This window comes from Henckelia pumila, chromosome 2 (assembly GCF_033568475.1).
Source record: "Henckelia pumila isolate YLH828 chromosome 2, ASM3356847v2, whole genome shotgun sequence".
In the NCBI taxonomy this organism is placed as follows: Eukaryota; Viridiplantae; Streptophyta; class Magnoliopsida; order Lamiales; family Gesneriaceae; genus Henckelia; species Henckelia pumila.
Window position 1 is genome coordinate 200576700 of NC_133121.1, and position 72089 is coordinate 200648788.

Genomic DNA, 72089 nt, shown 5'->3' on the forward strand with positions numbered 1-72089 from the left:
GCTGCTTGGTATGACTATGAGATATGGCAAATGGATGTGAAGACTGCTTTTCTTAATGGAGACATTAAGGAAGAAATCTATATGAAGCAGCCTGAGGGTTACACATCCATGGGAAGCGAGAATAAGGTATGCAAGCTTCAGAGATCAATTTATGGTCTAAAACAAGCATCAAGAAGTTGGAACCAGAAATTTGATGAAACAATAAAGGATTTTGGTTTCATCAAGAACCCGAAGGAACCATGCGTGTACAAGAAAGTAGTTAAGGATGCTGTGACATTCTTAGTACTTTATGTTGATGACATCCTACTCATTGGGAATGACGTAGGGATGTTGCAGTCAACAAAGATATGGTTATCAGGTAGATTCTCGATGAAGGATTTGGGTGAGGCATCCTATATTATAGGGATACAGATCTATAGAGATAGATCTAAGAGAATGATAGGACTCACTTAATCAACCTACATTGACACCATATTGAAACGGTTTTCAATGGATGGGTCCAAGAGAGGACATCTACCCATGTGTCATGGAGTTTCTCTATCCAAATCTATGTGTCCCAAGACTGATGAAGAGATAGAGAAAATGACACATGTACCATATGCGTCAGCCATAGGTAGTATCATGTATGGGATGATATCTACCAGACCGGATGTAGCATTTGCTCTGAGTGTCATGAGCAGATATCAAGCTAATCCCGGTCAAATGCATTGGAAAGCCGTGAAGGACATTCTTATGTACTTACGAAGGACTAAGAATATGTTCATGGTATATGGAGGAAGAGAACTAAAATTGGAAGGCTATAACGACTCTAGCTTCCAAAGTGATGTGGATGACTCGAAGTCAACCTCTGGATTTGTGTTCATGCTCAATGGCGGTGCTGTCTCTTGGAAGAGTTCCAAGCAGGACACCACAGCGGATTCCACCACTGAAGCAGAATACATTGCAGCATCAGCTGCTGCTAAAGAGGCCGTTTGGATGAGGAATTTCGTCCAAGAGTTGGGCGTCATTCCTGAAGTTGTTGGTCCAGTCCCGGTGTACTGTGACAACACGGGTACCATTGCTCAGGCAAAGGAACCAAGGTCTCATCAAATATCCAAACACGTACTGAGGAAATACCACATCATCCGGGAGATTGTGGAAAGAGGAGACATCACTGTCGAAAGAGTGGCCTCTGCAGACAATATCGCTGATCCACTTACTAAGCCCTTGCCAGGACCATTATTTGACAAACATCGCGAAGCAATGGGTCTACGTAGTATGACTAGTTGGCTTTAGGGCAAGTGGGAGATTGAAAGAGTGGGTGCCCGGTGAGCCAACTTGTGGCTAAGGGCTTTGATGACTCTTTGTATAAACAATCTTTTGTTTAATATAATTTACACTTTTATTAATGGCAATGACTTTATCTTTCTTCATATTGTTATATTGTGATATACTATTGTTGTTTTGATAAAGACCTTGAATATACTATAGTGTATGTAAGATGTGGTAGAACATGGGGATGTCTATCATGAAACACATCTTATAGTCACTGTGTATTCTAAACTGTTCCTAGTCGATTGAGCCGTCCGATTATAAGGATAAGGATCGCTCGAGTTTGAGACTAGCATTTGCGATGCAGAGTACCACGTTTCATTGGTAAGGAACATAGAGATGTTCGAAGCATGCAAATGGATATTCATATGATGAATGATCGAACTACCCTATCCGGATTTTCCAAGTGGTTATCACTTATCGAGTGGATAAAGTCCGTGGTTTTGGTTGTACACCATTAGTCCTTACTACTTGAAACATCATTGAGACTCTATATGCTAGTACTGTGCTTTGACTCGTTTACCGACTCTATTGGGGTCATCAGGTGTCGGGATTGGGTACAGTTACAACACATATAGGAGTCGATGCTTTGTTGTCAAGGATTCACCACATACTTGCGAGTGTGGATATCCTATGCGATCTGAGGAGATATTAGTGTGACGAATCTCTGGCCAGAGTACATGATGTGTTTTAAGAAATGGTTTCTTAGTAACACATGCGATGTCACTATTTGATCTTCAAGATGTATTGCATAGTTATCGAATCTCGAACGACTCTCGATATACCAATGGTTGTTGATTCGATCGGGATATATGGATGAAGGGACCGTACTGTACGCTAACCAAAATCTATTGGTTCTTGCAGGCACTATCAGTGATACCTAGGGAATCATGGGGCGATGTTGCTAGGCGCTCTTACCATGATTCGATGGGCAAGTCGGAAATTGTTGTTCCGAGTCACAAGGAGTTGTGAGCCCACGGCTAGCTGTATCCTTGAACCATTGAGGGTCACACAGAGTAATGGATTTTTAATCCCCGTTGAGATAGTTAAATTTAAAGAGTTAAATTTAATGAACAAAGAAGTTGGACTTCTTATTTAAGAGTAGAGGAGTAAGATTTTCTAAAATGACATAGGGATGGGCATTTTTGGAAATCACTGAATTCGGATTCAGAAAAATTTATCTTGACTTTAAAAGGTGCAGAAATGGTTTCTGTACACATTGGTGAAATCGGTTTATCAATCGGAGTCATGATGAATTTTATATTAATTTCTGAATATGCGGGCTTTGCTTGTCGGGCTTGAACTTATGACTAATGGGCCCTAAGCTGTTAGTGGCCTACATTATAAATAAGTTATTGCAGTACAGAAATTAGACACAACAGGTCACAATTTTCGAAAACCCTAGTATTTTTCTCTCAATAGTGGCCGCCCCCTTTCTCCTCTCTGCTCGAAAAATCCAGTCTGTGAATTTTGAATTGCAGTCTGGTTTAACGGATCAAATTCGTTAATTCTCTTCGTAGAAACTTCTGATAGATTTTCTAGTGCAATCTATCAGAGGGATTAAATATCCGTTCGTGGACCTGATTGAAGAACAGTTCGTCCATCAGTTCTAGGGATATACAACAAGAGCAGAGCAATCTGTTGGTGTCCATAATCTCGCTTCGAGATTGAAGGTAAAAATTTATAATCGTTATTTAATTTTTACACACACGCAATTTAATCGTAAGGTTGATACCCATTATGGAATCGTTCCATATAAAAATTTTAAACTTCCGCTGCACCGGGTATCAATCCTGATTGATCTGATCGCCGCGTTCTCCAACACGATAGCTAAGCTGAAACACTTATCATGATGATGTGAATGTTATAGAATTTTATTCTTCCATTTCAGTCGAGTTTGGAAGGCCAAAGACTCGAGACAACAATTTTGAACCGAAGAAGTTGGATTGAGGTTTGAAATGCAATTGATTGATGAATTCTTGATGGTTTTGACTCGTCCTGAAATGATAGATTGAAATGAAGTTTGTTATATGTATTTTGGTTGTATCTTTTAGATTTGAAGAGTTCAGAATCAAAATAAACGAAGGTATAATGACGACATCGCGAAGTAGGGACTTTGAAACTCAAGAACGACTAATCTTGAGTTGGCCCGCAAAAATCACATACTTGTTTATATTTTGATTTGATTGTGATGTTGTCGATCCATCACAGGTAGTGGATCTTTATATTCGAGTTGATATGATGCTATATTGAATTGATTCTATGCCAAGGTTGTTATTAACCTTATTTGCGAGTCGGTTACGAACTCATTAGATGGATATCCATGTCAAGATCAGTTATGAATCTTGATGGCTTTGAAGTTATGTGAATCAATTAGTTTGTAAAGCGTTTACGTACTCTATTTGTTGAGTCGAGTTTAAATAGAGTCAAGATGATTTATTTAACTATTCTATATGTTGGTTATACTGAGAATGCTGTTGGAGAACGGCGATCAGATCAATCAGAATTAATACCCGGTGCAGCGGAAGTTTAAAATTTTATATGGAACGATTCCATAATGGGTATCAAAACTTTACGATTAAATTGTGCGTGTAAAAATTAAATAACAATTATAAATTTTACCTCCAATCTCGAATCGAGATTATGGACACCAACAGATTACTCTGCTCTTGTTGTATATCCCAGGAACTGATGGACGAACTGTTCTTCAATCAGGTCCACGAACAGAGATTTAATCCCTCTGATAGATTGCACTAGAAAATCTATCAGAAGTTTCTACGAAGAGAAGTAATGAATTTGATCCGTTAAACCAGACTGCAAATTCAAAATTCACAGGCTGGATTTTTCCCGAGCAGAGGGGAGGGGGCGGCCACTTTAGAAAAACAAAGCTAGGGTTTTCAAAAATATTTTGTGACCTCTGTTGTGTAATTTATGTACTGCAATAACTTATTTATAATGTGGGCTACTAACAGCTTAGGGCCCATTAGTCATAAGTTCAAGCCTGACAAGCAAAGCCCGCATGTTCAGAAATTAATATAAAATTCATCGTGACTCAGATTGATAAACCAATTTCACCAATGTTCACAGAAACCATTTCTGCATCTTTTAGAGTCAAGATAAATTTTCTGAATCCGAATTCAGTGGTTTCCAAAAATGCCCATCCCTATGTCATTTTAGGAAATCTTACTCCTCTACTCTTAAATAAGATGTCCAACTTCTTTGTTAATTAAATTTAACTCTTTAAATTTAACTATCTCAACGGGGATTAAAAATCCATTACTCTGTGTGACCCTCAATGGTTTAGGGATACAGCTAGCCGTGGGCTCACAACTCCTTGTGACTCGGAACAACCATTTCCGACTTGCCCATCGAATCATGGTAAGAGCGCCTAGCAACATCGCCCCATGATTCCCTAGGTATCACTGATAGTGCCTACAAGAACCAATAGATTTTGGTTAGCGTATAGTACGGTCCCTTCGTCCATGTATCCCGATCGAATCAACAACCATTGGTAAATCGAGAGTCGTTCGAGATTCGATAACTATGCAATACATCTTGAAGATCAAATAGTGACATCGCATGTGCTACTAAGAAACCATTTCTTAAAACACATCATGTACTATGGCCAGAGATTCGTCACACTAATATCTCCTCAGATTGCATAGGATATCCACACTCGCAAGTATGTGGTGAATCCTTGACAACAAAGCATCGACTCCTATATGTGTCGTAACTGTACCCAATCCCGACACCTGATGACCCCAATAGAGTCGGTAAATGAGTCAAAGTATAGTACTAGCATATAGAGTCTCAATGATGTTTCATGTAGTAAGGACTAATGGTGTACAACCAAAACCACGGACTTTATCCACTCGATAAATGATAACCACTTGGAAAGTCCGGATAGGGTAGTTCGATCATTCATCGTATGAATATCCATTTGCATGCTTCGAACATCTCTATGTTCCATACCAATGAAATGTGGTACTCGGCATCGCAAATGCTAGTCTCAATCTCGAGCGATCCTTATACTTGTTCACAGACGGCTCAATCGACTAGGAACCATTTAGAATATACAGTGACTATAAGATGTGTTTCGATAGACATCCCCATGTTCTACCACATCTTACATACACTATAGTATATTCATGGTCTTTATCAAAACAACAATAGTATATCACAATATAACAATATGAAGAAAGATAAAGTCATTGCCATTAATAAAAGTGTAAATTATATTAAACAAAAGATTGTTTATACAAAGAGTCATCAAAGCCCTTAGCCACAAGCTGGCTCACCGGGCACCCACTCTTTCAATCTCCCACTTGCCCTAAAGCCAACTAGTCATACTACGTAGACCCATTGCTTCGCGATGTTTGTCAAATAATGGTCCTGGCAAGGGCTTAGTAAGTGGATCAGCGATATTGTCTGCAGAGGCCACTCTCTCGACAGTGATGTCTCCTCTTTCCACGATCTCCCGGATGATGTGGTATTTCCTCAGTACGTGTTTGGATCTTTGATGAGACCTTGGTTCCTTTTCCTGAGCAACGGCACCCGTGTTGTCACAGTACACTGGGACTGGACCAACAACTTCAGGAATAACGCCCAACTCTTGGACGAAATTCCTCATCCAAACGGCCTCTTTAGCAGCAGCTGATGCTGCAATGTATTCTGCCCCAGTGGTGGAATCCGCTGTGGTGTCCTGTTTGAAACTCTTCCAAGAGACAGCACCGCCATTGAGCAAGAACACAAATCCAGAGGTTGACTTCGAGTCATCCACGTCACTTTGGAAGCTAGAGTCGGTATAGCCTTCCAATTTTAGTTCTCTTCCTCCATATACCATGAACATATTCTTAGTCCTTCGTAAGTACTTAAGAATGTCTTTCAAGGCTTTCCAATGCATTTGACCGGGATTAGCTTGATATCTGCTCGTGACACTCAGAGCAAATGCTACATCCGGTCTCGTAGATATCATCCCATACATGATACTACCTATGGCTGATGCATATGGTACATGTGTCATTTTCTCTATCTCTTCTTCAGTCTTGGGACACATAGACTTGGATAGAGAAACTCCATGACACATGGGTAGATGTCCTCTCTTGGACCCATCCATTGAAAACCGTTTCCAATATGGTGTCGATGTAGGTTGCTTGAGTGAGTCCTATCATTCTCTTAGATCTATCTCTATAGATCTGTATCCCTAGAATATAGGATGTCTCACCCAAATCCTTCATCGAGAATCTACCTGATAACCATATCTTTGTTGACTGCAACATCCCTACATCATTCCCAATGAGTAGGATGTCATCAACATAAAGTACTAAGAATGTCACAGCATCCTTAACTACTTTCTTGTACACGCACGGTTCCTCTGGGTTCTTGATGAAACCAAAATCCTTTATTGTTTCATCAAATTTCTTGTTCCAACTTCTTGATGCTTGTTTTAGACCATAGATTGATTTCTGAAGCTTGCATACCTTATGCTCGCTTCCCATGGATGTGTATCCCTCAGGCTGCGTCATATAGATCTCTTTCTTAATGTTTCCATTAAGAAATGCATTCTTCAAATCCATTTGTCATATCTCATAGTCATACCAAGCAGCTATGGCAATAAGGATTCTTATGGACTTGAACATTGCAACTGGTGAAAAGGTTTCATCATAGTCAACTCCTTGTCTTTGAGTATAAACTTTCGCCACCAATCGCGCCTTGTAGGTCAATACCTTACCATCAGGCCCAAGCTTTCTCTTGTAGATCCATTTACACCCTATTGGAACAATTCCATCGGGAGGATCTACTAAAGACCAAACTTGGTTCGTATGCATCGAATCTATTTCCGACTGCATAGCTTCAAGCCATAAATTTGAATCCGCATCAGAAATTGCTTCCTTGAAGTTTCTTGGATCACATCCAACATCGGGTTCATCTTGATCCCCTTCAAGAAGAAGACCATATCGAATAGGAGGTCTAGAAGTCCTCTCGGATCTTCTAGGTATAGGCGTGTCTATCAATGGTTCCTGAGGTGTAGGATCATTATTTTGTATTTCGGGTTCTTCTCGAATTTCTTCGAGTTCCATCATCTCGCCTTTCTTATCCAATAAGAACTCCTTCTCCAAGAAGGTGGCATTCCTTGAAACAAACACCTTTGTTTCAGCAGGATGATAGAAATAATATCCGATTGAATTCTTCGGATACCCTACAAAATAACATAAGGTGGATCGACTATCCAACTTATCTCCCACTGTCTGCTTCACGTAAGCAGGACATTCCCAAATCCTCAAGTACGAATACTTAGGAGCTTTGCCATTCCATAACTCGTATGGTGTTTTATCCACTGCTTTAGTGTGGACGTTGTTCAACAACAACACCGCCGTTTCAAGCGCATAGCCCCAAAACGAAGGTGGAAGCTCAGTGAAGCTCATCATGGATCGAACCATGTCCAACAAAGTTCGATTACGACGCTCCGATACACCATTCAGCTGTGGTGTCATAGGAGGAGTCCACTGAGAGAGAACCCCATTCTCTTTCAGATAGTCTAAAAACTCGGTACTTAAGTATTCTCCACCTCGATCCGATCAAAGTGCTTTAATACTTTTACCTAGCTTGTTTTCTACTTCAGCCTTGAATTCTTTGAACTTTTCAAATGCTTCAGACTTATATTTCATTAAATATAAATACCCATACCTTGAATAATCATCAGTAAAGGTAATGAAGTAGGTGTGGCCATATTGAGTACCAATTCTAAATGGACCACAAACGTCTGTATGGATCAAATCCAACAGATTTTGACTACGCTCAGGTTTCCCCTTAAAAGGAGATTTAGTCATTTTTCCTTTCAGGCAGGACTCACAAGTAGGTAGAGAGTTAATATCAGACATATCAAACATGCCCTCTCCCACTAGCTTGTTCATCCTCCTTGAGGAAATATGACCTAGCCTAGCATGCCAAAGGTTTGCCGGGTTTTGACTACCAATTTTCCTTTTGTTTGTTGTTACCGGTTTATCAACATAATTTATTGGAACGTCTTTTAATTTTAAGTTATATAGATCGTTTTCAAGTTGTCCATTTCCAATCAAACATTCATTCTTGTAAATATTGCAAATCCCATTCACAAAATTGCAAGAATAACCATCTTTATCAAGCATAGAAACAGAAATAATGTTTTTAATCAAATCTGGAACAAATAAAACATCTCTCAAAAGTAACTTAAAATCGTTCTGCAAAATTAAATAAACATCTCCCACAGCTTTAGCTCCAACTCTGGAACCATTTCCGAACCTTAGCTGGGTCTCACCCATTCTAAGCTTGCGACTTCTTGTCATCACCTGCAAATCATTGCAAATGTGAGATCCACATCCGTTATCCAATACCCAAGAAGTAGTGTTAAGTGAAACATTTATTTCAATATAGAACATACCCTTCGCAGTTCGCAACTGCTCTAGATATTCCTTGCAGTTACGTTTCCAATGACCGGGCTTCTTGCAGTAATGGCAAACATCCTTGGACTTTTCCATGTTTGAAGCCTTTGTCTTGTACTTCTTCTCGGGTTCGGTTTTCTTGGGTGTGGCAGAACGTTTCTTACCCTTTGTACTTGGCCCCTTCTTAACAGAAGAAGAGGAGCCCACCAAGAAAGCCGGTTTATCCTTCTTTAAAGTGGATTCATATGTTACAAGCATATTGACCATCTCTTCAAGGGAGGCCTCTATCTTGTTCATATTGAAATTCACCACAAATCCGTCAAACGAAGAAGGAAGAGATAGAAGTAATAAGTCCACGTTGAGTTCATGCTCCAACACCAAATCAAGCGTTACCAACTTCTGTATGAGCCAAATCACTCGTACCCCATGATCACGGACCGAAGTCCCTTCACGCATGCGACACGTCATTAGCTCTTTTACAGTAGCGAACCTTTCAGCTCTCGATTGAGCCCCAAAAAGTTCTTTGAGTTGTACGTGAATGTCAGCAGCATTCACGGTATCCTCAAATCGCCTCTGGAGTTCATCAGACATCGAGGCTTGCATATAGCATTTGGCCTTGATATCATGGTCCCACCATGTATCAAGTTTGGCCAACTCTTCCGGACTTATGTCAGCTGGTGCTTCCTTCGGAGGAGATTTTTCTAACACGTAGAGCATCTTCTCCGAAGTCAAGACAATCTTCAACTTACGGAACCATTCTGTATAGTTTGCGCCAGTCAGTTTATTTTGTTCGAGGATAGAGAATAGTGGATTACGCGAATTCATCTTTATGAAATACTGAAAGGAAACAGACAATTATCAGTGATTGTTTAATTAATTTACTAAGACATAAAATAGGCAAAATTTATTTTATGAATCTCACTCCCACTATTTTAACGATTTTACTACCCTCTAGTGAAAACGGGAAACTATTTTCCTTAGTGGGAACATGGAGTCCAATTGACAAACTATGGTCCCGAATAATATCAGCCAACCATAATTTTCAAAAGGTAGAGCCCAATTGCTTCCAAAGCAACCTCCACGTTTTTACCTCATGTCCAATAAGGGCCCAATAATATGACGCCGTTTATTGTGACATGTCAAGATGACCCATCAATATTAAGTTGTGATGGACGGTCGCCATGTGGATCCCCCAATAATATGAGCCGATCCCATGGGAGTTCCACCCAACTTACAACATGTGTCGATCCAATGTACAGCTTTCCGACGAACGGGCCCCCCCAATAATATGAGTCGAACCGTATCCGCGGGTAGCATCTCATACATTGATCGTTGATGGAAGGTAGGAACATTTAAACAATATTTAAATTTCCTTTATTTATCTTGATATCAATTTTAAATCATATTTAAAATGAGGGATTTTAATTTTGAAAATTTGTCTCATCATTTTAAAATTTGTATGCTTGCGGGATTCATACAATTTTGTCTAAAACATGCATACAACTATAATATCATATATTATATAGGATGATCGATTCCATTTCTAATCGACCCGTGGTTGCCAATCACGAGTCTAAGTCCAATCCTAGGTAATATGCAGGTATGCAATGCAATCCTATTACATTGAGCTTCCAATTTACATTTCTTCAGTCTTTATTGTCTGCTGGACCCACCTCCGTCTTCAAATCTTCATCTCCCACTAAGTCTAATGTATTTACAATAAATAACTATGACAAGTAGGGGATACATTTTAAGGGGTGGGAACGGGCCATAAACCAGGCCCACTTTTATTACATATGACAATTCATATTGGGCCATAAATCAGGCCCATTAATAAATCCAACAACAATAAAAACAAATGTAAATTCCTAACATACACCTACAAAATTGGTCATGGCAATCGATCATCCTTATCCAATAATATTTAATTCAAAATTAATTTATTGGATAACATGCAATAGCAATTTAAATTAAAAGGATAAAATCATATTCCATATATAAAATCTTATTTTACATACAAAATCATATTTTATCTTTTTATCAAATAAAATCATATTTTACATATAAAATCCAATTTTATACATAAAATCATATTTTACTCAATATTTCCATAAGATCATATCTTATCATCAATTGTACCAAAAATAATTAATTTCATAAAATCTGATTTAATGGATAAAATCTATAAATTTTCCAAAAATTCAAATTTATCCAAAAATCAATTTTAAAATTTTCGAACTTGAACAATTCGATCCGACGCCTCGTAGACCAATCAAAAACAATTTTCGATCGGACCAACAATAGAATTTTAACATATTAAAATTTTAATTTTTTAAAAAAATAAAATTAATTTTCACGGGCCGCTCGGGATGTTCCCGGGCTGCCCGCGCCCCAAAGGGGCTCGGGCCGGGCAGCAACGATCGCTGCCCGTGTTTTGCCCGAAATTTTTTTTTTTATTTTTAAAAAAATTTATTTTGTTTCAAAAACCGAGGCTTAAAAAATTTTTGTACAATCGATTAATTTAATCGCTTGATCTGAGCAACCTGGCTCTGATACCACTGTTGGAGAACGGCGATTAGATCAATCAGAATTGATACCCGGTGCAGCGGAAGTTTAAAATTTTATATGGAACGATTCCATAATGGGTATCAAAACTTTACGATTAAATTGTGCGTGTAAAAATTAAATAACAATTATAAATTTTACCTCCAATCTCGAATCGAGATTATGGACACCAACAGATTACTCTGCTCTTGTTGTATATCCCAGGAACTGATGGACAAACTGTTCTTCAATCAGGTCCACGAACAGAGATTTAATCCCTCTGATAGATTGCACTAGAAAATCTATCAGAAGTTTCTACGAAGAGAATTAACGAATTTGATCCGTTAAACCAGACTGCAAATTCAAAATTCACAGACTGGATTTTTCCTGAGCAGAGGGGAGGGGGCGGCCACTTTAGAAAAACAAAGCTAGGGTTTTCAAAAATATTTTGTGACCTCTGTTGTGTAATTTCTGTACTGCAATAACTTATTTATAATGTGGGCTGCTAACAGCTTAGGGCCCATTAGTCATAAGTTCAAGCCTGACAAGCAAAGCCCGCATGTTCAGAAATTAATATAAAATTCATCGTGACTCAGATTGATAAACCAATTTCACCAATGTTCACAGAAACCATTTCTGCATCTTTTAGAGTCAAGATAAATTTTCTGAATCCGAATTCAGTGGTTTCCAAAAATGCCCATCCCTATGTCATTTTAGGAAATCTTACTCCTCTACTCTTAAATAAGAAGTTCAACTTCTTTGTTCATTAAATTTAACTCTTTAAATTTAACTATCTCAACGGGGATTAAAAATCCATTACTCTGTGTGACCCTCAATGGTTCAGGGATACAGCTAGCCATGGGCTCATAACTCCTTGTGACTCGGAACAACCATTTCCGACTTGCCCATCGAATCATGGTAAGAGCGCCTAGCAACATCGCCCCATGATTCCCTAGGTATCACTAATAGTGTCTGCAAGAACCAATAGATTTTGATTAGCATACAGTACGGTCCCTTCATCCATGTATCCCGATCGAATCAACAACCATTGGTAAATCGAGAGTCGTTCGAGATTCGATAACTATGCAATACATCTTGAAGATCAAATAGTGACATCGCATGTGCTACTAAGAAACCATTTCTTAAAACACATCATGTACTCTGGCCAGAGATTCGTCACACTAATATCTCCTCAGATTGCATAGGATATCCACACTCGCAAGTATGTGGTGAATCCTTGACAACAAAGCATCGACTCCTATATGTGTCATAACTGTACCCAATCCCGACACCTGATGAACCCAATAGAGTCGGTAAATGAGTCAAAGTACAGTACTAGCATATAGAGTCTCAATGATGTTTCAAGTAGTAAGGACTAATGGTGTACAACCAAAACCACGGACTTTATCCACTCGATAAATGATAACCACTTGGAAAGTCCGGATAGGGTAGTTCGATCATTCATCGTATGAATATCCATTTGCATGCTTCGAACATCTCTATGTTCCATACCAATGAAACGTGGTACTTGGCATCGCAAATGCTAGTCTCAATCTCGAGCGATCCTTATCCTTGTTCACGGACGGCTCAATCGACTAGGAACCATTTAGAATATACAGTGACTATAAAATGTGTTTCATGATAGACATCCCCATGTTCTACCACATCTTACATACACTATAGTATATTCAAGGTCTTTATCAAAACAACAATAGTATATCACAATATAACAATATGAAGAAAGATAAAGTCATTGCCATTAATAAAAGTGTAAATTATATTAAACAAAAGATTGTTTATACAAAGAGTCATCAAAGCCCTTAGCCACAAGTTGGCTCACCGGGCACCCACTCTTTCAAATGTTTTCTCACCGAAGTTTATCTGGCTGTTGTCTTGTTTTGTATGTGTGCATGACAACAGAAGGGGCAGGAGCTGGTCATCGACGTCATTGACAGCTGGGAGAGAGTCTAGCACATGAAGACTCGGGTTGTAGATGATGTCTTGAACTTTAGAAGCACTAAACCTTAGTTATGTTGGTTTTGGAATACATGTATGAAACTTGATATAGTTGTTGTCGTTTACGATCTTTAGCGACTTGTTGATGTAATGAAATGCATGTATAAATGCTTATGACCTTGTTTAGATGTAGATGCATGTTTTTGAGTTGATATATCATGTTTTGGATCGAATTTGGTGATTGGAAGTGATAGTGCTCAAGTTTGACAGCAAAATGTGATCTGCAGATTTTCTGGAATTTGAAGCCCGTTCGATCCGCAGAGGTTGACGGATCGAGCGAGCCCTGTATTTTGCAAAATAGAGATTTGAGTTTTTGGCTCGCTCGATCCGCAGAAGTTGACGGATCGAGCGAGGCCAAATTTTGTTCCATCCGAGAGTTGAGCATTTGTGCTCGCTCGATCGGGTGTTTTTCACCGATCGAGCGAGACACTGAATTTTTTTTAAAAAAAAAAAATTTACTTGGCTCTTGGTTTCTTTATTTGATGTTTAATGAATTTTAATTGTTCATTAATTGCCCTAAGATGAGATTAGAAACCCGAGGTCCCCACAACAGGTGGTATCAGAGCGATAAGTTTCTTGGACTGAGATTAGATGAGCGGGGTAGATCGAGTCTTCTATTATGATTTATTTATTGCTTTTATAATTGTATGGTATATGATTGATTGATTACAGATATTAAATTGTCACATGATGTTGTGATAATTTACGAAGAATATGCTATACAATGGGTTGAATTACATGCTATCTGGTTATTTGATTGAAGTAATAGCATGTATTATGAGGATGAATCGAAACTCGATCTCTTAAGAAGGCAATGTGGACTATAATAGACTTGTTGTAATTGAGATTGAACTGTACACTAATCTGTTTGATAATCAGATATGCCTCCCCGACCAGCACCGAGAGTTAGACAGACGTTGGCTACGAATCAGCCTGAACAAACAAATGCTGCACAGGTCCCAGTGACAGTGTCTGAACATGGACAGGGTAGTACTTCTACTGATGAGTTTAGTGATGCTAATCAGATGGAGAAACTTCTGAAACGATTCCAGTCATTCCAACCACCGAAGTTGCAAGGAACTGAGAATGCTGTGGAATGTGAGAATTGGCTGGAAGATATTGAACAGTTATTTGAGTCTATTGACTATTCAGATGATCGTCGTGTGAGACTGATTATTCATCAACTGCATGGACTTGCCAAAAGTTGGTGGATAGCAACGAAGAAAGCATTGGAGAACCAAGGTACTGTTATTACCTGGTCTGTATTTCGAACTGCTTTCTATCAGCGTTTTTTTCCTGTGTCTTATCGCAAGGACAAAGGAGCAGAGTTTGCGAGTTTGCAACAGGGGCAATTTATCAAAGAATATGTTGCCAAATTCACCAGCTTGTTGAAGTTTGCTCCACATATCGCTGTTAGTGATGAAGCTCAAGCCGATCAATTTATCAATGGCTTGAATCCTGATGTATTTACATTTATGAATTCGGGAAGACCGAATACCTTTGCTGATGCTCTGAATCAAGCAAAGGGTGCAGAAGCAGGGATATTAAAACAACGAGGAGCACAGTTTGTGCCATAGCCAGTGAGACAGTCTCAAGAACAGTCACAGATTCCACCGCCACCTCGATTTGAAGCTGGAGGTAGCAGCAGTGGAAAGAAGAATTTCTTCAAGGGCAAGAGTAAACAGTTCAAGAGATCTGGTGGTAGTAGCTCTTCGAGTTCAGGTAGTTCCCGACAGTCTAGAGCTGGACAGAAGTCTGATGTGTATTGCACCAAGTGTGGTGGTTGTCATACCAATGAACAATGCCGAGGTGTATTTGGAAGCTGCCACATTTGCAACAAGATGGGACACTTTGCGAGGGTGTGTCCACAACGAGGTTCTGAAGGTGCACAGGGTGCAGGATCATCGAGACCAGTAGGTCAATATACATCTTCTTTTCACTCTTTTCAACCATAGCCTGCAACACCGAGTAGAGGAGGAGGTCAGACAGTGAATCAACCTCCCAGGCAACAAGCACGAGTGTTTGCATTGACAGAAGAGCAAGCACAAGCAGCACCAAACGATGTGATTGCAGGTAACTGTTTTCTTTTTGGTTATCCTGTGTATGCCTTATTCGATACTGGTGCGTCGCATACCTTCATATCTGAACAATTTGTTGCGTTGTATTCATTGCCTGTTGAGTCATTAGCTACTATAGTGTCTATATCTTCACCGTTGGGAAAAGGTATAGTATCAGTGAAGTCTGTTAGAAATTGTGTACTACAGTACGAGGGTAATGAAGTTGAGCTTGACTGTATCATTCTTGGTTTTATCTGATTTTGATTGCATAATCGGTATCGATATGCTAACCAAGTACAGAGCAACAGTGGACTGTTTTCAGAGGATTGTGAAGTTCAGGCCTGATATGACTGATGAGTGGAAATTCTATGGTAATGGATCACGAGCCAGAATTCCTTTGATATCTGTTCTTTCTATGACTGACTTGTTACAGAAAGGGGCGGAAGGATTCCTTATTTATGCAGTCGATATACTAAAGACTAGTCCGACATTGACGCATATACCGGTGGTGAATGAGTTTGCAGATGTATTCCCTGATGAGATTCCAGGATTGCCACCGTTCAGAGAGGTAGATTTTGGTATTAAATTGATGCCAGGTACACAGCCGATATCGAAAGCACCCTACCGTATGGCACCGATTGAACTAAAAGAATTAAAAGACCAACTCGAAGATTTGTTGGCTAAGGGATATATCAGACCGAGTGTTTCCCATGGGGTGCTCCGGTATATTTTTGTTCGAAAGAAAGACGGATCAATGAGATTATGTATTGACTATCGGCAATTGAACAAAGCAACGGTAAAGAATCGTTATCCTTTATCTCGTATCGATGATTTATTTGATCAATTGCAGGGATCATCAGTATATTCGAATATTGATCTACGATCCGGATATCATCAACTGAGGGTTAGAGACAAAGACATTCCTAAGACTGCATTTAGAACCAGGTATGGCCATTATGAATTCATAGTCATGTCTTTTGGTCTAACGAATGCACCGGCAGTTTTTATGGGATTGATGAATAGAGTATTTCAAAGATATTTAGATGATTTTGTGATTATCTTTATCGATGATATTTTGATATACTCTAAGAGTCTGTGTGAACATGCTGATCATCTCCGAATTGTATTGAGAATATTAAGAGAAGAGAAATTATATGCCAAGTTATCCAAATGTGAGTTTTGGTTGCAGCGAGTTGTTTTTCTTGGTCATGTAATTTCAGGAGATGGCATTTCTGTTGATCCGAGTAAGGTTGAAGCTGTGATTAGTTGGCAGAGACCGACATCTGTGCCAGAAATTCAAAGTTTTATGGGCTTAGCAGGTTATTATCGTCGATTCATTCGAGATTTGTCATCTATAGAGAAGCCTATTACACAGCTTACACAGAAGAATGAACCATTTTTTTGGTTTGAGGCTTGTGAAAGGAGTTTTATCGAGCTAAAGAAGATATTGACTACAGCGCCTGTTCTAATAATCCCTACAGGTACTGGTGATTTTGTTGTTTATTGTGATGCTTCTCACCAGGGTTTGGGATGTATTTTAATGCAGAAAGGAAATGTTGTCGCTTATGCTTCTCGACAACTGAAACCACATGAAGTCAGGTATCCGATTCATGATCTTGAATTGGCTGCAATCGTCTTTGCATTGAAAATCTGGAGACATTACTTATATGGCGAGAAGTTTGAAATCTTTTCTGATCACAAAAGTCTGAAGTATCTGTTCTCACAATCTGAATTGAATATGAGACAACGACGATGGCTTGATTTGTTGAAGGATTTCGATTGTGAAATCAAATACTATCCGGGAAAATCTAATGCAGCAGCGGATGCCCTAAGTAGAAAGGTATGTGCTTTATCCTTGTCTACGATAGGTGTATCTAATTTGATTGAAGATTGTTATATTTCGGGGTATGTATTTGAGACAGATAGAAGGCCGATGAGAGTGTATGCAATCAGTGCTGAGCCAGAGTTATTGATTCGTATCAAAGAAGCACAAAAAGCCGACCAGAATATACAGAAATCGATTGAAATGATCCGATCAGGACATCAGTCTGAGTACAAGGTTAGTGACGAAGATATCTTGTATGTGAATGACCGAATAGTTGTTCCCGATATTGCAGACTTGAGACAGAATATTTTGAAAGAAGCCCATTGTAGTCGCTTCAGTGTTCACCCTGGAGGCAGAAAGATGTACAACGACTTGAAGAGTCAGTACTGGAGGAAACAAATGAAGTTTGATGTGACTGAATTTGTATCTAAATGTTTGAATTTCCAACAGGTGAAAGCTGAAAGAAAGAAACCAGGTGGCTTATTACAGAGTTTATCAATTCCTGAATGGAAATGGGATCACATTTCCATGGACTTTGTAACGAAGTTGCCACGATCATCTCGAGGATGCGATGCTGTTTGGGTGATCATCGACAGATTGACGAAATCTACGTGCTTTATTCCCTACCGAATGACTTATCGTCATGATCAAATGGCGGATCTCTATATTCGAGAAGTGTTAAGACTACATGGTGTGCCAAAGTCGATTGTATCTGACCGAGATCCGAGGTTTACTTCGCACTTTTGGCATAGCCTACAGGAAGCTCTAGGTACGCGTTTACATTTGAGTACTGCTTACCATCCTCAAACTGACGGTCAATCTGAACGAACTATTCAGACACTTGAGGATATGCTTAGAGCTGTAGTACTTGATTTTGGTGTTGCATGGCAAAATTCTATACCACTCGTGGAATTTTCTTATAGCAACAGTTATCAGACGAGTATAGAGATGGCACCATTTGAAGCATTATATGGGAAGAAGTGTCGATCGCCTTTGTATTGGGATGATGTTTCTGAGGTACCTGAGTTAGGGCCGGATATGATCAGACAGATGACTGAGAAAGTGAAATTGATACAACAGAGAATGAGAACAGCGCAGCATAGACAGACGAGATATGCAAATGTACGACGACGACCGTTATCTTTTGATCATGGAGATAGAGTGTTTCTGAAGATTTCACCGTTCAGGGGCACAGTTCGATTTGGCAAACGAGAAAAATTATCTCTGAGGTATATTGGGCCGTATGAGATTCTTGAGAAGATAGGCAATCTAGCTTATCGACTTGCTCTTCCTATGTCTTTATCTGGGATACATGATGTCTTTCATGTATCGATGTTGAGGAAGTATATATCTGATGCGTCTCATGTGATTCGATCTGATGAAGCTGAGTTGGATGATACTCTTAGCTACTTCGAGCGACCTATTCAGATTCTTGATAGGAATACGAAGCAACTCCGAACGAAGACAATTCCATTGGTGAAGATTCAATGGAGTAGACACGGAGTTGAAGAAGCGACGTGGGAAGTCGAAGAAGATATGAAGCAACGATTTCCTTATCTATTTCACTGATGTGAGTTCTTATTCAGTTTTCAGTTATTCTTTATTCTTATGAGCATGCAGTCTGCATATCTATACTGTTTATGAATTCGAGAACGAACTCATGTCTTAGTGGGGGAGAAATGTAAGGCCCGGGATTAATTAGAAATTAATCCGAATTTAATTTGATTTTAATCCAAGTATATTTAATTTGGGGATATTTAGATTTTTGATTTAAATTATAATATTCTTAAATTATTTAGGATTGAAATTGAATTAAAATAAGGGTCGAGGACCTAATTGCAATTATTGAAGAATTGAGGGACTAAATTGCAATTTCTATTGAAGCTATCCGATTTTAAAATTATTACTCAGCATGTGCAACGTGTAAGGATGATATCTTGTTTAGCATATTCAGAAATCAAGAATAGAGCCCGTTCCTCTTTATTTTTCCTTTGAAACTTTGAGTTTCAATTTGCCGTAACTTTTGAACCGGTTGTCTGATTTTGATTTCGTAAATTGTTCTGGAATACTTACGACGAGGGCTTCGATCTCGTGTAAGTTTTATGTTGTGTTATATGGATTTCAAAATCAATAAAGGGCAGATATCAGATGTTGAGTTTTCGATTATGTTTATCGACGTTTATGCGATTCTATATCGAAATCGGATTGATGAATTTGTGTTATTTGTATCCAATCTTGATTCCAGCATGTTAATCGATTTTTATAGCTATTGAGATGAAGATTTGAATGATATATCAGCTGGTTATTGATTTGGAATATACGTATGATTGGGTTTTGAAGTTAGAAATGGTTTCGGGATTACGTCGGTTACCGATTTTCAATCGCTACGCTGTTTAATCGAGTTTTTTGGACTGTTTTGATATTCAATAGCTAAGCTGAAACACTTATCTTGATGATGTGAATGTTATAGAATTTTATTCTTCCGTTTCAGTCGAGTTTGGAAGGCCAACAACTCGAGACAACAATTTTGAACCAAAGAAGTTGGATTGAGGTTTGAAATGCGATTGATTGATGAATTCTTGATGGTTTTGACTCGTTTCTGAAATGATAGATTGAAATGAAGTTTGATATATGTATTTTGGTTGTATCTTTCAGATTTGAAGAGTTCAGAATCAAAATAAACGAAGGTATAATGAGGACATCGCGAAGTAGGGACTTTGAAACTCAAGAACGACTAATCTTGAGTTGGCCCGCAAAAATCACACACTTGTTTATATTTTGATTTGATTGTGATGTTATCGATCCATCACAGGTAGTGGATCTTTATATTCGAGTTGATATGATGCTATATTGAATTGATTCTATGCCAAGGTTGCTGTTAACCTTATTTGCGAGTCGGTTACGAACTCGTTAGATGGATATCCATGTCAAGATCAGTTATGAATCTTGATGGCTTTGAAGTTATGTGAATTAATTCGTTTGTAAAGAGTTTACGTACTCTATTTGTTGAGTCGAGTTTAAATAGAGTCAAGATGATTTATTTAACGCTTTCTATATGTTGGTTATACTGAGAATGTTTTCTCACCGGAGTTTATCCGGATGTTTTCTTATTTTGTATGTGTGCATGACAACAGAAGGGGCATGAGCTGGTCATCGACGTCATTGACAGCTGGGAGAGAGTCTAGCACGTGAGGACTCGGGTTGTAGATGATTTCTTGAACTTTAGAAGCACTAAACCTTAGTTATGTTGGTTTTGGAATACATGTATGAAACTTGATATAGTTGTTGTCGTTTACGATCTTTAGCGACTTGTTGATATAATGAAATGCATGTATAAATGCTTATGACCTTGTTTATATGTAGATGCATGTTTTGGAGTTGATATATCATGTTTTGGATCGAATTTGGTGATTGGAAGTGATAGTGCTCAAGTTTGACAGCAAAATGTGATCTGCAGATTTTCTGGAATTTGAAGCCCGCTCGATCCTCAGAGGTTGACGGATCGAGCGAGCCCTGTATTTTTCAAAACAGAGATTTGAGTTTTTGGCTCGCTCGATCCGCAGAAGTTGACGGATCGAGTGAGGCCAAATTTTGTTCCATCCGAGAGTTGAGCATTTGTGCTCGCTCGATCGGGTGTTTTTCACCGATCGAGCGAGACACTAAATTTAAAAAAAAAAAAAAATTTACTTGGCTCTTGGTTTCTTTATTTGATGTTTAATGAATGTTAATTTTTCATTAATTGCCCTAAGATGAGATTAGCAACCCGAGGTCCCCACAAATACTAAAACCTTAGAATCGATATGAAGAAATTCAAGAATCGTGATTTCTATGATGAAATAGCTTCAGCAAAAATCAAAGAAAAGCTCAACTGTAACTGATTTTTATTATTCTCGATTGATAAGAGTTTATCTCTAACTTTCTGCATGACAATAGTCGAATCATCTTTTTGACTTAATGCATTGACGTCGAAATAATAGGCATTTCGGTACTATAATAATTCTTCTCTAGGCAATATGATATCTGTTTCTGGAGTTCTGTAGTTCAAGTAGTGCTCTTCTATACAGGTTGTCATAAAACCTTCGTACTAGTCACCACTCAATCTAAAAATCCTTTCATTTCATACAAAGATCGGAATGTTTCATCTGAATCCTTTCTGTATAGTCTAACCACTGACATATCTGTCAATTCTAGGTTAGTTCTATACTAATTCAGTACATCGACTACAATTCTTCTGACGTTCGTCTACTTTCATCTTGTTATCATCAGTACCAAAATAACAAAAACTTTACTTTTTGCAACTCATATCAAATAGATTTCTAATCATTTCTATTGCTGATCTAACATAATCATTTCCCAAATTCAATCAACTATTAACTGACACTCAATTATTGCATTCATATCTCTAATGCATTCTAGCTTAAGATCCCAAAATTATATCTCATATTCAATCTTATTTCCTCATATCTGTATTTCATCTTCTCTATCTAATCGTTCAAATGCTTTTTATCTACTCAAAGGCAAAAATATAGCAAATACAATTACTAGAGGCTCAACAGATCAAGATTGTAGCATTTCAAATCATTGATCTATGAATGTATGCTATGCAATCAAGATATAAGCAGGTTAAATAAAATTAACTTACTTAACTACAATATTATTATCTGGTGCAACTTGAGCCTCATTTTCTATACTTGTTTGCCTATGAAATTATCTGTCATTCACATTTTCTCTTGATCTGTTTCAGCTAAGGGAGCTATGCTTATATTTCTTCATCTGCTGTCTTTTAGGCTAAAACGATCTTTGCTGTTGTTGTCACTATCTCTTGCTTCATATATATACTGTTATGGAAGTTGTAGTGGAGGTGATGATCATAGTTTTTAGAAATAACAGAGACGTGAATAAAATTCTACTCTGCCTCATATAGATGATTCATAGTTTCTTTGTTCTGTCAATTGTTCTGTCATTGGCTTCCATTAACTCATTCAAGTGGTTATGCTTCTGTTTGGCAAATTCTGCTTTTATATCTTTTCTAATACTTACAAAAAGAAACAATTCTTCTTACTTACCTGCCAAACCATTTCAGTACCTCTGTTCTTCAGCTATTCTTTACAATTCACCAATTTCTTGCTAAGGCATGGAGTTGATATATAAGCAGACTGGTTCTATGTTCATCTAAATATTCTTCTCTTGAACAACTGATCCAGCTCTTCAAATCAACCCCTTTCTAGACATAGCATAGTCTGTATCTTTCTGAGTTGGTGATTAATAGCTTTGGAGTTGTTCAACTAACATACACCTCCGTGCAATCATCATATCGATCAGCTCAAAAACTTATCTCAACACTGTTCTGTTCTGTCTGCGGTTCTGTTCTATCCGAGGTTCTCATGCTATCTGCACAATCTGTCTTATTCGATAACAAAAGCAATATATATTGCAGAGATTATAAAATACAATTTCAGTATAACATACATATAATCTCATGCTTCAGAATAGAAAACATATTTGCAAATTCTCATGCTTTTCAAATAATACATGCTTGCAACGAATTCACTTATTCTAATGAATTCAATAAATCAGGCATACATATCAACATATAAACATGTAATTCTCATCTCAGTAAAGCAAGCACTGTTCAATCAAACAATCATAGTCGCATACAATTCTGTAAAGCAAGTAAAGCATACTCATGCAATACTATAAATGCATGCGTCTCAATCTACCTCACTCAACTTCAATCTTAGTCCAAGACTTTATGCTCTGATACCACCTGTTGTGGGGATCTCGGGTTGCTAATCTTTTCTTAGGGCAACATTAACAATTAAACATAATTGAATCCAGACTGGAAACAATACAAACACAAGTCTAAATTTTTTTTTTTAAAACATTTATAGGTCGGACCTTGACCCAGAAATTGCACAGAGTCCGTGCCCTGTACTGAATTTTCAGAAAATAAGCATCTAAATCTGGAAAATGATACATTCTATCATGAAAGCTTCTCAACATGATTCAACATAATTGACATGCATTTAAATACCAATCTAAACATCTGAAATACATGAAATCTCAAGTATAAGTCAATACTTGACAATAACAACAATATATACAAATGTTCTTGTTGTTCTAGAATGTTTACCAAATCATAAAATACACGTCATCTGCTTAAAACCCGAGTCACACTTCTCATCTTTCAATCTTGAGCTAAGTAAGCTATGTCTGACTCGTTCATGCCCCAACCTGATGCAATGTACACATACAAACAAAGCAACAGCCGGATAACTTCGGTGAGAATAAATCTCAATATGAACGACATGCATATACATCATTTAAGCATATTAAATATATATGCCAAATGAATCTTAAATTTCAAAATATGTAATAACAGGTAAAGCATGAAAAGTATATTCGTTCATCTATGATAAAATAATACCAAGAATATAAATACTCATTCAAATCTTGAATGTCATATAACAACATGATAGCATTTATAAACGCATATTCTAAACCATAGAAATCTCTAGGTTAATGCATAAATGCAATGCATGTGTCAAGGAATAGGCTATCAAATCTGATATCAATAAATCGTAGTTCTGGGATCCCGGGGAAATAAAATCTTTAACTAACCACCAACTCACCCAATCGAGGTGGTGTTAAATATCTCAATTCCCCTGACTTTGGTACAACTATAGTGAGTCATCTAGCTCTAGAAGTAAATCTATATTCCGTGCCCCGAGTCATCTGACTCTGGAAATAAATCTACATTCCGTGCCACTCAACTACAGTTCTCCAAACGTCATCTGCACTCTAGGCCATTCAGCCCTCTGTGCTTATCAAGGTAGGGTTCAAGATGAATCAACATAATCTTGATGCATCAAATCATACATAAGCTAAAAAAACATCTTGAACACATCAATCATATAATCATATGATCATATAATCACTTAAGGCAACAATATCAATTAAGTCTAAACAGATATTCTCTTTAGATACCTACAAATCTGTAAGCATCAATTGAAATACGTAAAACATGTTCAATACATAAAATCATATAATAAATCAAAGAAGACAAGTAAACATTTACATAAATGTTCTGGGAATTCAAGAAGATGTCTATCTTGAATAATTTATCCCATTTATGCAAACGTAAACAATTACATATATTAAACATGCATGTATGTGATTTTAGGCAACTCGATAATCAAAAACAATCTCGAGTTATTCTGCTCATCTTATTAATGTCTATTCATACCTGTATTTTGATTCAAATATCTGACACTCTGGCAATTCTTGATCAACTACAAGCTGTCCAAATCTGTCATCAAAGTCTGCTCATTTCAATCTTTGCTAATTGAAGGTGTTCTTGATTCAATCTTAAACACTTCAATTCATTCGAACTCGAACTCGTCGATTCGACTTCTATAATCTTCAATTCAAATCTGAAACAGATTATAACATAACTAAACATCAATTTCCAATCTGAATCAATGTTTCTTTAAAGCTTATTCAGTTCAAATCTTGCTAATACAATCGGAATTCAAACCTACGTCGCAACTATTCGAGTCCGATAAATCTTTGGATTCAAATATCATCATATCTACATTCTCAATGCAATCTCCTATTCAATTCATCCACAATAAACTTGAAGATCAGCTCTAGACATTTAGACTGCATATCAATTCAAAATCTTGAACCAGCGGCATAACGGTACGATTTCGGTCTTTCCAAAAGCTTAAACATCATTTAGACAATCATCTAAATATCATAACATCACCAATTCAGAAAGTAATTCACGTACACAACAGTCCCCAAAATTCAGATTTCTATAAATTCCCCAAAAATTCGAAAACATGTCCAAACGACAATCTTTTCGTGATCCGTCTTAGATATGCTATCGTCGTATAAACTAGAATACGTTTATACAATCAAATCTTAATTCTGACAACACCTTAAAAATTCAAACATGGTAAAACTTCATAAAAATTACGTCAAAACGAAGCCGTCGATGCGAGGATCGCAAATATACGATCAATCGAAAATTCTACCAGGCGAATGACGAAAACCAAAGATTTCAAGGGAGCAAAACTGGCGTGGAGGCTGATTTCAGAATTCTTTGCTTAGCTTCTGCTGGTTGCACGTGAAATGGCTAGGAATTATGTGCAATTTAAATATATATTGGCCTAATTGCAATTTAGTCCCTGAATTTTTACTAATTGCAATTTTGTCCTCGGCCAATCTTTTAATTCAATTTCAATCCTAAATAATTTAAGAATATTAGAATTTAATTCTCAATTCTAAACATTCTCAAATTAAATATTCTCAGATTAAAATTAAATAATCTCGTCATTTGCAAATCAGTCCCTGCTCACGTTTTCGACTTCTACTTCAATCCTTTAATTTCGAACACTTGGAATTTAAATCTTAAATCCCATAAATATTCAATTAGAATATTTTAATCTTTTAATTTAAGAATCCCGGAATTTAATTCTCAATATCCGTAAATTCTCAAATTAAATATTTTCAACTCGGAATTTAAATTTAAAAATTCCTAAAATTGATAACTGATTATTCTCAGGCCTTACAAGTACGATGATTTAAATACTGTATTGTTGTAGTTTTAAACAGTATTTCAGTTGTAATGAATCATCATATTTTGGTTGTATCATTTCAAGTTGTTGGTTGTACATTTCATTGTATTTTGAATACAGTAATTGTATTACATGAGATTGTAACAAGGAAGTTGTACATAACTTGAAGCAATGATACTTGTTTTAATTACCCAGCAATTCGTGAATGATTGCAAGCGATTTTGCAAAGTTTGGCTTGGTTCAAGTTGATTAGTGTTCAACTATCGTAGCTCATGGGATTTGAGTGGGTCGACTGTCACGACAACAAATATTAATTAACCATACTAAAAAGACAACGGTTTTATACATAAATCGTTGTTTTTTGGCCTTTAACAACGGTTTTTACGAAAACCGTTGTCGTTGGCCGTATTTTTAATGAAAAACGACAACGGTTTTTAAAAAATCGTTGTCTTATATGTGCGTGTTTTTTTGGGGTCTACGGCAACGGTGATTAAAACCGTTGTTTATGTGCGTGCTTTTTGAACATTTACGACAACGGTGTTTTTTAACCGTTGTCATTTTGCATTGTTTTATGTATTCTAAGACAACACTTTTTGTAAACCGTTGTTTTTGGTTTTTTTTAAATATATATAATATATATTAATATAAATGTAATAAATTAATATAAATATAATGATATTATATATATACACATAACCCACAAGTACTACACGCTACACGCTGAAGAATGGAAAAAAGAAAAGAAAAAGGAATCCCAAACCCTAGCCCCAACCCGTCGACCCTTCGACCCAGCTCATCCTGTCAGCTAGCCCAAGCCTTAACAACTCCAATCGTGACTTGAATCTCGAGTTTACAGTTTGTATCGAAACTGCACTGTCGCGACCATCGCTGTGTAAGTTTTGTTGCTTAGTTCTCTTTCTTCGTGGTCTTTTAGTAGATGTTGAGGTTTAGGTTTACTGTTGTTTGGGCTTTCGGTGAATGGGTGGAGAAAAAGGGTTAAGATTGGATACCTCTGTTTTCTGTTCATTTTTTGGGTTCCGTCTTGAGCTCATCTTCTGTGTTAGAGTTACTATTGTACATGTGATGTTTTTTACTATGCATTTCATAGCTACGATTTGAGGTTTGGTCTGGAGGTTTTGTTTATTTTTTGGAATAAATATTGTTTTAATTGTTTTTGGGGTGTTTGGTGATTATCGTATGGAGAAAAAGGGTCAAATATTGGATACCTTTGTTTTATGTTCTTTTTTTGGGTTCTTTCTTGAGCTTATCTTCATGTGATGTTTTTTTATTATGCATTGCAGAGATCCTTCCGACCTCCAATTTCAATCCTTCTCAAACTGACGAGACTCACAGCACCGGAGCTTTTCTTGTGGGATGAGCAGGCAAAAACCAGGATTTGAGCCAGTTTTTTTTAGCTATTTTCAGGTTAATAACGTTTCGAAACTTTCTAGCAAACCTGCTTCTGTTTTACCATCTTTGTCCTTTGTCCTCAAGTTGTGAAGTCTTTGTCTCGACTCACTTTATCTAAATATGACGATCAAGAGTTTGCTTACTAGACGGCGTTAACAGTTCGCTTTGTGCTTTGAGCAAATCAGGTTCAGGTTCAGCTTTAGCCAAGTAACCTCTTTTAAGGTGCTTTTTCTATTCTTGACTGATATGTAACAAATTTTGGGATATGGGTTTTTGGAATTTTTTGTATTCCTGTATCACTGGTTTGATGTCTTTAATTTTTTGAATGGGATTTTTTTATTTGCTCTGCTTTTTCTTAGGAAACATGGTTTTTTTTTGGACATCTGTTTTTGGGTTTGTTATGTTGATTTGGAATGACTGAGTATGTATGTTTGATGTGCGTTAGAAAAATAGCTGAGTTGGCAGAGCAAATAAGAGGTCTTTTGGGATGTGTTAAAAGGAAGTTGTAAGCTTTTGATTTTTTTTTTTAAAAAAGGAATCGGCTTGGTGCTATTCAGTTTTCCAGATGGGAACTCTGTGAATCTTGGCCTGTGGGATACTGCTGGTAAAACAACCACGTTCTTCATTTCTTATTTTTGATTTTTGAAATATGACCATCAAATTTGTTCCTTATAAAATTTATTTATTTTTGGTCGAAAAATATAAATATTTGATTTTTATCATTTATACCTTCTTTAACCTGACCATGCTTTTAGAGTTATTTTCATCAATTTTTTAATGTCCAAAAATGGTATTATTTATTTATTTAATGAACGTGATTTTTTTTACAACATTTAGCTTATTTATGTCTCATTTTATGACCATAATTTGTTGAGTTTGTGGAATTTAAGAGATTTTGATCCAAAATTTTGTGTTTTCCGTGCGTGAAGAATAAGTTTTAACTTCTTGTTTGATTTTGAAGATATTTAAATTCTTTTCGTTGAATTTATTTGCTTTATGAGATCGCATTTCATTTTCATCCCCTATTTGATATTGCTGAAATTACTTCATTTTCTAGACCTCATCATAGCTTGATGGCATTTATTGGAACTGAGAAAACATGCCGACCAAACTTAACATATGAGACTGCATTATTGCTATGTATTTTTCCCATATTTGTTCTGATTTCTAAATCATATCCATTAAATCTATTGAAATTAAAGAATATTCCAATTAAATTGGTGTTTGGATGAATTGTTTGAATCTCTCACTGTTTATTATAACGAGGTAATACTAGGAGACACGATATTGTTTGTCATGTGGTTGTCATGAGTAATTTGTTTCAAGTTTTACATAAAATGAAGAGTGCTTTTGTTTTTTTCTTTTTTCCGTGGATTCACTCTGTTTTGTGCTTTAATTTCTTTTTAACATTTATGTCTTAAACTTAAGCATTTGGGTGTTATATCAATTATTGATTGATGTCGGTGTGATTTCCTTGTAACATTTAGGAAATAGTCTCAATTTATCTGGTCTTATCACCACCAAACCTGACTCCTGCACAGTCGAACAGAGTTTGCAATGCACTTGATCTTCTTCAGGTATCTTTCCCAATTAATTTTTTTTTCATATTTTTCCATATTCCTTGTTTCAGGTTGATAATTGAATTGTTGGTCTTTCTAGTTATGTGTTTATATTCTCTTTTCGAAAACTATGTTGTGCTTTTGCACATGAAATTTTTCTTTATTTCTTATGTGTCTTTACAATCATCTCTTTATTATGGCATTTCAAATTATTTTATGCTTAAATCTTTTATGTTTTATTGATTAAGTTTAAATATATTTATTTATGTGTGTAGAGAAAAGGAAAGGTCCTTATTAATTTGATATCTAGTTATTTTTTGTCTTGTCACCAAGTTTAGTTTTCTGCATCATTGCTCTAGTTGTATGCTCAAATAGATTATAGTTGTGAACCCTTTTAATCATTTCTCCTACGTGGACCAAATTATGTCAGAGAAAATTTTGACCTGCCATTGGTCGTCCGATGTGCTCGGACCTAAATGCCTTTGGAAGGGTTTTCCCCACAGGAGTTCGTGGGACAAAATGATGAATGGACTAACATTTGCAGAAAAGCTAAATAAGTTTCTCTTCCTATTTTGAGCTAATAAGATCATCTTCAATTTTCATTTCATTTTATTTTTTGCAGTGTGTGGCGTGGCGTCACACCTAGATACAAGAATGCTATTTCTTAATGGTAATTTTCTTGATCGCAAAGAACATGTGAAATTTCCCTTCGTCTACGTAGAAGTTTGCTTCAAATTAGCAACTTTTACTGAAATGCATATTTCTTATTCTTCTTCTTCTTTATACAGGTGATTATAATCATTTTTTTGTTGAGTTGGGCATTGATCTATATATCAAGTGCAGCTGTAAATTAGCATTAGGCAGTGTTATGTTTTATTGGGGTAAAATAATTGGCTCCTGCTATTCTGTGTAGCTTGTCTATATTGCATACCAATCAAAACATCTTGAGAAATAGTTTGAATATTGTGAACTTTGCAGTTGAAGTATTTGGCAGAGGAAATGCAAGCTATCAGCAAAGGGCTCGAAAAGGTTGTGCAAGAATTGAGTGCTTCTGAAAATGATGGCCTTGTTCAAAGAACTTTTACAAGGTACTTAACATGCATATTGATATTTTTTCATCATTATTCTGGTAAATTAGTTTGTTGCATTAACTGAATTTCCGCGATCAATGTTTAGACACTAAAGGACTTCCTCGAACTTGCTGAAGCTGAAGTTAGGTCTCTGGCTTCACTTTATTCTGCAGTGGTAAAGCATCTGATAATTATTTCTTATTGTTTTTTCAATTATTTAAATCTCTTGTAACTAATGAAGTTTAGCTTTAGATTCTGCTCCAAGAGATGAGTGAGCAACCGTGAGCAACCGAGGCACGCTTTATTGGGTCGTCCAAGAATTCATCTGAAAGCTACATTTGATTCCATCGAAGTATATTTAATTTTTTGTATTTTTTTGTAGTATGCATAACATTAGAATTTAATTTTGAATGATTTGTAATACTAAAAAATTGTATATGAAATTTTATTTTTGAAATTTTAAATTTTGGTTCATTTATAAAATTGAAATTTGTATATTAATTTTTTAATTTTTTTTTGCATTTTTATATGGAAAAGGGGGTGAAAAATTGTTGTAATTAATGATGTTAAAAACACGCTCAACGATAACGAATAAAATCCGTTGTCTTTGATCTCAAAGACAATGGATTTTCCCTACGACAACGGATAAAATCCGTTGTCTTTGACATAAAGACAACGGATTTTTACTACGACAAAAATCCATTGTCTTTGAGATCAACGACAACAGATATCTGTTGTCGTTGAGCGTGTTTTTAACAACACCATTAGTTACAACAGTTTTTCACCTCTATGACAACGGATATTATCCGTTGTCTTTTAGCGTTTTTCTTGTAGTGTGTGACTGTTTGACTTGCTGTTAGTCTAGATGTTTTTCTAGGATTGACCTAGTTAGTCAGTGGACTAAGTTAATGTCAACGATGAGTTGATTCATCAGTGGGCTGAGTTGTGTTTTAGGTTGTTTCCTTATAATAGTAGGCTGTCGAACCTTCTTTAAGTTGAGACTTGTGATGATGAGTTTTCATCAAGATGTCAAGTCCAGTATATGCCGAGAGTTGTGGACTATGACCATGATTTGACATGAGGAGGCGCGACCCTATGTCGATGTACCTGGGAGCCTTTGTGCTTCAGGGGATGGCGGTGGGAAGACTACTCAGTCTAGAGTTTTGGTAACAGTCACGACGAGGTATGACCTTGGAATATGTATCAGGTTTGATATTGATGATTCGATATCGTCTGGTGTGCCAGAGTTATAGGTTGAGTGTTCTGCTATTACAACCAGTCTTGGAAGGATTTTCTTGACGAGTGTGTACTCTGAGCAGATAGGTTTTAACCTTTGGGTTACTGCTAGACGTTTGGATCTAGTAGGTAGATGGATTTCTACCAGCGATGACTAGGGGTTGTCATTAGAGTTTGTGGTTACAGTTTCCCTGTGATAGGAATCATCCAAGATATTGGATGGGATGATGTTTCGAGACTTCGACTCGAATACGAGGACTACTCCATGATGATTGACTTCATCTGCGACGGATTATATCAGATGCTAAGGATTGTACAAAACTATTTAAGGCTTGAGGGAAGCATGACCTATAACCATGAAGCTTTGGTGGTTGTCCAGGTGGGTTATCATGGTAAGCTGTCTCAGTCTTGAATTGTTACACAATCATAGCGAGGGATATAATCAAGAGCATGTCCGGAGATTTTTGGGAATCTTTGGGATTCATTAGTAGTAATTCTTGGACTTGACGAACAGTGGCGTTCATCATGAATGAACGAGGCAAGGATAGTGAGTCCAGTGATTGCGTTAGGCATTGTATGAATCTGTCAGAGTTAGGGTGATTAAGTTTAGTACACAAGGCAGCTGTCAGTAGTAAGGCACGAGATTGTGTCGAAATACTACTAATAGCTATTGTCTGGTTATCAAGTATGAGTGTGTTGAAACCAGAGCAATTTGGATATTCCAAGTGTTGTGAATAGTTCGTTGTGGCAACGGAACTAAGATTGATCTAGCCACGTAAGATAGATGACCAATGGTGATCTGATGAGTGCGAGCCTAAGTAGATCGTCGAGTTTGATTGGTTAAGCCAATCAATGATGATCAAGGTGTAGCAATTAAGAAATACTTGGGATAGTATTTTGTCGCGTAGTGCTTAAGGAGATTTGTATCTGATACAATCTCAGAGCATTCGGAAATTTGGATGATTTAGAATCTCTAGGGTTGCCAGAGGTGAATCTTTTGGGATTGCTGTAATCGGGAACGATTGCAATTGTACTTGTATCATCAAGTTAGGCGCTAACTTGACGATAGAGACAAGAAAGGAATTGGTAGTTACCAGTATAATGTATTTTTCTAAGGAGGAACTGATATTAATTCCAGCAATTGTTTAGTGATAGCAATCGCATACTCGGGTCGAGTAACGGAAGGGTTCTAGATTTCTGCTTCATGTGGGAGTTTTCCATTGAACAACAATAATGAAGGTTGTCAATCGAACAATTCAATGAAGTGTTCCTGTGATGGCATCTATAGTTGGAAAATTTAATGGACATTAGCGAGAAAACATCAGTTGTCTGATCGTAATATGTGACATTAGCTAGGATCTAGTTTTAGAGGTGTAGCAAGTGGTGTCACTAATCTTTCAGCGAGTGATGCGCGATATCTCTGAGGTGACTGAGATAGTCAAGGATCGACTTAGTAGACAACGAGGATTGCCTTTGGGATCGAAGACTCCACAAGATCGGGACGGATCGAATTCGTTCTTTCCAGTCAGTGAGTCACATGCGTGCAGACTATTTGTCAAGGATATTGCGTTTTAGCAATGGACAATGGTAAGGTGCGTGAAAGGTAGCTATTGATGATGGTGTCAGCAGACTCCAAGGTGAGTTATACCAGGTGCAATGACTGTCGAGTTTCGAGACGGAATAAGAAGCGTTTCCATATGTCTGTGCACTGTGTACTGTCCCAGTCGAACATATTGGTGGAAGCTTTCCTTAGTCTTGATGTGTGTACAGTGATTGCAAGTATGTATAACTATCAGGAGTGTGTCCATCGATTGAAATTCATGGCTGAATAAACTATTGTCGAGATGAAGATCATCAGAGTTGTGATGACCTCCATTGAAATGTATGCATGGCTTCGCAGACCAATGGTCAAGAAATGATTTTGTGACATGATTCTTATGAGATGAGAGTTCCTTTATGACATAGTGTTGAGTTATACTATGAAACGTGGACTGTGATTCACACTAGACATGGTGGGCTGAATTCAAAGTGATGCTTGGGAAGCTCGTTTGCTTTGGTGGAACATGGGAAGGATGACCAGTCTGGAAATCGTGTTAAGCAGTTACGTTGGTGTATAGCTTTGTTTCAACTAGATTCTCCCGGGGAGAAATTCGGAATTTGCTGTGACAACACAGTGTTGGGAATGGTGTTTCCTGACTAGAGATGTTGAGCACCGAGAACTTTTAGAACCATTAGATGGTTACATTCGATTAGTGATTCGACGAATGGCGTAAGCCAGTCAAGTTATAATTTGATCTTCGTTAATCTAGTATTCTTGGTTGATCCATTATTAATTGACAGACAACTAAAATCTGATAACTGAATTTAAGTCAGAGTTAGATATTCAAGAAACTTTTTTTTCCGCGCCTTATCAGAGTATAATATATTATTTCAGACCGACAGACAGCTAGAGCAGAATGTTCATGGTTTTGGGAGGATATTCCATGAGCCGTAGTGCTAGAGTTTGCACTAGTTGGCTAGATTCATGATTTGGTTGATTGTTCTAAAAAAAAAACAAATACCAGAAGAGTTTAGAGATGACTCTTTTCGAAGCGAGATACGATGAGTACTGCAAATTTTCTTCTCATTTCGAAAATGATGATTGTGAAATACATCAGCGATAGAGTACGATTTGACCTGATGTGGTCATAGATGTCAAAGAAAGTGATTATGATTCCGAATAGAATCAGAACAGTGCGAGACAGATGTGTCAGAGTTGTAAGTCTTGATTCAGACTTTAATAATGGAACAAGATTCGTTCCTTTATACTTTAGCGAGATGAGACTGAATTGAATGAGACTTTGAATTACTTTGATTGATCGATAATCGATGACAGATACAGATTACGTACCGAAAGAGAAGTAGTTCTAGAACAAGTCAATTCTAGTTGTTTCAGTATAATGACTTAAAGAAGGTCGAAGAAATCACTTGGAAGATAGAACATGATATGAGTTAGAGATATCCGAATCTCTTTATTGCAATGAGATTGAGTACAGATTCTTTCAGATCTTTATCTGATGTGCTCAGATTGCATGCGATTTCGAGGACGAAATCAATTCTTAGAGGGGGAGAATTGTAACGCCCCAAAAATTAATTATCGAATTAATTAGAAATTAAAATAATTATTGAGTTGATGAAATAATTATTATTGCTAATGACATTATAGAGTGTATTTATAAAATACACATATCAGTTAATCAATGAATTTGACTATTTCTGGATATCTGGTATTATTTGGCATTTTGAAATAATTATTGAGATATCGAAATAAAAATAATTATTTATGCCAGATAAATTTAATTTGGGAAAATATTGACTGAGATGACTGGTCCGAGTCTAAGTTGGACTTAAATTAAATTGGAAATTTATGAGTTCAATTGACTGGTCAAAGTGTATAATTTCAAAAAAATGATGTTATTGATTTTGGGTGTGTGTACCGGAAAATATCAGATTTAAGACTAATTTTTACCAGTTGGGTATCAAATAAATTAGTCCGAGACCCGAAAATATTGGGTTACTATAAATAGAAAACTCACACTGAGAAAACACGGATCAAGATTTTTTCCTCAATTTTTCCCATTTTCTCGACTTTACTGTAGTAGTCAACATTTTTGATTTTTCTGGACGTTCACCAAAGCTCCGATCAAAGATCCGATCTGTCACTTTGTAGCCAACATCAAGAAGAAGCTATTGGTGTAAAGAAATCAAAGATCAAACGGTTGGATCGCCGGAAAAGTGAGAATGAACAAACAAAATCTTCACAGAATTTTCTCGGTACTGTTCATCGTCTTCTTCGATTTGATTTCGCTATTTCGAGTTCGTTTTTGTTAGTTTTCGAGTTGCTAAATGATAGTTGATGATGGGTAGAACATTTCCCTAGCTTTTGGTAGATTATTTCTGCATATTTGGTGCAGATCAGAGTTTTTAAACCGCCACCGCCCTGTTTTTCTTCGATCGCCGCCGCTTCGGACCTCCGTTCCGGTCGTGGCTTATATGGTTGGAATCGTGTCGTTGAGCTCGACAAGCCTGCCAAATTTCATAATTTTTGGAGCAGTTTTGACATCGCCGCCGCGTCGCCACCGTCTTCTCTGATTTTCCGGCGACCTCCGGCGAGTTAACCATTTTTTATCGTCTCGACGTGATAGATCCAAATATCCAAGTTTTGAGTCGAGATTCGAAACAGTGAAGCGGTGAGAACGCGATAAAGTTGACGAATTCTTGGTCAAAGTTTGACCAGAGTTGACTAAGGTTGACTTTTGTATATTATGTGATTTTTCGCAGATTGAAAGCCAGTCGAGGATATTTAAAGGCAGAGATCAGCAGTTTAGGGATTGGACTTTTCCAGACTTGAAAAATTGAGGTATGAGCTGATGTCGATTTTTAAGGGAATGAATACTCGAGCGATTTTGAGATTCTCGAGTTCCCGATTAAAATCACATACTTGCATGTTTATTTGATTATTTGATATTGAATGTGAATTTGAATGATTTAATTTATTTTCAATATTACTTGAAAGACATGAGTTTGTCTATATGAAATTGTTTGAAGTAAGTGATTTATATATTCGATTTGAAAAGCATGAGATTTCTTATTTGAATTACTTCAATGATTTTTGATATTATATTCGTGAGTTTGAATATACGAGTTGAATGTGTTGACATCTTCGATACATTGATGTCTGAATACACAGATTTATTATTTTCGATTCGATTAAATTGCATTTGATTCATATGCATTAATCTTGAGCCAAATTTCTTAAATTTTTAGAGGGCTGAGTTGCCCAGATTCGAATTAGACGTTTGGGAGCTATATCGAGTGTCCTGTGATGTTGAGTTCCCCCAGTGTCAGCATACTCCTATAGTTGCGCCAAAGTCTAGAGGTTTGAGACGCGTAGCACTACCCCGAGCGGGAGCATAGGTGGGTTAGTTGCGTGATCTTGACCTCAGGATCCCAACCGATTGTCCGATATTCCCTTGATTATCTGATTTGATAATCCCGATTTTTAAACACATGCATTTCATTGGCATTTCCATTGAAGAATTTGAATGTATATTATGATTTTAATATACTTACTTGATATTACATGTTACGTCGCTTTTACTGGAATTTTATTCTCACCGGAGTTATCCGGTTGTTGTCTTGTTTTGTATGTGTACTTGACAACAGGTGGGGCAGGAGCTAGTCAGAGTCGACGTGGTTAGCTTGGGATCGAATGATAGATGTGAGGCGTCGATTTAGAGTCGAATAACTTTTAGAACTCAGTTATTTATTGAAGCATGCTTTTACTGTTGATTTATAATACTACATGTATTTTTATGCCACGATTATTCTTAGAATTGATGTATGTCGAAGAACGAGTTAAATTGATTTTTATAGTTGAGCCCGAGATGATCTCGCTCAAGCCGAATATTTTTCTATCGCTCGAGCGAGGCACTGTTCTTGATTTAAAAAAAAAAAATTGGCTCATTTATTTATCGATGATTGTTTTACCATTTGAGATTAGTTGATTAGAATCGAGGTCCTCACATATAAAGTGTAAATTATATTAAAAAAAAATTGTTGTGAGACCCCGTTTCTAATATTCTAAACTCGATTAATTAAATACAAACGAACACGAGGAGCCGCGGAAAAGAAATCAAAATTTTTTTAATTATTTTTTTTAAAGTGGAGGCCGCGCGAACGCGCCTCAGCTTGGCGCGGGCGCGCATGGCACCCTGGACAACGCGCGGCCACGCCCATGCAAGGCGCGGGCGCGCATAGCGCCCTGCCCGGGAAGGAACGGGCTGCGCGGCGTGCTTCTCTTGCTGCTAAAAAAATAATTCCAACGCACGACCAAAGCTCGGGGAAGTGAAACGATCATTGCTCCAACAAAAAAATCATGCATTGATACAAAATTCCAGTAACATACAATACAAGACTAATAGAGTTTTTCAACCGCTCAACAGAGTAGAACATACATCGGTTCTAAGTTCCACAATTCAAAATATCATACGATACAAGTTCAAATACAAATTCGACTTTCACAACAACAAGGCCTCACTCTATCAACTCATCCACCTAGCCATGCGATCTCTGACTGGATCCTGCCCCACCTGATGCCAAGCACACATACAAAGACATGACAACAGCCGGATAAATCTGGTGAGAATACAATTCCCAGTAAAAGAGACAAAACATGCATATCACGTAAAATATAAAACATCGTATATGACACAACCAGTTAAGAATTCCAATGGCATATCAATAATTCCAAATCAAATTGCATAAAATGCAATGCATGTCTTTAAAACAAGGATTATCAACTCTGGATAATCACAAGGTAAAAGTTCTCTTCTCTCAATTGAGATCCCGAAGATAGAATATCACCAACACACCGACTCTCCCAGTAAAAGAGACAAAACATGCATATCACGTAAAATATAAAACATCGTATATGACACAACCAGTTAAGAATTCCAATGGCATATCAATAATTCCAAATCAAATTGCATAAAATGCAATGCATGTCTTTAAAACAAGGATTATCAACTCTGGATAATCACAAGGTAAAAGTTCTCTTCTCTCAATTGAGATCCCGAAGATAGAATATCACCAACACACCGACTCTCCCGATCGAGGTGGACGGTGTATATTTTACTCCTCTAGACTCTGGGCACCTATAGAGAGTGTTTCTCGATAATTGGTAAAAATCTGCTAACCAATGTCACTCAACTATAGTCCACAGAACATCTAACTCTTTTGGGCCTCTCTTGCCCGCAAAACAATGGTAGTTGGCTCAATATGAATGCAAGTGCAAATCAAACAACAAACACATAGACTTCAAGTAGCATGCAAGTATGTGATTTCTTCGGGACTCTCTGAAACATCTAGGACTCTTTAAACTTAAATAAGAAATTTTTTTTTTAAAATAATAACAATACGTATACGCCCATACATATATGTAATTCAAAATAAAAGATAAATAATATCAGCATGAAATAAAAATAAGTTTTGCATGCTCCAAAAACACCAAGTGCGAAAATATTAAAGTAAAAGTATAATTTGCTTAAAAATCAATAACATAATAAAATATATCTAAAATAATCCTAAGTCATGCAACGGTCATGGGGCCACTATTCCGTGAGCTCATACGTCCTCACCACCGGTAGGAGTTACATAAAAGTCATCTGTCTCACCTGCACCATATAAGCGTAGTGAGCCTAGGGGCTCAACATGTCTAAACTTGAATATCAAGGTTTAAAATAATGTATCACATAATTATACTAATACATATACATGATATATGAACATGCATGGAAACATTTTCATAACATAAATGCTGAATCATAAATCTTGAGCATAAACATCATCTTTCTTCATCATACATAACATAGTTGAGCATGGTATTTTTGAAACACTCTATGGTCATATCCGTAAGTGTGACGCTTATCTGTGCCGACTGATCAGTCTCATGAACCAACGTACGTGGCGGTGATAAATCACCTCCTATGGTAGTAAACTACCTCATAAATCATATATCATATGGTGGATAACCACCCTTATGTCACACTACTTCAATTTCCATCAAGAAAATATTTTATTGCTCAACTCATACATAATCATAATCATATCATATAAAACCTTCATGAATGCATGCACTGAAAATTTGTTTGTAATATATATTTAATTGATTTTTCATAATAAATATACTTATACTTAAAATATAAACTTCATGCATAAAAATAATTAAATATATATTTCGAACTTAGTTATTTTTCATGGGTTGGTCCAGACTGCTGGTCTCTCTACTAAACCCCTTAACTGACTTAAAGCCCATTAACCAACTTCAAGCCCATAATTAAATAAATAATTTTAAAAATTATAATTTTTTACTAAAATAAAATACTTAAATATTATTGGGCTTAAATAAAAATATTTAGGCCCATTAACTAATTAATTCATATAAATTCCTGGAATGGCCTAATAAAATCACTGACTGGCCCAAAAATTCCTATGGGACCACGAGCCCATAAAAATCATTGGGCTAACTTAAAAATAATTTTGAAGGCCCAAATAAAATTATTTGGAGGCCCAAATAATTTTATTTCTAATTAATTGGCCCAAAAACCAATTAAAACATAAATTATTAAAAATTAAAAGACTCGAGCCCGGCCCACTTAACCAGGACCCGAACTGACCTGACCTGACCCACAAATTACCAGACCCGATCCAGGCCCCAAGACCCGACCCGGACCTGCCCAAAACCCTAAACCCGTTTCCCTCTTGTTCCTTACTCTCGGCTGCGACCAGCTTCTGTTCAGAGGCATCGGCTGCCCTACACCGGCCACCAAATGGCTGGAGAACCACCACCTACACCTAGAAGAAATCAAGACGTTTCCAGAAAGCTAAAAACCAGCCCAAACGGAGTCCTAACGAAGGAGAACAAACCAAAACAAAATCTGCCTAATTTTTGCTCGCGCACTGCGCGCGATGCCGGACTTCCGGCCGTTTGGCCGCCCAACTCCGACAATCAATGGCTAGGGAACTACCTTAGATAACTTCCTCTATATCTTGGGGTTCTAACCCAATTGGAATCACCCTCAAACCCATCCTATACAGTGCACACGAACCATTCTCCCAAAATCGCTCAAACTGCGACCTTCTATGCAACCAGACGATATTGTTTCGGTTCAGACCAACCTTGGCTCAAACCACTCAAACCACTCGACCCTAAGGCACCCTAGGACACCCCTTGACCGAGCCCCAGCCTCTGGACCATACCATGCTTGGCAAAAATGTGAGTCATGACCAATCAAGCAAGAACATGCATCAATACAAGGCATACATGCATAAACTTGAAATTTCCATGAAAAATCTGAATTAAAACACATCATGCAAGAGTAATAGCTTATATGGTGGCCAAATAAAAGTTTTAGACATGCCTTGATAATTCTAGGACGATAATTGATGCGTCTACGAGGCTCCGGGACGACGAACGGACCAAAAACTCGATAAATATTTGAAAGATCGGCTATGGAGGCTGATATCTGCTATGGGGCGTGAAGATGGTGATGGAGAAAGGTTGGAGGCGGCTAAGGGAGAGGAAGACGTGAGTTTAGGGTAGATAGGATAGATTTTTGGTTAACTAGAATTTAATTAAGATAATAACTAATTTAAGATAAAATCATGCCTAAAATATAATATTTAAATCTCAACATAACGTATTATTCTGATAATAAAAATAAAAATCCCGAAATAATATTTTAGGCAAATTTTAAAAATTAATAAAAGTCAATAAAGGGACTAATTTTGGCTAAAAATCAACCCTTAAATAAATATATAATTAAATACTAAAATTTTCTTGACAAAATACCTTCAAATAATATTTTAAGGCTCATAAAACTCATAAAATATTTTTGGCTAAGAATTTTGGTATCTCGTCCGTCCGCGGTCCCGTCTACGCGATCAAAATAATAAATTCCTTAAAATCTAGAATTTCCATAATTATGGGTTAAATACTAAAATAAATTAAATCATGCATATAAATCACATAATATCACATAAATACATTTAACCCTTTATTAAAAATTAATTTTTTCCTAATTATGCATGCGGATTTACGTTTTAAAATTTTCGGGCGTTACAATTCCCCCCCCCCCCCCCCCCCCCCTTAAATTGAATTTCGTCCTCGAAATTCGACTGATCAAACTCTAATGACGGAGTCCCTCAAAAATCCAATTTACTAAATTCACGATCACCTATCTAGTTTCCAAGTTTCGGTATCCCAAAAGTCTTGCTTCTGCTGCGCACTCTGATAAACAAAATATTTTATCCTTCCCATTTGTCCTCTTCATCTCCATCAAACCTACATTTATAAACTTCCGCTGCTAAAACACCTCGTAAAGAGAATCATTACAATTTACTTACATTCCACTGTAAACAAAATCTGACGTTTTATACAAATCTTAGTACCATAATGAAAGTACACCCACATACTTACCTCAACTTATACGTACAACTCAAGTATTAACTCTACTATTCGCCTTCCTAAACACAACAATCGCACTATGCCAAAACTTGACTGATTTCATATGCTTATACACCGTACTTATCAATCCTCGAACATTCGTGAGCCAAACTTTTGTTCCCAAATTTACTTATTAAAGCATAGGATTACGATATAAACTTCAATAAATTCAACTTGTAAAGCTTATCCATACACTAGCCTTCTATAATAAGTTAAACATCTTTGAGTCGAACATTTGTCATTCATCGCCATTTTCTTCAACTCATCCATTTACCACTACACTTCCAACTATCGAACACTTGAAAGTCTTAAATATCGAGTTCTATAAATCCATGAAACCCAAAAAAATGAATTTAGTGTCAAACGTCATGTACAACATAAATTCTCCCAACGTCAGGAATATGCTTAAAATATATGAATTCTAATTCTGTGGTTAGTTTAGGCTTAAGACACTTAGATTCTCCTATTGGAGGAGTGAAATTCCCCGAACAGTATTTACATGTCATCGTCTCTAAATAGCGTAATCATATAACATTCAGTAGTTAATTCCATATCATTTCTTAGTTGCCTCTACTTCCAGTCCATGGAATCTAAACTCCTCAAAATCAAAATACTAAGTCAATTACCTAATAAACTGAATAATCCGCTCACAAGTAATACATGTTGGTCTCATGTATAGTTAAAACACAACTAGTACCTTTTTGCTCATTCATCCCAAAAATCTTGGTGGAGACACTCCTATAACATGACCTCGTAATTCAAATTTATACAATCCAAGGATATTGAAAGAACATCAATACAAATATTTATATACAATTAACCCCAACGTAAAACGAAAGTATCGAGATAACAGTTATAATATCAAGTCATTACGCTGACTCGTGATTATTCCATGTGCTTCAAATACCCATACGTGCGTAGAACCAATAATAACCCAAATTCTCAAATGACTCAACTCTTAACAAAAGAACTCACTCCAAATTTTTTTTATATATATATATATATATATATATATATATATATATATCGTCAACTCTTAGGCCATATCTAAAGCTTATATTATACTTGACATTGAAATCGAAATTTTATAACAATTGTGTTATGCCACACCTAACCAATTACACAAACCTATAAAAATTTACACCATCATCATTCAGTCATCACAACATCTATAAGTCAGGCTGACAAGTTCCCAAATCTATTTATTTAAACGTAGTGAATTGAACGTAAAACCCAATACAACTTACTTGGTAACACCAACCATGCGAACCCCTAAGTCTTATCAAAGATTATCCAATTATTTATCAAACTAACTCCACGATTATTCTTATTCTCAAAGATTCAAGAACCTGATACAAAACATATTTATCATCAATTTATACCTCATATAGTTAAGAGTACAAACTTAAAACCCAAACCATCAAACTATAACCTTATGGTACAAGTGTCATCTCCAGGAAAATCATGACTTCTTCGTCAAAGAAAAAACCTTAATAGTTAAATGAATGACAATATGATATCTGTGAACCCAACTAGCATAATTTGACACATGTGGACTTAATTCCCAAAAATATATACTAGCATCTATAAAGTAACATTTTAAATTCACCAAAGAAGAAAATGATACAACCCTCGATTAATCATTCTTGCAAGGAATCCTACTCTCGCCTCAAGAAATAATTCTATTGCTATCACATAAACTTAATACCCTTATCGGAATTTACCTTTATTGTTCTATCTTTCGCTATACCTTCATAAAAAATTTTTCTAGATAGGCCCGCTACCTCTTACCATCACAAACCCAATAATTTACCAATGAAATCATTCTAACTTAAAATCAATAAGTTACTACAAAAAAATTCAAGTGACAACCCATATATCATAAATATCAAACTTAGTTTCAACAAAATAAAACCGAATTCCCAAATTCGAAATTCCTTGTGGTCAACCTGTCGTATAACATGTCTTGGGGCATACTGCATCACCACACATTCTTCACGTAAATTGCAATGCATAACTAAGTATTTCAAAACTCTGCTAACATAAAGTCTTAAGTCATAACATATGCTCGTGATAAATCATAATAAAATATTTAAAACTTACAGACCTATAGTGAGATTTCTGAGCTTCACGTGGCAGATGGACACCCTCCAAGGACCGTGCTTTGATACCAATTGAAACATCTAGGACTCTTTAAACTTAAATGCGGAATTTTTTTTTAAAAAAATAATAACAATACATATACGCCCATACATATATGTAATTCAAAATAAAAGATAAATAATATCAGCATGAAATAAAAATAAGTTTTGCATGCTCCAAAAACACCAAGTGCGGAAATACTAAAGTAAAAGTATAATTTTCTTAAAAATCAATAACATAATAAAATATATCTGAAATAATCCTAAGTCATGCAACGGTCACGGGGCCACTGTTCCGTGAGCTCATACGTCCTCACCACCGGTAGGAGCTACATAAAAGTCATCTGTCTCACCTGCACCATATAAGCGTAGTGAGCCTAGGGCCTCAACATGTCTAAACTTGAATATCAAGGTTTAAAATAATGCATCACATAATTATACTAATACATATACATGATACATGAACATGCATGGAAACATTTTCATAACATAAATGTTGAATCATAAATCTTGAGTATAAACATCATCTTTCTTCATCATACATAACATAGTTGAGCATGATATTTTTGAAACAGTCTATGGTCATATCCGTAAGTGTGACGCTTATCTGTGCCGACTGATCAGTCTCATGAACCAACGTACGTGGCGGTGATAAATCACCTCCTATGGTAGTAAACTACTTCATAAATCATATATCATATGGTGGATAACCACCCTTATGTCACACTACTTCAATTTTCATCAAGAAAATATTTTATTGCTCAACTCATACATAATCATAATCATATCATATAAAATTTTCATGAATGCATGCACTGAAAATTGGTCCGTAATATATATTTAATTGATTTTTCATAATAAATATACTTATACTTAAAATATAAACTTCATGCATAAAAATAATTAAATATATATTTCGGACTTAGTTATTTTTCATGGGTTAGTCCAGACTGCTGGTCTCTCTACTAAACCCCTTAACTGACTTAAAGCTCATTAACCAACTTAAAGCCCATAATTAAATAAAAAATTTTAAAAATTATAATTTTTTACTAAAATAAAATACTTAAATATTATTGGGCTTAAATAAAAATATTTAAGCCCATTAACTAATTAATTCAAATAAATTCCTGGACTGGCCCAATAAAATCACTGACTGGCCCAAAAATTCATATGGGCCCACGAGCCCATAAAAATCATTGGGCTAACTTAAAAATAATTTTGAAGGCCCAAATAAAATTATTTGGAGACCCAAATAATTTTATTTCTAATTAATTGGCCCAAAAACCAATTAAAACATAAATTACTAAAAATTAAAATACTCGAGCCCGGCCCACTTAACCCAGACCCGGACCAACCTGACCTGACCCAATAATTACCAGACTCGATCCAGGCCTCAAGACCCGACCCGAACCTGCCCAAAACCCTAAACCCGTTTCCCTCTTATTCTTTACTCTCGGCTGCGACCAGCTTCTGTTCAGAGGCATCGGCCGCCCTACACCGGCCACCAAATGGCCGGAGAACCACCACCTACACCTAGAAGACTTCAATACGTTTCCAGAAAGCTAAAAACCAGCCCAAACGGAGTCCTAACGAAGGAGAACGAACCAAAACAAAGTCTGCCTAATTTCTGCTCGCGTGCTGCATGCGACGCCGGACTTCCGGCCTTTCGGCCGCCCAACTCCGACCATCACTGGCTATAGAACTACCTAAGATAACTTCCTCTATGTCTTGGGGTTCTAACCCAATTGAAATCACCCTCAAACCCATCCTATACAGTGCACACGAACCATTCTCCCAAAATCGCTCAAACTGCGACCTTCTATGCAACCAGAAGATATTGTTTCGGTTCAGACCAACCTTGGCTCAAACCACTCGAACCCTAAGGCACCCTAGGACACCCCTTGACCAAGCCCCAGCCTCTGGACCATACCATGCTTGGAAAAAACGTGAGTCATGACAAATCAAGCAAGAACATGCATCAATACAAGGCATACATGCATAAACTCAAAATTTCCATGAAAAATCTGAAATAAAACACATCATGCAAGAGTAATAGCTTATATGGTGGCCAAATAAAAGTTTTAGACATGCCTTGATAATTCTAGGACGATAATTGATGCATCTACGAGGCTCCGGGACGACGAACGGACCAAAAATTCGATAAATATTTGAAAGATCGGCTATGGATGCTGATATCTGCTATGGGGCATGAAGATGGTGATGGAGAAAGGTTGGAGGCGGCTAAGGGAGAGGGATACATGAGTTTAGGGTAGATAGGATAGATTTTTGGTTAATTAGAATTTAATTAAGATAATAACTAATTTAAGATAAAATCATGGCTAAAATATAATATTTAAATCTCAACATAACATATTATTCTGATAATAAAAATCAAAATCCCGAAATAATATTTTAGGCAAATTTTAAAAATTAATAAAAGTCAATAAAGGGACTAATTTTGGCTAAAAATCAACCCTTAAATAAATATATAATTAAATACTAAAATTTTCTTGACAAAATACCTTAAAATAATATTTTAAGGCTCATAAAACTCATAAAATATTTTTGGCTAAGAATTTTGGTATCTCGTCCGTCCGCGGTCCCGTCTACGCGATCAAAATAATAAATTCCTTAAAATCTAGAATTTCCATAATTATGGGTTAAATACTAAAATAAATTAAATCATGCATATAAATCACATAATATCACATAAATATATTTAACCCTTTATTAAAAATTAATTTTCTCCTAATTATGCATGCGGATTTATGTTTTAAAATTTTCGGGCGTTACACTCTCGAATATAACTCCGATTCGAGAACTCGTCCCATTTCAAACGATGTCGTCTCTTACCTCTTATTTGATTGACGTAGCTGAAATCCGGAAAAGCTACAAGCACAAAAGACTCAATCAAACATCATTCGATTCAAGTCAAATAATAAAGTAACCTCGATATCAAACCTCGATCAATTCGTCAACGATTCGAATTCTGTAATTTCTGGACTCCAAAATCTGCAACTGAATCTGAAAGGAGATATAAAAGAATTCCAATTTCAATCCATCCAAATCAAACCATTCAAACTCAATTCCAACTCTTAAATCCAAAATCTCATCAATATAAACGACTGATATTCCAAAACTCAGACTGGCGGCATAACGACTATAACTGATCAAATCGGAAATACAGACAGTATAATATCAATCCAATAAACTCAAATCCACCATCAAACAACCAAAAATGGCTCAAACCCAACAAATCTCCAAAACCCAAATTTCGAATAATCTACCAAAAATCAAAACAATTCCGAACGACGTCCAAATTCAAAACCGAAAGAGAATAAAAAATCAGAACTCTGCCAAGAACAACATACCCGAAAACCAATCGATTCTAACAATATTCGAAAAATGGAAAGTGTCCGATCAAAGATAAACTTACGCTATAACGGAGCTCTCGTTGCCGTGATCGCTAATCTGCCTTCAGAATTAAATTCTAACGGATGAATCGAGCTCGGGGTGAAATCTAGGAGCTCAAAGAGACGTTCATGGCATCTGGAGAGGGAGGAGGCGGCTTGGAGGGGAAGGGAATGGGATTTAAAAGTCAAAAGGGTTTATAAATATCTAAAAAATCCCATATTTGCATTTTAGTCCCTGAAAAATCCAAAATTTGCAAAAAGGATCCTGATCAAAATCAATTCGGCTCTTGAACTCTGTAATCTCCGATTATCTCAAATAAAGTCAATTAAGATAAATTCGGGGCATTACAATTCTCCCCCTCTAAGGATAGATTTCGTCCTCGAAATCAAAACGGTTCAATCTCAAAGGTAAGGGATAAAAACCCAAAATTTACAAGAGAATCCAACTCTTAGAAAAATTCCTGAAAATGCTGTCTCCAATCGAACTCTAATTCTAAAATCTCTTCTTAAAATCTATAGCAACTACACTGCACTAACACAAACTTAAACGGTTTGGTTATGGAGCTGCTACTCTATTCGGTCATGCTCTGAATCAGTCACCTCAAACAATTTGTCATCTCAAAAAATCCGGTCTCATCATCTAAAGAGCAAAAGAAATTTTGATCTGGTAACCCAACAACGAGAATCTGGTGATAATCCACATCAAAGGACGGAAAACATTACGTGAAAACCAGAAAGAGACAGAATAAAATAAGTCTGCATCTAAAATCTGAATACTTCGACCGCTAAGTCCAAGTCCTCTTCATTCTTGACACACAATCGTCAACTGCTCAAAAACCTCGAAACAAATCTGGTCCCAAAACAGGTGATTCAAAAGAAGAACCATCCTTAAACAATAGAGGTTTTCAATCCCGCTCGCACAACTCGTCAAAAGATTCCTTCCAGATAATCATATGATAGTCTTTGTTGTATAAGAACTTCATAGAAGTTAGCGTCACTCGTCAGCTAGCGCAAGAGTCAAGCACCATGCTTCAGATTTCCCCCTACTGGGATCAGGGAGTTTCATATCTTCCTCTCATTCAAACCATGGACCTTCAGGATCGGTACCATGATTTACCAAGTATGGTTAAGGTTGAGCTTAAGAGAAGGAATAGACTGCTCATACAAAAAAAATTTCTAAACAAAAAGGCAAGCCTCTAATCCATATCATCTGTTCTGGTTGTCCGCCGTTTTGAGGATAATCGCTGAACTCAGATGTACTAGAATAACAAAAGTCTCTTCGAAAACTATACAAAAAAAAAGGCCATAACCAAGATCTCTATCTAAAATGACCAAATTCTACATTCAATCAATCTGACAAAAGTTCTGACAGAAACACTAACATCTGATCATGTCTGAGAACCATTCTGTAGGGAATACATTAGCAGATTCATCAATCAGTAAATCAAACTTGGATGGCAATTCAAACTCAGACTGACCGGTAGCTCTGCGACAACACCTGTCAAAAGTTCCCAATTCTATTCTGAAATAATAAACGGTATCACCGAAATCAGATCTCTCTCTCAGCTACCAGCTGTGGACAGTCCAGACTATCTGTAGTTATTCTTTAAACTTCCTTCTGCATCTGTTCTGAAAAGATCAGTTCCTCAATTCTCTGAATATCCGTCTGTCATTTGAAAGAATACTGAATTACTTCAAAGTGCCGGTCTCTAGATACTCTGCTTTCTCGAAACATCTGGCGTAACAAAAACAATTACTCCCAACATACGATCTCGGCACTGAACTGAAATTCAAATTGTTAACTCAATCTGAATTTCTTCAACGAATACTCATATCTGCTTCAAACTCAAAATCGAAACTGTATCAATCGTCACTCAAAGAGAAATACCAACAGTAGATAAAATAAAAACATATCTTTCGGCTTAGAGAAACAACTACTGTATTCGATATCTTCGGAAAGAAAGGATTTCCAATCAGGAATTCCTCAGCACTTCTAATCATCTTCTCTTTCTTATACTCAGTCTGTACGGCAAAAAAAATTATTACTACAGCTTCCAACATCAGGGAAGATTACGGAAATTTCCACATAAGAAAAGCGATACAGATCTTCTAATCAATAAGATCGCGACGAGATCAAAGTCCAGATTCAGACATTGAGTCTCGAGCGTCTTCAGCTGTCTCGATGCTCAGGCTAATAATTGATTCTTCCAAACAAGAATAAGCCTCAAATCTCAATAAGAATAAATTAAAAGCACCGTAAGGTATTCAATACAGAAGAATAAATAATTCTGAAGCGCTGGTCAATCTCTTATTTAAATCTATAAGAACTGGTCTCATAAGATTAAGTCCAGACATAAGAATACCTCTTGCTGAGTAATTGGCTAACGAACGATAAGAATTTCTCATAGAATCTGCGATAGGACTCATTCATCTTCAAATTATAGGTAAATACGTCGATACAGATCAATTCGTATTGTCCCGGTCTTGAGGTGATCAACAGAAATTCCACCTCCAGATAACATGGTTGAGAAGAACAACTCAAACCAATCAAAATTTCGACGTCGGTAATATAGCATATCACTGGTCGGCATGCAATCAGCGATCATCAACCAAGAATCTAAAAGATCAGTACAACTCTTCAAACGGATGTGAAATCCACCGATTGAATACTTACGAATTCATCTAACATCTCTGACAGGTTCAGTTCAAAGGGTCTATAAAACTGAAGCCGAGTTTACAATTCAAACGGTACTACAACAAAATCAAAGCGGCCATACCTCATTCCGAATCCACTCTTCCATACCTCTTTCTTACTAACTCTCAACTGATGATGTCCGATCTCAAGTCGTTGCTGAAATTATCCTCATAAATCAGAGGCAATCTCGGAATCTCATCTGGCAATACCAGCAAACTGTCTAACCACTAATTAATCAACTAATTCGGGCTATATACTAGGACCTCAACTTCATACAAAGAGAATTCCTCCGTACAACTCCAAAATTAAGCGGTCACACGACAGATGATAGAAACTACGGAATGCAAAAGCTCAAAAAGGCAGAGAATGCATCATAGTAATATCCTTAGTTAAGAAATACGGAGCGTAACAGAACTATCAGAATAAGAGCATAAAATCATACTCAACAATGACCTGCTGTGTCATCATTGGGTGCAACACAAGTCTGCGGATCCTCATTGAGAGCAAGATACATCGTCTTTTGAATCGGAGGTTGATTCATGATCGCAGAGCCTCTAGGCCGATTCTGGTGCGGCGGTTGAAATGAGTGAACTACACGAACTTGTCCCTCCTATTGAACCATCGGTCTAAAAGAACTACTCGACTGAGACCCAAATGTATAATGCTGAGGACATCTCCTAGCAAAGTGTCCTGGCAATTGGCAGATATTGCAACATCCAGAAATCCCAAGGCAATGCTCTCTGAGGTGTTGACCTCCACAGTTATTGCAAGATACACCGGAAGATCCTGAACTATGTTCGGAACCAGACTGTTTTGATCCGCTAGAGCTGGAAGAACTACTCCCATACTTCTTGAATGACCGTCCTCTCGGTTGCAAACGATCTCTAGTGGTACTCCCTCTGTACACGGTCAGTTTTTGGAACGGAATCTGCCTAAGAAATTCAGCTTTTTACAAACTCCACAAAACAACCAAACCTTGTTTTTCTAATGCCTTCTTCCTATAAATCCACCAACTTTTGGCAGTCCCTTGCAGTTGGTACATAACTAACCGAATTCTACGGTCATCGTTGTATTCCAGAGAATCAAATAACTGGTCGATCTCTTGTAACCAATTCACACATTCCTCTGCACTCTCTGAACTTCTTAGGGTTGGGGGTTGAAAGGTCTGGAACCTCATCAACAAGGCTTCCATCGGCGTTGGAGTAACGTCCATTCTTCGGTCATAGAACAACCTCGTTCAATCGAATTTCGATACGAAATGTTCCTGTTCAAAATTTATCGAGGAACACATATTTCAAATTCGAGAGCATTAGGACACAACATCTCAATCTCAACTCAATCATCTCGTGTCCATAATCTCTATTCAATAATTTTCTTCTATCTCAGAAATATTCAGTTGCAATTGAGAAACAATTACAATTTATATTCAAGATAATTCTTGCTTCAAAATTTAAACCACAAAATCATGCAGTTCAAATAATCTTCACATAATAAAGCATGCTCGCATGGTATTTAAATAATTCAATTAAATAACTCAATTACATGCGAGAATTCAATTCATGCGGACTCGATCTACCCCGCTCACTCTAATTCAGTCCAAGAAACTTATCGCTCTGATACCACTTAATGTGAGACCCCGTTTCTAATCTTCTAAACTCGATTAATTAAACACAAACGAACATAAGGAGCCGCGGAAAAGAAATCAAAAAAATTTTTTTTTTTAAAAGGAGGCCGCGCGGACGCGCCTTTGCTTGGCGCGGACAAGCACGGCCTCTTGGCCGACGCATGGCCGCCCCCTAGCGAGGCGCGGGCGCGCATGGCGCCCTGCCCGGGAAGGAACGGGCTGCGCGGCGCACTGCTCCTGCTGCTAAAAAAATAATTCCAACGCACGACCAAAGCTCGGGGAAGTGAAACGATCATTGCTCCAACAACAAAATCATGCATTGATACAAAATTCCAGTAGCATACAATACAAGACTAATAGAGTTGTTCAACCGCTCAAAAGAGTAGAACATACATCGGTTCTAAGTTCCACAATTCAAAATACCATACGATACAAGTTCAAATACAAATTCGACTTCTACAACAACAAGGCCTCACTCTATCAACTCATCCACCTAGCCATGCGATCTCTGACTCGATCCTGCCCCACCTGATACCAAGCACACATACAAAGACAAGACAACAGCTGGATAAATCCGGTGAGAATACAATTCCCAGTAAAAGAGACAAAACATGCATATCACTTAAAATATCAAACATCGTCTATGACACAACCAGTTAAGAATTCCAATGGCATATCAATAATTCCAAATCAAATTGCATAAAATGCAATGCATGTCTTTAAAACAAGGATTATCATGTCTGGATAATCACAAGGTAAAGGTTCTCTTCTCTCAATTGGGATCCCGAGGATAGAATATCACCAACACACCAACTCTCCCAATCGAGGTGGACGGTGTATATTTTACTCCTCCAGGATCTGGGCACCTATAGAGAGTGTTTCTCGACAATTGGTAAAAATCTGCTAACCAATGTCACTCAACTATAGTCCACAGAACATCTAACTCTTCTGGGCCTCTCTTGTCCGCAAAACAATGGTAGTTGACTCAATATGAATGCAAGTGGAAATCAAACAACAAACACATAGACTTCAAGTAGCATGCAAGTATGTGATTTCTTCGGGACTCTCGAATATAACTCCGATTCGAGAACTCGTCCCATTTCAAACGATGTCGTCTCTTACCTCTTCTTTGATTGACGTAGCTGAAATCCGAACAAGCTACAAGCACAAAAGGCTCAATCAAACATCATTCGATTCAAGTCAAATAATAAAGTAACCTCGATATCAAACCTCGATCAATTCTTCAACGATTCGAATTCTGTAATTTCTGGACTCCAAAATCTGCAACTGAATCTGAAAGGAGATATAAAAGAATTCCAACGTCAATCCATCAAAATCAAACCATTCAAACTCAATTCCAACTCCTAAATCCAAAATCTCATCAATATAAACGATTGATATTCCAAAACTCAGACTGGCGGCATAACGACTATAACTGATCAAACCGAAAATACAGACAGTATAATATCAATCCAATAAACTCAAATCCACCATAAAACAAACAAAAATGGCTCAAACCCAACAAATATCCAAAACCAAAATTTCGAATAATCTACCAAAAATCAAAACAATTTCGAACGACGTCAAAATTCAAAACCGAAAGAGAATAAAAAATCAGAACTCTGTGAAGAACAACATACCCAAAAACCAATCGATTCTAACAATATCCGAAAAATGGAAAGTTTCCGATCGAAGATAAACTTACGCTATAACGGAGCTCTCATTGCCGTGATCGCTAATCTGCCTTCAGAATTAAATTCTAACGAAAGGATCGAGCTCGGGGTGAAATCTAGGAGCTCAAAGAGACGTCCATGGCGTCTGGAGAGGGAGGAGGCGACTTGGAGGGGAAGGGAATGGGATTGAAAAGTCAAAAGGGTTTATAAATATCTAAAAAATCCCATATTTTCATTTTAGTCCCTGAAAAATCCAAAATTTGCAAAAAGGATCCTGATTAAAATCAAGTCGGCTCTTGAACTCTGTAATCTCCGATTATCTCAAATAAAGTTAATTAAGATAAATTCGGGGCGTTACAATTGTTTACAAATAGAGTCATAATGGCCTTTAGCCACAAGTTGGCTAACAGGGCACCCACACTTTCAATCTCCCACTTGCCCTAAAGCCAACTAGTCATACTACGTAGTCCCATTGCTTCGCGATGTTTGTCAAATAATGGTCCTGGCAAGGGCTTAGTAAGCGGATCAGCGATATTGTCTGCAGAGGCCACTCTCTCGACAGTGATGTCTCTTCTTTCCACGATCTCCCGGATGATGTGGTATTTCCTCAGTATGTGTTTGGATCTTTGATGAGACCTTGGTTCCTTTGCCTGAGCAACGGCACCAGTGTTGTCACAGTACATCGGGACTGGACCAATAGCTTCAGAAATGACCCCCAACTCTTGGACAAAATTCATCATCCAAACGGCCTCTTTAGCAGCAGCTGATGCTGCAATGTATTCTGCCTCAGTGGTGGAATCCGTTGTGGTGTCCTGCTTGGAACTCTTCCAAGAAACAGCACCGCCATTGAGCATGAATAAAAACCCAGAGGTTGATTTCGAGTCATCCACGTCGCTTTGGAAGTTAGAGTCAGTATAGCCTTCCAATTTCAATTTTCTTCCCCATAAACCATGAATACATTCTTAGTTCTTTTTAAGTACTTAAGAATATCCTTCACAGCTTTCCAATGCATTTGACCAGGATTCGCTTGATATCTGCTCGTGACACTCAGAGCAAAAGCTACATCTGGTCTGGTAGATATCATCCCATACATGATACTCCCTATGGCTGACGCATATGGTACGTGTGTCATTTTCTCTATTTCTTCGTCAGTCTTGGGAGACATTGACTTGGATAGAGAAACTCCATGGCACATAGGTAGATGTCCTCTCTTGGACTCATCCATAGAAAACCTTTTCAATATGGTGTCGATGTAGGTTGCTTGAGTGAGTCCTATCATTATCTTAGATCTATCTCTATAGATCTGTATTCCTAGAATATAGGATGCCTAACCCAAGTCCTTAATCGAGAATCTAATTGACAACCATATCTTTGTTGACTGCAACATCCCTACATCATTTCCAATGAGTAGGATGTCATCAACATAAAGCACTAAGAATGTCACAGCATCCTTAACCACTTTCTTGTACACGCACGGTTCCTCCGGGTTCTTGATGAAACCAAAGTCCTTTATTGTTTCATCAAATTTCTGGTTCCAACTTCTTGATGCCTATTTGAGACCATAAATTGATCTCTGAAGCTTGCATACCTTATGCTCGCTTCCCATGGATGTGAATCCCTCGGGCTGCATCATATAGATCTCTTCCTTAATGTTTCCATTAAGAAATGCAGTCTTCACATCCATTTGCCATATCTCATATTCATACCAAGATGCTATGGAAATTAGTATTCTTATGGACTTGAACATTGCGACTGGTGAAAACGTTTCACCACAGTCAACACCTTGTCTTTGAGTATAACCTTTTGCGACCAATCTTGTCTTGTAGGTCAGTACCTTACCATCAGACCCAAGTTTTCTCTTGTAGATCCATTTACACCCTATAGGAACAATTTCATTGGAAGGATCTACTAAAGACTAAACTTGGTTTGCATGCATAGAGTCTATTTCAGACTGCATGGCTTCAAGCCATAAATTCGAATCTGCATCAGAAATTGCCTCCTTGAAGTTTCTTGGATCACATCCAATGATGGGCTCACTTTGATCCCCTTCAAGTAGGAGATTAAGTCGATCAGGAGGTCTAGAAGTCCTTTCAGATCTTCTAAGAGGTGGCGTGTCAATTATTGGTTCCTGAGGTGTGGGGTTGCTATTTTGTATCTCGGGTTCTTCTCGAACTTCATCGTGTTCCATCATTTTGCCTTTTCTATCAAGTAAGAATTCCTTCTCAAGGAAGGTGGCATTCCTAGTAACAAACACTTTTGTTTCAGTAGGATGATAGAAATAATATCCGATCGAATTTTTCGGATACCCTACAAAATAACATAAAGTGGATCGATTATCCAATTTATCTCCCACTGTCTGCTTCACGTAAGCAGGACATCCCCAAATCCTCAAATACGAATACTTAGGAGTTTTTCCAGTCCGTAATTCATATGGTGTTTTGTTCACTGCTTTAGTGTGGACATTGTTCAACAACAATACCGCCGTTTCAAGTGCATAGCCCCAAAATGAGGGTGGGAGCTCAGTGAAGCTCATCATAGATCGAACCATGTCCAACAGTGTTCGATTACGACGCTCTGCTACACCATTAAGCTGAGGTGTGGCAGGAGAAGTCCACTGATAAAGAATTCCATTTTCATTCAGATAGTCCAAAAACTCGGTACTCAAGTATTCACCGCCTCGATCAGATCGAAGTGCTTTAATACTTTTACCTAGCTGGTTTTCTACTTCATTATCTGAACCTTTCAAACGATTCAGATTTATATTTCATTAAATATAAATACTCATACCTAGAATAATCATCAGTAAAGGTAATAAAGTAGGTGTGACCATATTTAGTACCAATACTAAATGAGCCACAAACATCTGTATGGATCAAATCCAATAGATTTTGACCACGCTCAGGTTTTCCCTTAAAAGGTGTTTTAGTCATTTTTCCTTTCAGACAGGACTCACAAGTAGGTAGAGAGTTTATATCTAACGAATCAAAAATTCCCTCTCCCACTAGCTTGTTCATCCTTCGTGAGGAAATATGACCTAACCTAGCATGCCAAAGATTTGCCGGGTTTTGACTATCATTTTTCCTTTTGATTGTTGTTGCCGGTTTATCAACATAATTAACTGGGACGTCTTTCAATTTTATGTTATATAGATCTTTTCAAGTTGTACACATCCAATTAAACATTCATTCTTGTAAATATTGCAAATCCCATTCACAAAATTGCAAGAAAAACCATCTCTATCAAGCATAGAAACAGAAATAATGTTTTTAACCAAATATGACACAAATAAAACATCTCTAAAAAATAACTTAAAATTGTTTTGCAGAATTAAATAAACGTCTCCCACAACTTTGGCTTCAAATCTAGAACCATTTACGAGCCTCAACTGGGTCTCACCCATCCTAAGCTTACGACTTCTTGTCATCACCTGCAAGTCATTGCAAATGTGAGATCCACATCCGGTATCCAATACCCAAGAAGTAGTATTAAGTGAAACATTTATTTCAATATTAAACATACCCTTTGCAGTTCGCAACTGCTCGAGATATTCTTTGCAGTTACGTTTCCAATGACCGGGTTTCTTGCAGTGATGACAAACATTTTCAGATTTGTTCACGTTTGAAGCCTGTGTCTTGTTCTTCTTCTTGGGTCCAGTTTTCTTGGGTGGGGCAGAACGTTTCTTACCCTTTGCACTTGGTCCCTTCTTAGAGTTAGAAGAGGATCCTACCAAGAGTACCGGTTTATCCTTCTTTAATGTGGCCTCATAAGTGACAAGCATATTGACCATATCTTCAAGGGTGGCCTCTATCTTGTTCATATTGAAGTTCATCACAAAACCGTCAAATGACAAAGGAAGAGAGAGAAGTAATAAGTCCGCATTCAGTTTGTGCTCCAATGTCAAATCGAGAGTTACCAGCTTTTCAATGAGCCCGATCATGTGTACGCAATGCTCACGGACATAAGTCCCATCTTGCATGTGGCATGTCATTAGCTCTTTGACAGTGGCATACCTCTCGGATCTCGACTGAGCTCTAAAAAGTTCCTTGAGGGTCTTGTGAATGTCAGCAGCATTCACTGCATCCTCAAATCGCCTCTGAAGTTCATTAGACATCGAAGCCTGCATGTAGCATTTGGCCTTGATATCATGGTCCCACCATTTATCAAATTTGGCCAACTCTTCCGGACTCACATTAGCCGGGGCTTCCTTCGGAGGAGACTTTTCTACAAGTAGAAAACCTTTTTCGAACTTAGAACAATCTTTAACTTACAGAACCATTCCTTATAGTTAGCGCCAGTCAGTTTGTTTTGTTCGAGAATAGAGAATAGTGGATTGCGCGAATTCATCATAATGAAATACTGAAAAGAAACAGACAATAATCAGTGATTGTTTAATTAATTTACTAAGACATAAAATAAGGCGAGATTAATTTTATGAATTACACTCCCACTATTTTAACGTTTTCACCACCCTCTAGTGAAAACGAGAAACTGGTATCCTTAGTGGGAACATGGAGTCCAATTGACAAATCATAGTCCTGAATAATATCAACCAACCATAATTTTTCGAAAGGTAGAGCCCAATTGCTTCCAAAACAACCTCCATGTTTTTACCTCATGTCCAATAAGAGCCCAATAATATGACGCCGTTTATTGTGACATGTCAAGATGACCCACCAATATTAAGTTGTGATGGACGGTCGCCGTATGGATCCCCAATAATATGAGCCAATCCCAAGGGAGTTCCACCCAACTTACAACATGTGTCGATCCAATGTACAGCTTTTCGACGAACGGCCCCCCCAATAATATGAGACGGACCACGCCCATGGGTAGCATCTCATACATTGATCGTTGATTGAAGGTAGAAACATTTAAACAATATTAAAATTCTCTTTTGTTAATCTTGATATCAAATTTAAATCATATTTAAAATGAGAGATTTTAATTTTGAAAAATTTGTCTCATCATTTAAAAATTTGTATGCTTGCGGGATTCATGCAATCTTAGTCTAAACATGCATATAACAATAATATCAAATATTATATATAAAGGATGATCGATGCCTAGATCTAGTCGACCCGTGGTTGCCAATCATGAGTCTAAGTCCAATCCTAGGTGATATGCAAGTATGCAATGCAATCCCATTACATTGAGCTTCCAATTTATATTTCTTCGGTCTTTATTGTCTGCTGGGCCCACCATTGTCTTCAAATCTTTATCTCCCATTAAGTCTAATAAATTTCGATGACAAGTAGGAATACATATTTAAGGATGGGAACGGGCCATAAACCAAGCCCATTAATAAAACCCAACAGTAATAATAAAAACAAATGTAAAAAACTTAACATACACCTAAAAATTGGTCATGGCAATCGATCATCCTTTTATCCAATTATTTAATTCAATTAAATGATTGGATAACATGCAATTCAAATTGGCAATAATTGTAAATAGATAAAATCATATTTCATACATAAAATCTTATTTTATATATAAAATCATATTTTATCTACTTTATCCATAAAATCATATTTTATATATAAAATCTAATTTCATATATAAAATCATATTTTATAATAAATTGTACCAAAATAATTAATTTTAAAAATTTTAATTTATTGGATTAAATTTATAAATTTCCAAAATTCAAAATTTATCCAAAAAATAATTTTCTTAAAATTTTGGGCTCAAACAATTTTGACCCATTGCCTCGTGGACCAACTAAAACAATTTTCAATCGGGCCAAAAACTGGGCCCGATAACAATCAACGGGCCGAAATTCAAAATTTCAAAAATCAAAATTTTTAATTTTTCTGGCTGCCCGAGACGATCCCGGGCAGCCTCCCCGACTATCGGGTCGGGGGCCCTGCCTCGACGCTGGGCCGCCGAACGCGGCCCAGCTGCGTGCAGGGCAGCAGGCAGCCCCAAATTTTTTTTTTTGTTTTATTTTCTGAAAATCGAGGCTTTGTACAATCGATAAATTTTAATCGTTTGATCAGAGAACAACCTGTCTCTGACGCCACTGTTGGAACACGTTCTCGGATCAGTCAGATGTGATATCCGTAACAGCGGAAGTTTAAAATTTTTATTTTCTGATCTGGAACGATTCCAGATCATGGGTATCAAATCCTAACGATTAAAACAAATAAGTAAAATAAAATACAATTAATTTTACCTCTCAAGTCTCAACTTGAGGTTATGGACTCCAACAAATTTCTCTGCTCTTCTTGTATATTCCAGGAATTGATGACTCGCTTGATCAACTCCTGAATCAGGTCCACGAACTTTAATTCAGACTGCAAATTCGAAATTTGCAGGCTGAAAATTCGAACACAGAGGAGAGAAGGGGACGACCACCTTAGAGAGAGAACTCTAGGGTTTTCGAAAATTTTGTGAGACGTTGTGTCTAATTTCTGTACTGCAATAACTTATTTATAACATGGGCTGCTAACAGCTTAGGGCCCATTAGTCATAAGTTCAAGCCTGACAAGCAAAGCCCGCATGTTCAAAAATTAATATAAAATTCATTGTGACTCAAATTGATAAACCAATTTCACCAATGTGTACAGAAACTTTTTTTGCATATTTTGAAGTCAAGATAAATTTTCTGAATCCGAATTCAGTGATTTCCAAAAATGGCATCCCTATGTTATTTTAGGAAATCTCACTCCCTCCACTCTTTAATAAGAAGTCCTACTTCTCATTTTCTAAATTTAACTCATTAAATTTAATTATCTCAACGGGGATTAGAAAACTATTACTTGTGTAACCCTCAATGGTTCAGGGATACAGCTAGCCGTGGGCCCACAACTCCTTGTAACTCGGAACAATAATTTCTGACTTACCCATCGAATCATGATAAGAGCACCTAGCAACATCGCCATATGATTCCCTAGGTATCACTGATAGTGCCTGCAAGAACCAGTAGGTTTTGGTTAGCGTACAGTACGGTCCCTTCATCCATATATCCCGATCGAATCAACAACCATTGGTATATCGAAAGTCGTTCGAGATTCGATAACTATGCAATACATCTTGAAGATCAAATAGTGACATCGCATGTGCAACTAGGAAACCAAGTAACCTAAAGCACATCATGTACTCTGGCCAGAGATTTGTCACACTAATATCTCCTCAGATCGAATAGGATATCCACACTCGCAAGCGTGTGGTGAATCCTTGACAACAAAGCATTGACTCCAATATGTGTCGTAACTGTACCCAATTTCGACACCTTTTTACCCTCAATGAGTCGGTAAACGAGTCAAAGTACAGTACTAGCATATAGAGTCTCCATGATGTTTCAAGTAGTAAGGACTAATGGTGTACAACCAAAACCGCGGACTTATCCACTCATTTAGTGAAAACCACTTGGAAAGTCCGAATAGGGTAGTTCGATCATCCATCAAATGAATATCCATTTGCATGCTTCGAACATCTCTATGTTCCATACCAATGAAACGTGATACTCGGCATCGCAAATGCTAGTCTCAATCTCGAGCGATCCTTATCCTTATTTGCGTACGGCTCAATTGACTAGGAACTGTTTAGAATATACAGTGCTTACATGATGTGTTTCATGATAGTCATCCAAATCTACTATCACATCTTGCATACACTTTAGTATATTCAAGGTCTTTATCTAAACATCGTATAGCACGTCACAACATAAAATACGATAAAAGATAAAGTAAATGCCAATATAAAGTGTAAATTAAATTAAACAAGATTGTTTACAAATAGAGTCAAAAAGGCCCTTAGCCACAAGTTGGCTAACAGGGCACCCACTCTTTCATCTAATGCACTCTAATTTGTTTAAATAAGCTATTATGGTGTCGTGGTCACTTTTTTACAAAGTATCGACCATTCCAAATGATTATTGATGTTGTAAATAAGCGAGTTATTGGTCCACAAGTCAATCAAAATTCGAATAGGTGTTTTAGCATAAGCATATTAAGTAGGGAATCCAATGCACTCTAATTTCTTTGAATAAGCTAATAAGGTGCCGTGATCACTTTTTTACAAAGTATCGACCATTCCAAATGATTATTGATGTCGTAAATAAGAGAGTTATTGGTCCACAAGTCAATCAAAATCCGTATAAGTGTTTTAACATTAGCATATTAAGTATGAAATCCAATGCACTCTAATTTGTTTGAATAAGCTAATATGGTGTTGTGATCATTTTTTACAAAGTATCGACCATTCCAAATGATTATTGATGTCATAAATAAGCGAGTTATTTGTCCACAAGTCAATCAAAATCCGTATAGGTGTTTTAGCATAAGCATATTAAGTAGGGAATCCAATGCACTCTAATTTGTTTGAATAACCTAATAAGGTGTCGTGATAACTTTTTTACAAAGTATTGACCATTCCAAATGATTATTGATGTCATAAATAAGCGATTTATTGGTCCAGAAGTCAATCAAAATCCGTATAGGTGTTTTAACATAAGCATATTAAGTAGAGAATTCAATGCATTCTAATTTGTTTGAATAAGCTAATATGGTGTAGTGATAACTTTTTTACAAAGTATCGACCATTCCAAATGATTATTGATGTCGTAAATAAGCGAGTAATTAGTCCACAAGTCAATCAAAATCCGTATAGGTGTTTTAGCATAAGCATATTAATTAGGAATTCCAATGAACTCTAATTTGTTTGAATAATCTAATATGGTGTCGTGATCACTTTTTTACAAAGTATCGACCATTCCAAATGATTATTGATGTCGTAAATAAGCGAGTTATTGGTTCACAAGTCAATCAAAATCCGTATAGGTGTTTTAGCATAAGCATATTAAATAGGGAATCCAATGCACTCTAATTTATTTGAATAAGCTAATATGGTGTCGTGATCACTTTTTTAAAAAGTATCAACCATTCCAAATGATTACTGATGTCGTAAATAAGCGAATTATTGGTCCACAAATCAATCAAAATCCGTATAGGTGTTTGAGCATAAGTATATTAAGTAGGCAATTCAATGCATTCTAATTTGTTTGAATAACCTAATAAGGTGTCGTGATCACTTTTTTTACAAAGTATCGACCCTTCCAAATGAATATTGATGTCGTAAATAAGCGATTTATTGGTCCACAAGTCAATAAAAATCCGTATAGGTGTTTTAGCGTATGCATATTAAGTAGGGAATCTAATGTACTCTAATTTGTTTGAATAAGCTAATATGGTGTCATGGTAACTTTTTTACAAAGTATCGACCATTCCAAATGATTATTGATGACGTAAATAAGCGAGTTATTGGTCCACAAGTCAATCAATATCCGTATAGGTGTTTTAGCATAAGAATATTAAGTAGGAAATCCAATGCACTCTAATTTGTTTGAATAACCTAATAAGGTGTCGTGATCACTTTTTTACAAAGTATCGACCATTCCAAATGATTATTGATGTCGTAAATAAGCGATTTATTGGTCCACAAATAAATCAAAATCCGTATAGGTGTTTTAACATTAGCATATTAAGTAGGGAATCCAATGCACTCTAATTTGTTTGAATAAGCTAATATGGTGTCGTGATCACTTTTTTACAAAGTATCGACCATTCCAAATGATTATTGATGTCGTAAATAAGCAAGTTATTGGTCTACAATTCAATCAAAATTCGTATAGGTGTTTTAGCATAAGCATATTAATTAAAAAATCCAATGAACTCTAATTTGTTTGAATAACCTAATACTGTGTCATGATCACTTTTTTACAAAGTATCGACCATTCCAAATGATTATTGATGTCGTGAATAAGCGATTTATTGGTCCATAAGTCAATAAAAATCCGTATAGGTGTTTTAGCATAAGAATATTAAGTAGGGAATCTAATGCACTGTAATTTGTTTGAATAAGCTAATATGGTGTCATGGTCACTTTTTTACAAAGTATCGACCATTCCAAATGATTATTGATGTCGTAAATAAGCGATTTATTGGTCCACAAATCAATTAAAATCCGTATAGGTGTTTTAACATAAGCATATTAAGTATGGAATCCAATGCACTCTAATTTGTTCGAATAAGCTAATATGGTGTCGTGATCACTTTTTTACAAAGTATCGACCATTTCAAATGATTATTGATGTCGTAAATAAGCGAGTTATTGGTTCACAAGTAAATCAAAATCTGTATAGGTATTTTAGCATAAACATATTAAGTAGGGAATCCAATGCACACTAATTTGTTTGAATAAACTAATATGGTACTGTGATTATTTTTTATAAAGTATCGACCATTCCAAATGATTATTGATGTCGTAAATAAGCGAGTTATTGGTCCACAAGTCAATCAAAATTCGTATAGGTGTTTTACGTAAGCATATTAAGTGGGAATCCAATGCACTCTAATTTGTTTGAATAAGCTAATAAGGTGCCGTGATCACTTTTTTACAAAGTATCAACCATTCCAAATTATTATTGATGTCATAAATAAGCGAGTTATTGGTCCACAAGTCAATCAAAATCCGTATAGGTGTTTTAGCATAAGCATATTAATTAGGAAATCCAATGAACTCTAATTTGTTTGAATAAGCTAATATGGCATCGTGATCACTTTTTTACAAATTATCGACCATTTCAAATGATTATTGATGTCGTAAATAAGTGAGTTATTGGTCCACAAGTCAATCAAAACCCGTATAGGTGTTTTAACATAAGCATATTAAGTATGAAATCCAATGAACTCTAATTTGTTTGAATAAGCTAATATGGTGTTGTGATCATTTTTTACAAAGTATCGACCATTTCAAATGATTATTGATGTCGTAAATAAGCGAGTTATTGGTCCACAAGTCAATCAAAATCCGTATAAGTGTTTTAGCGTAAGCATATTAAATAGGGAATCCAATGCACTCTAATTTGTTTGAATAAGCTGATATGGTGTCGTGATAACTTTTTTACAAAGTATCGACCATTCCAAATGATTATTGATGTCGTAAATACGCGATTTATTGGTCCACAAGTCAATCGAAAGCCGTATAGGTGTTTTAGAATAAGTATATTAAGTAGGGAATCCAATGCACTCTATTTTGTTTGAATAACCTAATAAGGTATCGTGATCACTTTTTTACAAAGTATCGACCCTTCCAAATGATTATTGATGTCGTAAATAAGAGAGTTATTGGTCCACAAGTCAATCAAAACCCGTATAGGTGTTTTAGCATAAGCATATTAAGTCTGAAATCCAATGCACTCTAATTTGTTTTAATAAGCTAATATGGTGTTGTGATCATTTTTTACAAAGTATCGACCATTCCAAATGATTATTGATGTTGTAAATAAGCGAGTTATTGGTTCACAAGTCAATCAAAATTCGTATAGGTGTTTTCGCGTAAGCGTATTAAATAAGGAATCCAATGCACTCTAATTTGTTTGAATAAGCTAATATGGTGTCGTGATAACTTTTTTACAAAGTATCGACCATTCCAAATGATTATTAATGTTAAAAATTAGCGAGTTATTGGTTCACACGTCAATTAAAATCCGTATAGGTGTTTTAGCATAAGTATATTAAGTAGGGAATCCAATGCAATCTAATTTGTTTGAATAACCTAATAAGGTGTCGAGATCATTTTATTACAAAGTATAGACCATTCCAAATGATTATTGATGTCGTAGATAAGCGAGTTATTGGTCCACAAGTCAATCAAAATCCGTATAGGTGTTTTAGCATAAGCATATTAAGTAGGGAATCCAATGCACTCTAATTTGTTTGAATAACCTAATAAGGTGTCGTGATAACTTTTTTACAAAGTATTGACCATTCCAAATGATTATTGATGTCATAAATAAGCGATTTATTGGTCCAAAAGTCAATCAAAATCCGTATAGGTGTTTTAACATAAGCATATTAAGTAGAGAATTCAATGCACTCTAATTTGTTTGAATAAGCAAATATGGTGTCGTGTTCACTTTTTTACAAAGTATCGACCATTCCAAATGATTATTGATGTCGTAAATAAGCGATTTATTGGTCCACAAATCAATTAAAATCCGTATAGGTGTTTTAACATAAGCATATTAAGTATGGAATCCAATGCACTCTAATTTGTTCGAATAAGCTAATATGGTGTCGTGATCACTTTTTTACAAAGTATCGACCATTTCAAATGATTATTGATGTCGTAAATAAGCGAGTTATTGGTTCACAAGTAAATCAAAATCTGTATAGGTATTTTAGCATAAACATATTAAGTAGGGAATCCAATGCACACTAATTTGTTTGAATAAACTAATATGGTACTGTGATTATTTTTTATAAAGTATCGACCATTCCAAATGATTATTGATGTCGTAAATAAGCGAGTTATTGGTCCACAAGTCAATCAAAATTCGTATAGGTGTTTTACGTAAGCATATTAAGTGGGAATCCAATGCACTCTAATTTGTTTGAATAAGCTAATAAGGTGCCGTGATCACTTTTTTACAAAGTATCAACCATTCCAAATTATTATTGATGTCATAAATAAGCGAGTTATTGGTCCACAAGTCAATCAAAATCCGTATAGGTGTTTTAGCATAAGCATATTAATTAGGAAATCCAATGAACTCTAATTTGTTTGAATAAGCTAATATGGCATCGTGATCACTTTTTTACAAATTATCGACCATTTCAAATGATTATTGATGTCGTAAATAAGTGAGTTATTGGTCCACAAGTCAATCAAAACCCGTATAGGTGTTTTAACATAAGCATATTAAGTATGAAATCCAATGAACTCTAATTTGTTTGAATAAGCTAATATGGTGTTGTGATCATTTTTTACAAAGTATCGACCATTTCAAATGATTATTGATGTCGTAAATAAGCGAGTTATTGGTCCACAAGTCAATCAAAATCCGTATAAGTGTTTTAGCGTAAGCATATTAAATAGGGAATCCAATGCACTCTAATTTGTTTGAATAAGCTGATATGGTGTCGTGATAACTTTTTTACAAAGTATCGACCATTCCAAATGATTATTGATGTCGTAAATACGCGATTTATTGGTCCACAAGTCAATCGAAAGCCGTATAGGTGTTTTAGAATAAGTATATTAAGTAAGGAATCCAATGCACTCTATTTTGTTTGAATAACCTAATAAGGTATCGTGATCACTTTTTTACAAAGTATCGACCCTTCCAAATGATTATTGATGTCGTAAATAAGAGAGTTATTGGTCCACAAGTCAATCAAAACCCGTATAGGTGTTTTAGCATAAGCATATTAAGTCTGAAATCCAATGCACTCTAATTTGTTTTAATAAGCTAATATGGTGTTGTGATCATTTTTTACAAAGTATCGACCATTCCAAATGATTATTGATGTTGTAAATAAGCGAGTTATTGGTTCACAAGTCAATCAAAATTCGTATAGGTGTTTTCGCGTAAGCGTATTAAATAAGGAATCCAATGCACTCTAATTTGTTTGAATAAGCTAATATGGTGTCGTGATAACTTTTTTACAAAGTATCGACCATTCCAAATGATTATTAATGTTAAAAATTAGCGGGTTATTGGTTCACACGTCAATTAAAATCCGTATAGGTGTTTTAGCATAAGTATATTAAGTAGGGAATCCAATGCAATCTAATTTGTTTGAATAACCTAATAAGATGTCGAGATCATTTTATTACAAAGTATAGACCATTCCAAATGATTATTGATGTCGTAGATAAGCGAGTTATTGGTCCACAAGTCAATCAAAATCCGTATAGGTGTTTTAGCATAAGCATATTAAGTAGGGAATCCAATGCACTCTAATTTGTTTGAATAACCTAATAAGGTGTCGTGATAACTTTTTTACAAAGTATTGACCATTCCAAATGATTATTGATGTCATAAATAAGCGATTTATTGGTCCAAAAGTCAATCAAAATCCGTATAGGTGTTTTAACATAAGCATATTAAGTAGAGAATTCAATGCACTCTAATTTGTTTGAATAAGCAAATATGGTGTCGTGATCACTTTTTTACAAAGTATCGACCATTCCAAATTATTATTGATGTCGTAAATAAGCGATTTATTAGTCCACAAGTCAATAAAAATCCGTAGAGGTGTTTTAGCATAAGAATATTAATTAGGAAATCCAATGAACTCTAATTTGTTTGAATAATCTAATATGGTGTCGTGATCACTTTTTTACAAAGTATCGACCATTCCAAATGATTATTGATGTCGTAAATAAGCGAGTTATTGGTCCACAAGTCACTCAAAATCCGTATAGGTGTTTTAGCATAAGCATATTAAATAAGGAATCCAATGCACTCTAATTTGTTTGAATAAGCAAATATGGTGTCGTGATCACTTTTTTACAAAGTATCGACCATTCCAAATGATTATTGATGTCGTAAATAAGCGAGTTATTAGTCCACAAGTCAATAAAAATCCGTAGAGGTGTTTTAGCATAAGAATATTAATTAGGAAATCCACTGAACTCTAATTTGTTTGAATAATCTAATATGGTGTCGTGATCACTTTTTTACAAAGTATCGACCATTCCAAATGATTATTGATGTCGTAAATAAACGAGTTATTGGTCCACAAGTCACTCAAATTCCGTATAGGTGTTTTAGCATAAGCATATTAAATAAGGAATCCAATGCACTCTAATTTGTTTGAATAAGCTAATATGGTGTCGTGATCACTTTTTTACAAAGTATCGACCATTCCAAATGATTACTGATGTCGTAAATAAGCGAATTATTGGTCCACAAGTCAATCAAAATCCGTATAGGTGTTTTAGCATAAGTATATTAAGTAGGCAATTCAATGCATTCTAATTTGTTTGAATAACCTAATAAGGTGTCGTGATCACTTTTTTACAAAGTATCAACCCTTCCAAATGAATATTGATGTCGTAAATAAGCGATTTATCGGTCCACATGTCAATAAAAATCCGTATAGGTGTTTTAGCGTATGCATATTAAGTAGGGAATCTAATGTACTCTAATTTGTTTGAATAAGATAATATGGTGTCATGGTCACTTTTATACAAAGTATCGACCATTCAAAATGATTATTGATGTCGTAAATAAGCGAGTTAATTGTCTACAAGTCAATCAATATCCGTATAGGTGTTTTAGCATAAGCATATTAAGTAGGAAATCCAATGCACTCTAATTTGTTTGAATAACCTAATAAGGTGTCGTGATCACTTTTTTACAAAGTATCGACCATTCCAAATGATTATTGATGTCGTAAATAAGCGATTTATTGGTTCACAAATGAATCAAAATCCGTATAGGTGTTTTAACATAAGCATATTAAGTGGGAATCCAATGCACTCTAATTTGTTTGAATAAGCTAATATGGTGTCGTGATCACTTTTTTACAATGTATCGACCATTCCAAATGATTATTTATGTCGTAAATAAGCGAGTTATTGGTCCACAAGTCAATCAAAATCCGTATAGGTGTTTTAGCATAAGCATATTAAATAGGGAATCCAATGCACTCTAATTTGTTTGAATAAGCTAATATGGTGTCGTGATCATTTTTTTACAAAGTATCGACCATTCCAAATTATACCTGATGTCGTAAATAAGAGAATTATTGGTCCACAAGTCAATCAAAATCCGTATAGGTGTTTTAGCATAAGTATATTAAGTAGGAAATTCAATGCATTCTAATTTGTTTGAATAACCTAATAAGGTGTCGTGATCACTTTTTTACAAAGTATCGACCCTTCCAAATGAATATTGATGTCGTAAATAAGCAATTTATTGGTCCACATGTCAATAAAAATCCGTATAGGTGTTTTAGCGTATGCATATTAAGTAGGGAATCTAATGTACTTTAATTTGTTTGAATAAGCTAATATGGTGTAATGGTCACTTTTTTACAAAGTATCGACCATTCCAAATGATTATTGATGTCGTAAATAAGCGAGTTATTGGTCCACAAGTCAATCAATATCCGTAAAGGTGTTTTAGCATAAGCATATTAAGTAGGAAATCCAATGCACTCTAATTTGTTTGAATAACCTAATAAGGTGTCGTTGTAGTGACCCTTACCCGGATCACCTACTAAACAGAACTTATGCATGCAATTAACTTAATAAAACAGATATCAGAATAAAACTGCGGAAACCAATAACATTATACAATCCCAAGTAAAGGAATCTTTAATTATCCAAAAATATACAACCAAATCGAATAGCTGTATAAACCCAAACAACAGTAATAAAACCTAGACGAAGCTCCAGCTGGCCAACCACTGACTAGCCCCTCCTGGATCCACCCTCCTCGTCCAATCGCAAACCTGCCCCATGGAATAGGGTGTCCAGAAAATACAGAGTACGAGACGTGAGCATAAAACGCTTAGTGCGAGAGTATGAGTATACATGCATGCAAAGTGAACTCCCTATAGACTCGAGGTCAAGGATCAGATAACAGAGACAGACCGGGCCCTATTATGTAGCACGCTGTGCCGTCGCTTCAGGAGGTGGCTCCCATACCGAGATAATCGTGGATACGCCGGACCCAAATCGATGGAAGTCCATCCACTAACAGGATAGGGTACAACCCTACTACAGACATCTCGAAGGAGATACAACAAGATGCAAATGAATGCAGCATAATATCATGGCATATAAATCATGCAGTCATATAATACATGCATACTCAGTCAGGATATCTCGAACAGTACTTTCGTACCTCAATACAGTGCAAGCTCTACCAACTCTAGGTCCACGCCTATAGTCTGCTCTACACTGCCAAATGATACTACTATCATTAAAGTGCTCTAAAAGCCTTAACTAAGCTATTGCATACTCCTAAATATTTATAGGAAGAAAAAGCTATACCTTCGTCCGTCGTTAGCCCTTTGATGTCGGTGCCTCCAGAACTTGGGCACAACTCCGCTACGACTACTGAACGCCTCGCCGACCTCCGGACCAAGCCTAAGAAGACTAGAACAGCTCCAAAAGGACTAGAAAGGAAAGGAGAATTCGGAATTGGCAAATGAAAGTGAAGTCTCGGCCTTCTATTTATAGACAACGATCGGAACTTCCGATCCTTGATCGGAACGTCCGAACCTCGATCGGAACGTCCGATCCTGCCATCGGAGCTTCCGAAGATCCTGATCTGCCACGTGTCAAAATATCACTTGTTGACTCCAGATAGGGGTGATCGGAGCCTCCGGTCCTGATCGGAGCTTCCGATCCAGCCACACATCATGGATGACGTAATATCATCGGTGCCTCCGATCCTCATCGGAGCTTCCGATCCCGATCGGAGCTTCCGATCGTCCCTTCGGAGCTTCCGATCCGTCCAATCCCCAATTTATTTAATTAGCATTAATCCTTTAATTACTCAATTAGGGCACGGGCTACTACATTCTCCCCCACTTAAGATATTTCGTCCTCGAAATCAGATCTTAAGTACCGAATGCAAATACAGAAATCAGAAACATTCTTTATTCAAATCAAACATTTACAGAGTTTGCAACTGAATACAACTTAAAGAATGAAATCAAAACAACTCAGGATGGTCTTTACGCATCCTGTCCTCAAGCTCCCAAGTAGCTTCCTCAGTGCCTCGGCGCTGTCACTGAATTAAAACCAAAGGAATGACTTTGTTCCGTAAAACCTTATTCTTATAATCCAGGATACGAAGAGGTTTCTCAACATAAGTCAAATCCTTGTCTACCTGAACCTCAGACCGCTGCAGAATATGAGATTCATCCGCCACATACCGTCGCAACAGAGATACGTGGAACACGTCGTGAATACTGGATAGATGCGGTGGCAAAGCTAGTCGATAAGCCAAATCGCCAATACTCTCCAAGATCTCAAACGGACCGATAAATCTGGGAGACAACTTGCCCTTAAGGCCAAATCTGAGAATCTTGCGGAAAGGTGACACTCTCAGAAACACTTTCTCCCCGACCTCGAACTGCAAAGGCCTACGCTTGATATTAGCATAACTGGCCTGACGATCCTGTGCAGTCTTAATCCGTTTCTTGATCTGATCAACAATGTCTATCGCCCGCTGGATAAACTCCGGTCCTTCAGCCTGTCTCTCCCCTACTTTTTCCCAGAAGAGTGGAGTACGACAACGTCGCCCATACAACGCTTCAAAAGGTGCCATCCCAATACTAGTGTGATAGCTGTTGTTGTAAGAGAACTCGATCAACGGCAAATGATCCTGCCAGGCTGAACCAAAATCCAAGACGCACGCTCTAAGCATATCCTCTAACGTACGGATAGTGCGCTCTGACTGACCATCAGTCTCCGGATGATAGGCTGTACTCAAACTGAGAGTAGTACCCATCGCACGCTGAACACTCCCCCAGAATCTAGAAGTAAACCTGGGGTCCCGATCGCTGAAAATGCTCACAGGCACTCCATGAAGTCGGACGATCTCCTGAATGTACATCCGTGCCATGCGATCCACAGAGTACTCTCGGCTATAGGCAATGAAATGCGCTGACTTGGTGAGTCGGTCCACCACAACCCAGATAGCATCACAGTTCCTCGGGGATACCGGCAAATGGGTCACAAAGTCCATTGTGATAAACTCCCATTTCCATTCAGGAATAGGAAGACTGTGAAGCAATCCTCCAGGTTGTCGGTGCTCTGCCTTGACCTGTTGACACACCAAACATCTCGAAACAAACTGATAAACACTGCGTTTCATTCCCTTCCACCAGAAACGAGTACGTAGATCCTTGTACATCTTGTTGCTCCCAGGATGAATACTCAACTTAGTGCGATGTGCCTGAGATAAAATCTCCTCTCGCAACTCTTCATCCTGTGGAATCACAAGCCTACCAGACAAACACAGAAAGCCATCTGACTGATAATGAAATCCAGACGAGCTACCCTCGTTAGCTAGACGAGCTAAATGCTGGGTCTTTGAATCAGACATCTGAGCATCTCGGATCCGCGAATACAAAGCTGGCTCAGATAATATCGCAAACATCTGGATACTCTGCATACCTTTCTTATGCTTGAAGGTAAAACCTGAAGTACAACAGTCACTGATCGCACTAGACATCGAACAAGTCTGAAGTGCGGATAGTCGCACCTTGCGACTCAAAGCATCAGCGGTGAGATTAGCAGCTCCCGGATGGTACTTAATCTCGCAATCATAGTCCTTAAGCAAGTCCATCCAACGTCTCTGCCTCATGTTCAATTCTGCCTGAGTGAACAAATACTTGAGACTCTTATGGTCTGTGAAGATCTCAAATTTCTCGCCATAAAGATAATGACGCCAGATCTTCAAAGCGAACACAATGGCTGCCAATTCCAAATCATGGACTGGGTAATTGTCCTCGTGAAGCTTCAGCTGTCTAGAAGCGTATGCGATCACATGCCCATTCTGAGTCAGGACACAACCTAACCCCTGAAGAGAAGCATCCGTGTAAACTACATACCCTCCAGATCCTGACGGTAATGCTAACACCGGCGCAGAAGTCAACCGCCGTCGAAGCTCACGGAAATTCTCCTCACACTCGGAGGACCACTCAAAATCCA

The 72089-nt window shown here is 36.8% G+C and overlaps 1 protein-coding gene across 23 annotated transcripts; it reads left to right on the top strand.

Moving 5' to 3' along the window:
- Positions 1-26493: 26493 nt before the first annotated feature.
- On the top strand, positions 26494-30282 carry LOC140880912 (formin-like protein 14). 23 transcript variants are annotated; one of them, XR_012149755.1, is made up of 10 exons: positions 26494-26648; positions 27058-27181; positions 27352-27388; positions 27702-27770; positions 28654-28743; positions 29348-29395; positions 29514-29606; positions 29704-29813; positions 29902-29970; positions 30048-30282. XR_012149755.1 is itself a non-coding variant. In XM_073285775.1 (6 exons), the coding sequence occupies exons 2-5, from the start codon at positions 27131-27133 to the stop codon at positions 29906-29908; spliced, it is 258 nt and encodes an 85-aa protein (XP_073141876.1). In that variant the 5' UTR covers positions 26494-26648; positions 27058-27130; the 3' UTR covers positions 29909-29970; positions 30048-30282. The 23 variants fall into 23 exon arrangements, 1 of the variants encoding a protein (XP_073141876.1); XR_012149748.1 differs by having other exon boundaries at positions 27058-27388; XR_012149756.1 differs by lacking the exon at positions 27702-27770 and having other exon boundaries at positions 27313-27388.
- Positions 30283-72089: the final 41807 nt, after the last annotated feature.

Bases quoted from the DNA above. Each gene is read 5' to 3' on its own strand.
- LOC140880912 (XM_073285775.1), top strand. From the start codon at position 27,131: ATGAGCAGGCAAAAACCAGGATTTGAGCCAGTTTTTTTTAGCTATTTT. The intron at 27,182-28,653 runs GTTAATAACGTT...TGTAACATTTAG, and splicing joins TTTTTTTTAGCTATTTTCAG to GAAATAGTCTCAATTTATCT. The intron at 28,744-29,703 runs GTATCTTTCCCA...TGAACTTTGCAG, and splicing joins ATGCACTTGATCTTCTTCAG to TTGAAGTATTTGGCAGAGGA.